The 72,089-nt window shown below is 36.6% G+C and overlaps 4 protein-coding genes and 2 non-coding genes across 6 annotated transcripts; 3 read left to right on the top strand and 3 right to left on the bottom strand.

The window, feature by feature from the left end:
- The first annotated feature begins 22,255 nt into the window (after positions 1-22,255).
- NPC6 (non-specific phospholipase C6) lies at positions 22,256-25,120 on the top strand. Its single transcript, XM_078991042.1, has 3 exons — positions 22,256-23,464; positions 24,262-24,438; positions 24,533-25,120. The coding sequence occupies exons 1-3, from the start codon at positions 22,345-22,347 to the stop codon at positions 24,832-24,834; spliced, it is 1,599 nt and encodes a 532-aa protein (XP_078847168.1). The 5' UTR covers positions 22,256-22,344; the 3' UTR covers positions 24,835-25,120.
- On the bottom strand, positions 24,901-25,974 carry LOC145042592 (mediator of RNA polymerase II transcription subunit). The gene is made up of 3 exons (XM_078991043.1): positions 25,506-25,974; positions 25,205-25,288; positions 24,901-25,131 (listed from the first exon to the last, which is right to left on the bottom strand). The coding sequence occupies exons 1-3, from the start codon at positions 25,851-25,853 to the stop codon at positions 25,033-25,035; spliced, it is 531 nt and encodes a 176-aa protein (XP_078847169.1). The 5' UTR covers positions 25,854-25,974; the 3' UTR covers positions 24,901-25,032.
- A 74-nt stretch (positions 25,975-26,048) lies between these two features.
- TRNAS-UGA (transfer RNA serine (anticodon UGA)) lies at positions 26,049-26,130 on the bottom strand. Its single transcript has one exon. It is a non-coding gene; the product is annotated as a tRNA-Ser (tRNA).
- Positions 26,131-33,889: 7,759 nt separating this feature from the next.
- On the top strand, positions 33,890-45,399 carry LOC145040017 (uncharacterized). Its single transcript, XM_078988012.1, has 20 exons — positions 33,890-34,018; positions 34,134-34,255; positions 34,472-34,597; positions 34,672-34,793; positions 34,895-34,979; positions 35,077-35,212; positions 35,325-35,500; positions 35,596-35,716; positions 35,811-35,999; positions 36,090-36,158; positions 36,289-36,515; positions 40,212-40,315; positions 40,475-40,702; positions 41,040-41,279; positions 41,425-41,505; positions 41,648-41,863; positions 41,965-42,403; positions 42,500-43,440; positions 43,523-44,740; positions 44,843-45,399. The coding sequence occupies exons 1-20, from the start codon at positions 33,890-33,892 to the stop codon at positions 45,397-45,399; spliced, it is 5,526 nt and encodes a 1,841-aa protein (XP_078844138.1).
- A 224-nt stretch (positions 45,400-45,623) lies between these two features.
- On the top strand, positions 45,624-46,502 carry LOC145040016 (uncharacterized). The gene has a single exon (XM_078988011.1). It carries the CDS (start codon positions 45,624-45,626, stop codon positions 46,500-46,502), a length of 879 nt encoding a protein of 292 aa, XP_078844137.1.
- A 378-nt stretch (positions 46,503-46,880) lies between these two features.
- TRNAS-CGA (transfer RNA serine (anticodon CGA)) lies at positions 46,881-46,962 on the bottom strand. The gene has a single exon. It is a non-coding gene; the product is annotated as a tRNA-Ser (tRNA).
- Between the last annotated feature and the right edge of the window lie 25,127 nt (positions 46,963-72,089).

The raw sequence follows: 72,089 nt of genomic DNA, 5'->3' as shown, positions 1-72,089 counted from the left end.
CCAAGCCGGGACTAAGTTGATGTGTTCAATTGTAGTCTGTTATCAGTCGTCATGAATCGGAAGTCGGGAAATAGTATAGAGAGAATGATTGAAATTCATGTCTTTTTTCTATACGATATCTTGAGAATGGAGGAATATATAATCCCTTATCTAGAGGACACGCTATCTGATAAGATCAGAGTTGATAGCGGCTTTTGAAAGCTACGATTGCTGATCAGGTTCTGAAGTCATACGGAAAATAGTTATTAGACTTATCCAAGTGGGAGACTGTTGGATTAGTGTCTAAGTCCATAACTGTTTTGGTATGTACTTGACCCGATTATGAGCATGGTCCTTTTGGGTTGCCTTCACCATAGCAATATGTAGGATGATTTAAGGAGAGAAAGGTTTAAATATGATTTATTAATATATTATGAGAATAATATATTGAAGGAGAAATCATATTGTTTAATTAATATTAGTCAAGAATTAATTAAGAATTAATTTTGTGGCTAAAAGAGATTAATTAAATATAGGGGACTGGACTGCAATTATTGGATAATTGAGTTATTGGGCTAAGGAATGCTAAAGGAATAAGGGGTGAACGAAATTATGATGGAAGCCCATCATATTTTCGTCCATAGCCTTGTCCAGAAGGTTCCATGGACTGCTTAGAGTTTAAGTTGTCCATTAGGGTTTTGACTGAAACCCTAACAGCCCACACTAGTATATAAAGGACCCCTTAGGCCCCAAAAACGTGGACAACACTTCCATTAGGGTTTCCAGCCGTTTTTGGTGCCTCCTTTTCTTCTCCTCTTCATCCAAGTTGCATATCGTGTTTGTGACTCCATTAGAGGTACTACACTTGTGGTACTTGCTTTCAAGAGCTAAGGAAATTCAAGGAACTAGTTGTTATTGCTATATAACAACAAAAGGTATGTATTCTAGCTTTATATATGAATTTCGAAAATTATAGTAGCATGCCAGGTTTCTTTTTGTGTTCATAAAGTTGTATAACTAATAGTGAAAACATAGATCCAATACTAGGGTTGCATGCACAGATAGGATTGTTTGTATAAGACCCATCAAGAGGCTCATCGGTCGAAGTTCTCGATCCATGCCGGGGCCACTAAGATGTATCTGGATTTGAGAAAAGAGTATTGGTGGCCCTGTATGAAGAGAGATGTTGCGTGGTTCGTTGAGAGGTGCTTAACCTGCCATAAGGTTAAGGTCGAACATTAGAGACCGCATGGTAAGTTGCAGCCGTTGGAGATTCCCGAATGGAAGTGGGAACAGATACCATGGATTTCATCACCAAATTGCCAAGGACTGTTCGAGGAGTTGATGCAATTTGGGTGATTGTAGATAGATTGACGAAGAGTGCTCACTTTCTTTCCATCAGTGAGAGTTCGTCTGCGGAGAAGTTAGCAGAGATATATGTGAGGGAAGTGGTGTCTCGGCATGGGGTGCCGATCTCGATTGTCTCCGACCGTGACGTGCGTTTCACTTCCAGGTTCTGGAAGAAGTTCCATGAGGAGTTGGGTACTAGGTTGCATTTTAGTACCGCATATCACCCCCAAACCGACGGACAGAGTGAGCGGACGATTCAGACCCTCGAGGACATGCTCCGAGCATGTGTATTGGATTTCGGGGGAAGTTGGGATACGTATTTGCCTTTGGCTGAGTTTTCTTACAACAACAGCCATCATTCGAGCATTGGTATGCCGCCCTTTGAGCTGTTGTACGGGAGGAAGTGTCGAACCCCCATTTGCTAGGGAGAAGTCGGGCAGCGTGTTATGGGCAACACAGAGATAGTACTTTAGATGACAGAACAAATCCAGCAGGTCAGACAGAGGTTACTGACTGCAAAAAGTCGGCAAAAGAGTTACGTGGACAGACGTCGGTCCGAGCTTGAGTTTCAGGTCGGTGATTTTGTGCTCCTGAAGGTCTCTCCTTGGAAAAGAGTGATCCGATTCAGGAAGAGGGGCAAATTGGGGCCCCAATATATCGGACCATTTCGGGTAATCACGAGGGTAGGCAGGGTAGCCTATCTCTTGGATTTGCCGATAGAATTGGGGCAGATTCACGACACTTTCCATGTGTCGCAATTGCGGAAGTGTATAGTCGATGAGTCGACAGTGGTTCCATTAGACAATATTCAGGTGGATGCGAGCCTGAATTATGCTGAGAGACCAGTGGCCATCAGGGATCGAAAAATCAAGGTTCTGAGGAACAAGGAGGTACCTTTGGTCTTGGTTCAGTGGCAGCATCGGAAGGGGTCCGAGATGACGTGGGAACCGGAGCGTGAGATGCGAGAGAAGCATCCAGAGTTATTTGCAGAGTGAGACTTCGAGGACGAAGTCTAGTTCTAGTGGGGGAGAATTGTAACAGCCCGAAATTTTCAGGTATTTATTTTGGACTTAATTATGGAAATTGTAAGTGGACTCGGCGAGTCGGAGCCCAGACTCGCCGAGTAGGATCACGGATTTGGGTGCGGGTTCGCGTCCGGATTCGACGAGTCCAAGAGTGGACTCGGCGAGTCCACGCTGTGTGGTGAAACCCTAATTTTCGGGGTTTGCGGCCTATTTAAAGGGCCTTATGGCCGTCATTTGTGCTCACCCAACCCTTAGAGAGAAACCCTTGAGAGCTGGAACGTTTTGAGAGAGAAAGGGAGCCTTATTGACCTTGTGTGTGTGATCTAGCAAAGAAGGAGGAGGATCTAAACAAGAGGAAGAAAAGGAGGCTGCTATTAAGTGGATTTGAAGCTTAGAGCATCGATCTAGAGGTATGAATTCGATCCATTTTCTGATTTGTGGAGTATAGGGAGATCTAGGGTTTCTTATGGACATTTATGGAATGATTTGATGCCAAATAGTCCCCTTCTTGTGTTGAGACTCTGGATCTGGATCCATAGAGGTCCAGAGAGTCTCACTCTTCCAGCTTTATGTATAGCAATGGAGTTTATGGCCTCGAGATATTGAAATTGAGACAAAAACATCATTTAGGGTCATATAGAGATTGTATGGGCATCAAGATAGCGACTTTATGTGCTAAATAAGCTTGGAGGGACTGGATCTATGGGTTAATGGACTGGATCTGACCTCATGAACAAGTTTTAGTCATTGCATGGAACGGACTCGCCGAGACCGAAGAACAGACTCGGCGAGTAGTATGAATGTTGCCCGATCATACAGCACGTGGTCTTGCCGAGTTGGGAAGGGTTGACTCAGTGAGTCAGGGGGGAAATCAGAGTGGACAGGTGGACTGAGTCAAGTTGGACTCGCCGAGTTGTTCTTGAGACTCGGCGAGTTGAGTCATGGTGGCCCCACAACTCATGCCAGGAGGGACTCGTCGTGTTAGGGGAATACTTGACGTGTCAAGGGAGGATTTCAGGGAAATTAGTGTATACGCTCAGACTCGTCGAGTCGCTATATGCACTCGCCGAGTCCGGTCAAAGTTGACTGTTGACCGTTAACCAAGGTTGACTTTTGTTGACTTATCAAGGAGTAGCCAACCTTAGTTGGGAAAGTGTTAATTAGAGTTGTATTGTGATTTAGGAGGACTATAGCTCGGGAGATCGAGCGCTAGTGATTTCAGGACTTACGACTTATCGAGATACGCGAGGTGAGTCTTCTCACTATACTTTACCTTGAGTAGGTAACCAGAGTTATGTGATAGATTATTTGTATGCTATGTGTTGTACTGCATTATTTCTATGTGATTTATGCTGTGCATGTTTACAGAGTTAGAACCTGAGGGTTCACAGAGTTTGGGTGCACGGACCCACAGAGTTATAGCCTCAAGTGGCTAATATGTGTTATATGTAGTATTTCGGGGAACTCACTAAGCTTTGTGCTTACAGTGTTTGATGTTATTGTTTCAGGTACTAGTGACGACCGCGGGAAGGTGCCGGCTTGATCCGTACACACACACGGAGTTTATACATTTGTGATCTTGGGATTTTGTATTTACTTGAATTGGATAATTAATATGGTTGTTTTATGAATATTAAATGAATTATGTTTTACGAAAATTTGAAAATTTTGTTTGAAATTCACGGTGTTACAAACCCGCCAACCCTAACCCAACCCAATTGCCATGCCTAATGGATACGAGCAGATGCCATGATCAAGGGCTGGCTAGTGACGACCATGGAAAGAGACATCCTAACTAGTGTGAGGTACGCCAATACCTTAACAAATATCTAGAAGTAATTGGAAGAACATTTCGAGAAAGAGGGAGCCCCCCGTGCCTACAAGCTGAAACAATCTTTGAATACCACTAGTGTAACGCCCGCAGATCCGGGCTAGTCAATTTTGAGGCAATAGGGGTCGAAAATGACTTTTCGATAAAAGATTATTTAGAATAAATAATCTTAACCAAGTTGTATAATATGTCACAAGGTTTCCGTACATATAAAGAATGCAGAAATCCGACTTATAACGAAGAAGTTATGGCCCGTCGAAGTTTCTCGACGGAACCGACACGGCACCGAGAAGCGTAAATAGTGAATTTATGATGGAGGACTTTTTAGCCTTATTGATCTAAAAGAAAGTCGTAGAATATGTTAAACCGAGAAAATCCATAAAAATAACGCCCAAATCTGACTTCGTATGAGGAAGTTATGATTTTTCTAAGATTCGGCTTAGCAGTGTACATCCCGAAACTCGAATTTTAGTTCGAGCGGTTTTTGGCTTACGTGACCTAAATGAGAGTTGAAGATCTCACTAATAGGAACTCAACGGTAAAAAGACAGATGAAAACGGAGTCCGTATGAAGGAGTTATGAATTCTTCGCGGTCATTTAACAGTCTAAACGCCTCCTACTGTTAAATTTGAGATCGGTCAAGAATTAGCCAACGGAGTCTAAACGAAAGTTATAGATCTTGATTTTACCTACGTGTTGAAAAAAAGAACGTCGAAAACGGAGCTCGTATGCGAGAGTTATGATTTTTCTAAGTTTGAAGGCTGATACGCGATAGGGCGTGACGTGGCACCACCAGAATTGGACACGTGGCACCACCAGAAGGTTGCCACATGCACCAACTTGGCGAGTCATGACTCAGACTCAGCGAGTCCATCAGATTTTTCCACTATAAATAGAGGTGCCGGGTCTAGCCTCTTCTTTACACCTCCCAAACCTTCTTTCTCTCTCTAAACTCTCTCTCTCTAAGCCTCCCTAACCCCCTAAAGCCTAGGGTAACTCCCTAGCACGAGGCGGAAGCCCCGGAACGCCCAACGGCTTTGAGAAAAGAGCCTTTCGGCTCGGGAAACGTTGCTCCAGCGAAGCCCGGTTTTGCGAAAAACCCGCTGTAAGTGAGCTACGCCTACGCTAGTTTTAATATAGCTTCTAATTAATTATAGTAACATTATTAGGACCTTAAAATAATTATTTCGGCTATTATTATGAGTTATATTGAGTGTTATTTAACGCTTATATAATAATAATAATAGCTATACTATTAATTAGTCGCGGTTATCGTTAGACTAAACCTTAGTGGTGTTGATACTAGGTTTTATCGAAGGAAATTGTTTTGAGAGTATCGAAGCGCTGTCCGAGTGTTGATTCACCACCTATCAGGTGAGTGCATGGTCCCTTTCATCTTACACATAGATATGAAGTATTTTATTATAAATTACGTGCTATGTGTGCATATTGTCTGAATACTTGTTGTCTATGCTGATGAAAGATTTTTATACATGTTTTAAATGATATAAACTGTATAAAGTATTTTATATTTACAAAATATGTTGGGTAAAACATAGGTAGATGAATAATGAGCGATAAAAGCTAAAATAGAGGAACATTAGTAGTATGGACCTATTGCCGTATAGGCATACATTGGCAGCAGTGGACCTAGTACCCTATAGATGAGCACTGGCAGTTGCGCCACAACCCGTAGATGATTTAGATCTACAGTAAACGTCCCAGCAGCTGCGCACTAAGGATAGTATTGGCAGCTGCGCCTAATATGGAGTCTTATGACCATGACAGTAGCGTTTAAAGGTCAATACCGGCAGAAGCGCCTCATAGAAAATGTCCCAATTCTGGCAGTTGCGCCTAGGTGACAAGATTAGCAGTTGCGCTTGACCAATGTGTCATTGGCAACAATGGACTTCATGTTGTTTCCTTAGGATGATCCTTAGGAATGAATGAATGAGAAATAGCTGATTCTTAGGGTAGATCCTTAAGAATAAAGAAGATAATGGGGATGGGTAATTGGGTTGATTGTTTGATTGTTTAAACATAATAATTATATTATTGTGGGTTGAAAACCCTATGTACTCACCAGGTTTCCCAACCTGACCCACTCAGTTTATTTATATCACAGGTGTTGATATGAAGTCACATTACACTGAGAGATTTAAAGAGATTTAGATCACTAGTGTAAATAAATGTAAGTTCTGTTTATGCTTATGTTTCTGTATTAACGATGACATCCCAAACGTTTTGAAACGAATAAATATGTTTCTTCGAAAATGTTTTAATAACGTATTTATCATGTTTTTCTGGGAACAAATTCCGCAACATTTTTATTAAAAGAAGAAATCTGATTTTTATAAAGCATAAACAAAATCGGTCTTTTCTGGCCGTGAAAATGGGGATGTCACAACTAGACAAGATGGAGCTTTGATTTCATCTTACTACACAAAATTAAAGAGTATATGTTCTTCCTAAGCCTCGATGAGCATGTGATGGGTGTGATTTTTCTATAGGAAAAAAAGGTTGAGTGAAGTAAAGGAGAAGGAAAGAATTTATGAACTTCTTATGGGTTGCGATGACGGCTTCTCCATCATCCGCACCCAAATCCTATCCATGAGACTTGTGCCTTCTCTAGGAGCTACCTATCACCTTGTAACTAAAGATGAACAACGACGAGCAATCGTTAGAGGTTCCAGAAGAGCAAGTGGTGAGGAAGCAGCCATCCAAGTGAATCTGATGGGAAAGAAAATACCACGACAAGCACAGGGAGGCCAAACTATACGCATAACTAGCAAGGGAGCACAAAGAACCATAAAGCAAGGGAAAGACAAGAAAGAAAAATGCACCTTCTATGGGAAGGAAGGTCATAAAAGTGATGGCTATTTCAAGAAGACAGGGTACTCCAATTGGTGGCCAGGGAAGTAAGATAAACCAAAACCAAAGCCAGCTTGTATGGAGATTAGACCCAACCCCATACCAGGGTTGACGGATGAACATTACCGATTCTTTGTTGAACACTTCAAGGAATAAGGAGTTGACGAATGCAATACAAAGGAGAACTTGGTAGGTAGAAACAACGCATACAATTGATGGGTGGTTGACTCAGGTGCAACCGAGCACATCACACATAGATGTGATTTTCTTGATAATAGAATCGCAAACTCAAAGGAAGCACCTGTCATCATTCCTAATGGTGACAGGGTGCCTGTTATGGGTGAGGTGAACACACCCTACCAGGGGGAATTAAGATGAATGGAGTCTTACATGTTCCTAATTTTAGTTATAACTTGTTATCGGTTAATAAGCTTTCAAATAATCTAAGTTTTGCTATAACATTTTTTCCTGATTTATTTGCAATGTAGAAGCTGGTGACGAGGGACTTGATTGGTGCGGGTAACTATATTGGAGGATTATATCGAATGGAGTCTTATTACTCCCGCTTGAGCACGCTTAACTGCAGAGTTCTTATGGGATCTGCTGCCCTCACGGCTTTAAAACGCGTTGTGATAGGGAAGGTATCCACACCCCTTATAAGGAATGCTTAGTTCTCCTTCCCAGCCGATGTGGGATCAGATCTAACCCACTTTCACCTCCCATTATAGGGTTCGACGTCCCCGTCGAATACATCGACCCGTGCCCTGGCTCTGATACCATTTGTAACATCCCTCTCTGGCACGTATCACAATATTGTCCGCTTTGGGCCACTCGGCACGAGGACTTCCCAGGGGGTCACCCTACCTGGTACTACTCCCGCCTGAGCACGCTTAACTGCAGAGTTCTTATGGGATCTGCTGCCCTCATGACTTTAAAACGCATTGTGATAGGGAAGGTATCCACACCCCTTAAAAGGAATGCTTAGTTCTCCTTCCCAGCCGATGTAGGATCAGATCTAACCCACTTTAATTGTAACGCCCGTAGATCCGGGCTAGTCAATTAGAGACGTTAAGCGTCAAAAATTACTTTTTGATGGAAGATTATTTTGAAGGAATAATCTTAACTAAGTTATAGTATATGTTATAAGGTTTCCATGCATATAAAGAATGCCGAAATCCGAGTTATAACGAAGAAGTTATGACCTGTCGAAGTTTCGCGACAGAACCAACACGACACAACGCGATGTAAATAGTCAATTTACGCTAGAGTGATATTTAGCCTTAGCAATCTAAATGAAAGTCGTAGAATACATTAAACCATGAGCGTGCATAAAAAGAACGCCCAAATCTGACTTCGTATGAGGAAGTTATGATTTTTCGAAGTTTCGACTTAGCGGTATGCAGCCCGAATACTTGATTTGAGATCGAGTGGTTTTTATTCAAAACAATCTAAATGAGAATCGAAGGTTTTGTTAATAGGAGTAAAACGATAAAAAGATAGGCGAAAACGGACGTCGGATAAAGAAGTTATGAATTTATAACGGAATTTTCCTGTCCCGGCCTACTAAAAATAAATAATAAAAATAAATTCAAAATTAGCCGACGGAGTCTAAACGAAAGTTGTAGATCGTGGTCTCACCTACGCTTGGATATAAAGAATGTCGAAAATGGAGTTCGTATGAGGAAGATATGAATTTTTGAAGTTTATTAAATATTTTCGATATTTAATTTTATATATATATATATATATATATATATATATATATATATATATATATATATATATATATATATATATATATATATATATTCCGATATTATCCGAGGGGGGGGGGGGGGAGTCAGCGATCTTATCGCCATTACACCCAGCGTAATTTAGAATTACGCCCAGTGTAATTCGTGTTTCAGCCCCCTATAAAACGGTGTCGAGAGCAACCAACTTCTTTGCTCATTTCTTCCCGTTTTCTTGCGTTTTTGCATCGTTTTTCGTGAAAGAAATATCCCGAAGCCCCGGTATCATTCCCGAGCCCCGAAGCAAGTCCCGAGGCCCCAAAGATCCCGAGAAGTGCGATTCCCGAGCCGAAGCTCTGCCCGCGAGGAGCCCGGTTTTTGTGAAGATCTTCCAGATCAACCGAAGAATACTACTTCTACAAGCCGTAGTGTTGTCCGATCATCTTCTGATCAAGTGAGTGTGTAGTTACTTTCTTCAAACACATAAATATTAAGTATTTGCTATAAAATACGTGCTATGTGTATTATATAAAGTTGTTTATATGTGTGGGTGTATAGTTCCATTCATAAACACGGGTATAATACAAGTATTGTTTGAATGTATTAAGTATATGTTTGGGTGAGTGTGTGGTTACTTTCTTCTAACGCATAATTATTAAGTATTTAGTATAAAATACGTGTTATGTGTATATTTTGTTGTTATATGCGTGAATGTATATTCACTTTCTTCTATCTCATATATCTGATTTATTCTCTATGAAATACATGTTATCTGTATGTGTCTCATCTGTTGTTTTGGAATATGTATTGAATGAGAATGCTATACAGGTTTTAAACTATGTATAAAAATATTTTTTTTATCTACTAATATGTTGGGTAGAACATGGGTAGATAGTTGATGTGTGATAAACAGATGAGAGGCCCCGATGTTGTTGTTGCTGATCTAGTTATTCAGCGGAGTATGGATTAGACCAAGAGGTTAGTTTTAGATCCGGGAGTATGGATCAGGTAAAGAGATAAAACTTGTTATTAGTCCGGGAGTATGGATTAAGACTAAGTTAATTGTCCCTAGTCCGGGAGTATGGATTGGGAACAGTTATTGATCCGTGAGTATGGATAAGATCAGGATTAGGGTATAGTTAATTGTCCTTATTCCGGGAGTATGGATTGGGTACAATTATTGATCTGGGAGTATGGATCAGATCAGGAGGTTAGTTTTAGATCCGTGAGTATGGATCAAGTAGTTTTAGATCCATGAGTATGGATCAGGGGAAAAAGGTTAGTTTTAGATCTGTGAGTATGGATCGGTGAAGAGGATAGTTTTAGATCCGTGAGTAGGGATCAGATAAAGAGGAAAATTTTAGATACGAGAGTTTAGATCATGTCGTTGTGAGGATCGATGGGTGGGATAAGAGTTGCCTTTATATGGTGAAATTGTACAAGTTTGAATGTTCTATCTTTATAAATATATGATATAAAATTATGGGATGAAAAGCCTATATGCTCACCAGGCTCCCAAGCCTGACCCACTCAGTTTTCTTTGTATCACAGGTATCAATACGAAGACATATTTCACAGAGAGATTTAAAGGAGATATAAATCAATTGTGTAATTAAATGTAAGTTCTGTTTATGCTTATATGTCTGTATCGGAACATGACATCCCGAGGTTTTATTATTAAATGAAAATACATTCTCTTCGAGAAATGTTTTGATAAGTTATTATCATATCTTGTTTTGGGAACAAATTCCGCAACTGTTTTCTTTAAAAGAGTAATCTGATTTTAAAAACAAGCATAAACAAATCGGTCTTTTCTGGCTGAGAAATTGGGGATGTCACAGTTGGTATCAGAGCATTAGTTTAAGCGAACTTGGAATTTGTAGGAAATTTCTATACTTAAACTTAGAATGCTAAGTAATGATAGTGAGGAGTGTGTCTAAAATATGTTAGGTAGTACACCTAAATTGACACAAGCACTAGTTTATTTTAGGAATGATGCAAGTTTTTATGTGCTAAATGTTTTGTTTGATAGCTATATTGATGCTATTATTTGTTCGGATCTATGGTCTGTTGCCGACCGGATCTGGAAACCTTATGTGTTTAGGATTCTAAGCGTATGGCTACGATATTAGAACTAGCATGTAAACGTTTCGGAGTGATAAGGAGATTTATACGTTTATCGTTATTAAAGCTTTCTTATCTTAAATTCTCGCGTGGTACACCGAATGTCTGCTTGGATGTACAAGGGGTCATGGTGAAGACTCGTAGAGAAATTGAGTAAATGGAGGAAATGAAGAAGGCTTATGATAGTGGATGACACCTATCAGAAGATATCGTACGAGTGGTATCTTTCCTTTAGAGTATGTCTTATGAAATAAAAGTACGTTTAGAGGAGTACGGTACGTCTAAAGTACACCTTCGATTGGCAGGATGATGGAACGATTTGTGAAATTCTTGAAGTTGTCTCATCGTCTGATATTTTCATCACTAATCGAGTTGAAGTAGAGTTGATGATTGAAGATTGAGCAATGAAGCAGTCCTAGTAGAGTCTAGGGAAATTGTTTATGATTACTTGGACACATTCGTATGTGTTAAACTGTTTTGTGATTTTCTTGTATGGTGACTTGGTCGACTGCGGGACAATACTTGGGACGAGTATGAGTAGGTGTGAAAGATAGTAGATGCATATACTACCGGAAGCACAGGACTCGCACTTGGATCAGGGAAAGTCACAAGGTTACCAAGAAGCTAGTAATTGATTCCACTTTATTCTGGTATGTCATTACCATTGTTTCGGTAATGACTAGTAATATGGTTCTTGTTCTGACCCTAGTGGTCATATTTAAATTTGATTTCGACTACGAGGAGTATGTTACGTGGTCTAGAGGACCAAGTTAGATGTAACATCTGACTTAAGTCAGAAGGTTGAAGTTAATGCGATTGATAATGTCGCGCTTGTTGTTAAAAGAAGTTTGCAGGTAGAAATGCTACATGATGAAATGTGATTATATCACATTAGAATATGAAGAAAGGTATATTCCATCATGGAATTTAACTTCATTAAAGACCGAGTCTAAGCGTCGCATCGTGCGATGAAAGGTCAATAGAGCACGACCCATTGGTTTGTTACAATAGATAAAGGAAAGTATTTATCCTGAGAAGAAGGACTCCATAATAACGACTTATTTGGTAACTCGAGGGTTACGATTGAAAGTACAACATAGTACGATAAGCAGATGCAAGATTGGGCATCGTCTGCGGTCAAGAAAGCCATAAAGTTAAATACTCTTTCGAAGAAACATAGAAGTTACGATTATTACCTAGGATGAAGAAATAATGTGTGGAATCATTATGCAAGTCCTATTTCGTTGATGATTCCGGGACGTAATCATCCTAAGGGGGAGATAATTGTAACGCCCGTAGATCCGGGTTAGTCAATTAGAGACGTTAAGCGTTAAAAATGACTTTTTGATGGAAGATTATTTTGAAGGAATAATCTTAACTAAGTTATAGTATATGTTACAAGGTTTCTGTGCATATAAAGAATGCCGAAATCCGAGTTATAACGAAGAAGTTATGACCTGTCGAAGTTTCGCGACAGAACCGGCACGACATAACGCGACGTAAATAGTGAATTTACGTTAGAGTGATATTTAGCCTTAGCAATCTAAATGAAAGTCATAGAATACATTAAACCATGAGCGTGCATAAAAAGAACGCCCAAATCTCACTTCGTATGAGGAAGTTATGATTTTTCGAAGTTTCGACTTAGTGGTATGCAGCCCGAATACTCGATTTGAGATCGAGTGGTTTTTAGCCGAAACAATCTAAATGAGAATCGAAGGTCTCGTTAATAGGAGTAAAACAATAAAAAGATAGGCAAAAACGGACGTCGGATAAAGAAGTTATGAATTTATAACGTATTTTCCTATCCCGGCCTACTAAAAATAAATAATAAAAATAAATTCAAAATTAGCTGACGGAGTCTAAACGAAAGTTGTAGATCGTGGTCTCACCTATGCTGGGATATAAAGAACTTCGAAAATGGAGTTCGTATAAGTAAGATATGAATTTTTGAATTTTATTAAATATTTTCGATATTTAATTTATATATATATATATATATATATATATATATTCCGATATTATCCGAAGGGGGGGGGGGGGGAGTCAGCGATCTTATCGCCATTACGCCCAGCGTAATTCGTGTTTCACCCCCCTATAAAACGGTGTCGAGGGCAACCGACTTCTTTGCTCATTTCTTCCCGTTTTCTCGCGTTTTTGCATCGTTTTTCGTGCAAGAAATATACCGAAGCCCCGGTATCATTCCCGAGCCCCGAAGCAAGTCCCGAGGCCCCGAAGATCCCGAGAAGTGCGATTCCCGAGCCGAAGCTCTGCCCGTGAGGAGCCCGGTTTTTGTGAAGATCTTCCAGATCTACCTAAGAATACTACTTCTACAAGCCGTAGTGCTGTCCGATCATCTTCTGATCAAGTGAGTGTGTAGTTACTTTCTTCTAACACATAAATATTAAGTATTTGCTATAAAATATGTGCTATGTATATAATATAAAGTTGTTTATATGTGTGGGTGTATAGTCCCATTCATAAACACGGGTATAATACAAGTATTGTTTGAATGTATTAGTATATGTTTGGGTGAGTGTGTGGTTACTTTCTTCTAACGCATAATTATTAAGTATTTAGTATAAAATACGTGTTATGTGTATATTTTGTTGTTATATGCGTGAATGTATATTCACTTTCTTCTATCTCATAGATCTGATTTATTCTCTATGAAATACATGTTATCTGTATGTGTCTCATCTGTTGTTTTGGAATATGTATTGAATGAGAATGCTATACAGGTTTTAAACTATGTATAAATTTTTTTTTTTTTATCTACTAATATGTTGGGTAGAACATGGGTAGATAGTTGATGTGTGATAAACAGATGAGAGGCCCCGATGTTGTTGTTGCTGATCTAGTTATTCAGTGGAGTATGGATTAGACCAAGAGGTTAGTTTTAGATCCGGGAGTATGGATCAGGTAAAGAGATAAAACTTGTTATTAGTTCGGGAGTATGGATTAAGACTAAGTTAATTGTCCCTAGTTCGGGAGTATGGATTGGGCTCAATTATTGATCCGGGAGTATGGATCAGATCAGGATTAGGGTATAGTTAATTGTCCTTATTCCGGGAGTATGGATTGGGTACAATTATTGATCCGGGAGTATGGATCAGATCAGGAGGTTAGTTTTAGATCCGTGAGTATGGATCAGGTAGTTTTAGATCCGTGAGTATGGATCAGGGGAAAAAGGTTAGTTTTAGATCCGTGAGTATGGATCGGTGAAGAGGATAGTTTTAGATCCGTGAGTAGGGATCAGGTAAAGAGGAAAATTTTAGATACGAGAGTTTAGATCGTGTCGTTGTGAGGATCGATGGGGTGGGATAAGAGTTGCCTTTATATGGTGAAATTGTACAAGTTTGAATGTTCTATATTTATAAATCCTATGATATAACATTATGGGATGAAAACACTATATGCTCACCAGGCTCCCAAGCCTGACCCACTCAGTTTTCTTTGTATCACAGGTATTAATACGAAGACATATTTCACAGAGAGATTTAAAGGAGATATAAATCAATTGTGTAATTAAATGTAAGTTCTGTTTATGCTTATATGTCTGTATCGGAACATGAAATCCCGAGGTTTTATTATTAACTGAAAATACATTCTCTTCGAGAAATGTTTTGATAAGTTATTATCATATCTTGTTTTGGGAACAAATTCCGCAACTGTTTTATTTAAAAGAGTAATCTGATTTTAAAAACAAGCATAAACAAATCGGTCTTTTCTGGCCGAGAAATTGGGGATGTCACATATACATTGTGATGTATGGGGGAAGTATAAAATCCCTTCACTTTCATAGGCTTTTCATTTCTTAACAATAGTGGATGATTTTAGCCGATCTGTATGGACTTTTCTTCTTAAGAATAAACATGAAGATGGTACACATATCATAAACTTTCACAAAATGATCAAAGCACAATTTGGGAAGGAAATAAAATGGATAAGGTGTGACAACCGCGAGGGGGGGGGGGGGGGATTTTTCTAAAACAAGATGCATGACTTTTATACAAAGGAGGGAATAGTTTTGGAAACTTCTTGTGCATACACCCCACATTAAAATGGGTTGGTGGAATGCAAGCACAAACACTTGCTTGAAACAACTCGTGCCCTTTGATTTCAAGCCAATCTTCCTAAAACTTTTTGGGTTGAATGCTTCTAGACTGCCACTTATGTTATAAACCGACTCCCTTCCAAAGTGATTCATGTTGTCACTCCCTTCCAAAGTGCTTAATGGTGTCACTCCTTATGATATTCTTTTCAACCAATCACCAAGCTATGATCACATGCATGTGTTTGGATGTTTGGCTTACTATCGAAACACTAAAATTAGGGGAGACAAGTTTGAACTACGTGGGAGACCCAGGGTATCTCTTGGGTATCCGTAAGGTACAAAGGTCTACAAGATCTATGACATAGAAAACAAGAAAGTGGTAATCTCGACGGATGTAAAATTCCTTGAAAATGAATTTCCAATGAGGCACATGCATGGGAATACAAAAATATAGGAAGGAAATGAAGCTTTTTTTGGTTCACTGACAAGCTAGTCACACCCCCTGTCCAAAATGAGCCACAATCCTTATCAAAATTCATCCATGACCAAGAGTGCTATGCATGGCGGACCAACAGATGACGACGAGTATGAGGATGAGTTAAGCTAAGGTGATCACGAGTCACCCACCCTGGATGAATTTTTTTTCAAAGTTGAAGATGATCCCGTGCAAACAGGTCATGATATTCACAATGAGACCAACAATGATGATTAATGGTGAGAGACACAAACCAAGACACAACCCACTCGGTATAAGGATTACAAAGTATAGTTTCCCCTTCGATAAATCATCCACAACCTCGGGTCGCCTCTATGGTACATCCTATTACTAACCATGTCTCATATAATTTTTTTTTTCTAAAGTTCATAAGTCCTTGTTAGCTGTTATCGCCACCCACGATGAGCCCAAGTTTTTTAATCAAGCAGTTCAAGATGAACGGCGTAAGGAAGCAATGCAAAGGGAGATTGACGCCTTTAAACATACTAAAACTTGGGAACTTATGAGATTGCCTGAAGGGAAGAGATACATAGACTCCAAGTGGGCGTAGAAAGTGAAGTATACGTCGAATGGAGATGTGGAGTGATACAAGGCTCATCTTGTCGCAAAGGGTTACACTCAAATGGAAGGCGTTGACTTCCATGACACTTTCACCTAGGTTGTGAAACTCGTCACGGTCTGTGTATTGCTAACAATAGCTATCAAACGTGACTAGATCATACATCAATTGGATGTAAACAACATGTTTCTACATGGCAATCTATAGGAGGATATATACATGAAAATACCACAAGGTTTTAGAGGGAAATATAAGACTCGAGAGTGCAAGCTAAAGAAATCCTTATACGCCCTAAAACAAGCATCAAGGAATTAGTATCACAAGTTCACAAAAACTCTCCAAAATCTTGATTTTGACAGTCCCATGAAGATCATTCCCTCTTTATTCACAAAAAATAGCGATACTTTTGTGACAACACTCATCTATGTAGACGACGTCATCATCCTTAGGAATAACTGGGAGAAAATTGAGGATACTAAATCGAACCTTGACAACAACTTTAGTATCAAAGGCCTTGGGAATTTGAAGTACTTTTTGGGAATAAAGGTAGCTCGCACAGAAGAAAGGATAGTTCTTAGTCAGCGTAAGTATACCATTGATGTGTCAGAAGACTCTGGTCTGCTTGGTTGTCGCCCCAGCCAGTTCCAAATGGAACAAGATTTAAAGTTTGACAAAGTAGAAGATGAAGAATAGGTGGATGCAAGTGTGTATAGATGAGTTGTTGGTAGGATTTTATACCTCCATACAACCAAACCTGATATAACTTATGCAGTAAATGTGCTTAGACAATTCGTTTCTGACCCCAAACAAAATCATTGGGATGCAGCCATGAGAGTACTTCGATACCTCAAGACGACGTTGGGGCATACTTCTACCAAAGAAAGGAGGGACTAAGCTAACTACTTATAGTGATTCAAACTGGTTGGGATGCCCCATCACATGGAGATCTCGAACGGGATATTTGTTGATCGTAGGTGGTGCTCCAATCTCCTGGAAATCCAAAGAGCAATCTGTTGTTTCCATATCACCAACTGAAGTTGGGTACCAATCAATGAAAACCACTGTAATTGAAATTCTATGGACATCCTGGCTATTAATAGAATTTGATGTTGTTTGGACGCGCCAACACCTCTCTTGTGTGATAATGAGTCGGCTCATCATATTGCATACAACCCCGTCTTTCACAAACGTACAAAGCACGTAGAAATGGGTTGCTACATTGTAAAAGAACGTGTAGAGTCCAAAGAGATAGCACCTGTAAGGATCAAAGGTGAAGACCAGTTGGCAGATTTTTCAACTAAACCACTTGGTTCAGAGTATCTCAAGCTTTTGTCAGACAAGTTGGGCATTTGAAATCATCATGCTACAACTTAAGGGGGAGTAACGTAATTATTAAAATATGGATCCTTCTTAAGATAATCACGAGTTGTTTAATCTTCATTATTATGTTTGTCTTTATCCTTGTTTTCTAGTAGCTTGTCCAATCCAGTATATAAGGATTGTTTTTGTTTACTTTGTAACAATCAAGAAGTCAGTCAATCAATAAAACAAAACATTATGTGTTCACATATTCTTTATGATGAATGTGTTGGGAGGCGCCTACCACATGTTATTGACAAATCTATACTAGGCAGGGCCCGATGTATGTATGGTATGCGACATTTTGGGGAACTTACTAAGTTTTGTGCTTACGATTTATGTTTAAATGTTTTCATGTACTTCTGGTTTCAAAAGGAAGGGCCCGGATTTGTTGCACTGCATCCCCTGAAGATTTATGTTTAAAATTTACCGAGTATGAGATGAGACTAAGAAGAGGCTAAGAAAGATATAATAGATAGAAGATTGGTAAGAATAATACTGTGTGCTATTGGGGAATATAGTAGAAGATAGAGTGCGCGAATGAGAGAATAGAATGTTGAGGCATGAGAAGAGATGGAAGAATAAAAATAGGTTTGATGAGACGAGAAAGATTGGCAGTCAATGCCATGAGAAGAAGAGTTTAAGATGTAGAGTATGAGATAGAAGTGAAAAGGAAAGATTAGAGTATGAAAGATACAAAGAGCAGATGGACATGAAAATAGAAAGAATATAAATCACCAGACATTGTTGTCTAATGTTGTAGAGATGTTTCATATTTTGCAGGTTCTAGTAGCATCAATCGTAGTACCGAAGTGAAGACATGAGCTCAAGGACTTGGAATAGGTTTTATTTCCTCGTTGTTCTAATCCGTATGAAGATTTTTATTGTAAACTCATGACTATGAATGAGATATAAAATGTTTTTATTTTTACGAGTTAATAGTATTCCACAAATTTTTAGTAATAAATATGATAATCTCATTAAATTAGATGATAGAAAGTATAGGTCGGTACAACATTGTTTGTGTAATGCATTACACGCTCTATGTTTCCCTTTAAAATGCACAACTTAAGTCTAGTTCAACCCCTCCCTAACTTTAAATGTTCATATCTTTCATACATACTCCATTTTAGTCGGGTCTTTTGCTCATACATTCTATATTATCATGGCTACATTTCAAGATTAAAATTTTAGTCATTTTGACTCAATTAAGTCATGCTTTCATACTCTCAAACATCGGTTATCGGCAAAAAGTTTATCTAGGGATGAGCATAGGCGGGTACCCGCCTCATTTAGCGAGTACCAGAATCGGCGGTTTCTAGAAAGTTAAAACCGGAACCGGAACCGGTCTAAACAGTTTTAAAATTTTTGGAACCACTCCCGGAACCGACAGTTCCTGTTCTATGAGCCTGTAACCCGGTTACATCAACTTTAGAAATTTTTTTCAATAAAATCGTAATTTAGTTCAGTCGAGATCGAATCAATTCAAATCAAATATGGACAAAATCGAACCAGTATATTTTAAATCGGTCGAAATAAAATCTATATTAATATTAATACTATATATATATATATATATATATATATATATATATATATATATATATATATATATATATATATATATATATATATATATGGTATGGTTCCGGTGAAGACTCTCTTTTCGGTGAGGACACCATTGAAAAAAATCTAAAAAAATACAAATCATAAAATCAAACATAATACTGTATCCGGGAGAAAAAATTAGAAAAAAAATTGCATCATTAAAACTGAATCGTGGATCATAAAAATGATTCATGCTTCAATTTTAATAATCCAACAATTTTTTTCTAATTTTTTTTCTCTTCGGTATAGTAGTATGTTTGATTTAATTATTTGTTTTTTTAGATTTTTTTTCCAGGTTTTTCAAAAATGTCATAACTTTAATAAGATTCCTCACCCGATCTTCTCTCTCTTTCTCTCTTTCTCTCTCTCTCTCTCTCTCTCTCTCTATATATATATATATATATATATATATATATATATATATATATATATATATATATATATACCGGTTCCGACGGGTACTTAGCGGATAGTAGTTCCGAAAAAATGAGAACCAGAACCAACGGTTCCATAACTTTAGAAACCAGAACTGGAACCGCTCAAGGCAGTTCCGGTTCTGAAACTAGCAGTTCCGAGGCGGTTCCAGGTCCGAAAATGGATACCCAGTTCCGATACTCATCCCTAAGTTTATCTATACCAAATCAACAAGTTCTCATAAAATGATAGAACTTTTCATACCATTATATTACGGTATTACCAACATATACAATAGTTATTATTATACAGCCAATTATTTTTTAAAGAATAAATACACAATGGCTTACGACTAATTTTATCATAAGTCGTGTCAGTGGCGGATACAGAAGGAAAATTCAGGGGTTGCATAAATTTTTTAGGGGTTGCATTACTAGTAAAAACTTATTTCTAAAGGTAGATTCCATCACAAAATCACTAATAAAACGACAAATTTACACTAAATTCACAAATATTAGACTTTGTGATGGAATGCCAACAGATTCTTGACGGATTTATGATGATTTTGATGAATTTTTACTAAGTATACATTTGACGGGAAAATTTAAGAGGTAGCATGTTCTACACCATGCAACATAATAAATTAGTCATGCGTGATGTTACAAGATGACTACATCTACGACTTTAGAGTGCAGATCTTTGGTACAATTTTTTGATATCGTTCGAAGACAGTTGATGGTGCAGATTGACGATGTCCGAACGTTTCCGACGGTAGTATGATGTCCACTGATTTAGGGTTTTCTTCCATTGGTATAGATAATAGAGAGGGATAGTACATAGATATATCAAATTATTGGGTTTAGGAGTGGGTGGGGTGAAGTTGAGGTGAATGAGGGGTTGACTCGTATAGTCGTTTTACTTTATTTTATTGTTTAAATACATAATAAACGAATAAATAAATAATAAATTATTAAAAAAATAGCGATTGCAAAATACCAAACCAAGAGGACCATCGGTGTAATTTACTCTCTTAAATAAAAGAGTGGCAATAATTTTTGTAATTCACAGCCTAAGTCGCTGGGAATTAAAATGATGCAAACATATGGGTCCAAAAGGATGTCGGTGTTAGTGTCGGTGAGTATCCTCTACATACCACCATGTGATCCTGCTTCTTCTATATTACTTTTATCGGTAAAAATTACATTAATATTAAACACAATTTTATATTTAAAATATATTCTTTTTAAAAAAATGAAACTATATAGTTATTTATGCATATAAGTTACTGTACACGTGTGACATATAAAACAAAGTTATCATGGCGGTTCTATTAGGTAAATTTATATATATATATATATATATATATATATATATATATATAAATTCTAGTTGTCGAGAGATTTGAATCCAAAAATTCATCAACATTTTTTTCAGTTCCATAAACCATACATATATAATATATTCCTAGCATTTATCAAAATATGCAATCAAATTTCTCAGATTTGATCATATGTTGTGTAAATTATCAGTGATTATGATAGAAGAATTGTAAATAATAGTTATATTGAGGTTTTTTTTAGCGAAAATGTATAGGCCAATTATTGGAATGGAAAAACCCTATTTAATGTGTTGCTTATTAAACACCATAATTATAATACACACAAAAAACCCTCACATCTATTGAAAAAACTCTTATATTATTTTGTTATTATATAAAGTCTTATATGAATAAATCAGCTTTTAACCCGCACTTAAAAGCCCTTGTATCAAAATGTTATTAATAACAAAAGAACAGTCTATAATACCTTATATGAATAAATCAGTTTATTAAAAAAAACATTTTTTTAATATAAGATCATGTAAATACGTACCTTAAAACATGATCTAATGTCTTTTTTTTTTATTCAAATTCAGATTGGGGTGTGTATGTGAGACACGTAATGATTAGCATACGCGGGATTTGTCTTTAAAAAATCTTGGATCATGACAGCATTTCCCCCTTTTTCCAGGCAACCTAATTTATTACTTACTGCTTATTTGCTTTCTATCTATATAATGATTAAAGTTTATAAACGTCAAAAAAATAATACGACTTCAAACCTACATTTATCTACTCAATCGCTATTTATTATCACCATTAAAAGTAACCAATTCCGTTTCGTAATAAATACTTTATGGTTTAACATCTTTCTTATGTTATAACGTAATTATTTTAAACTTACATTTAAGAGTAAATTGCTTTAAGTTACTTGTTTAAAAAAACGGTTCAAATAAGTTTTTTGTTTTTTAATTTTTCATTATTATTTGAGGCTTTTTATAACGTTGTTTTTTTCCATATCCGAACAAAAACATCAAACAAAAACTATAAATATAAAAGGATAAAAAAAACATTTTAGATCGAAATTAAGAGTATAAATTATACTCTAAGGACCAAAATTTATAGATTACTTTTTTTTTTTTTTAACATACATACAGTTCCGGTTTTGAGGCCAATGCTTCTATTGTGAGTGCAAAAAGTCCAAACTCGTACGTAGGTTCTTGTGCATTGTTTGTGTGCATACGACAACCTTGTTGTCTGCAATTTCATTATTAAAGTGAGGAAAGAATATATATAAATTTACAAATTTACAAATTTACAAAATTACAAATCATTTGTATATTTGTCGATATCTTCATATATCACATGCATACATTATATTATGATTTCTACATACATCCATTCTTCTCAATTTGCACTTGTGATTCATCTTTGGCCCCATTTCCTGTCTTTTCTTGCTTTTAAAAAAGTAAAATAAATAAATAAATAAAAGAATTTGTTATTTAACTATATAATATAAAATTTCTAGTATAGTTCTAGTTTCCTGCCACTTTTGCTTGCTTCCATTTCTTTAGCTTTCACCTTCAAAGAGTGAAAAAGCTTCCTTCTTTACCAAAACCCTCCATGGAAAGAACCAGAAGACCTTCATTTTCTTCCATTTTCTTGCTTCTTTTCACTGTTTCTAGTGTTCTTGATCCGACCCGGTTTGCAGATGCATCGGGTCAAAATCAACAACCCATCAAGAGGATTGTGGTGTTGGTTCTTGAGAACAGATCTTTCGATCACATGATTGGGTGGATGAAGAAATCTATAAACCCATCAATCAATGGCGTCACGGGTAGAGAATGCAACCCGGTTTCAACCAACTTGACCCGAAAACAACCCCAAGAAGACGAAACTCAAGAATCGTCCATCTGTTTCACTGATGATGCAAAGTACGTGGATCCGGATCCGGGTCACTCATTCGAAGATGTGGAAAAACAGGTATTCGGGTCAAATCCAATTCCCTCAATGACTGGTTTTGTCGAACAAGCATTATCGGTATCAACAAATCTTTCTGAAACAGTTATGAAAGGATTCAAACCTGAAAATGTCCCAATTTTTGCGAAATTAGTTCAAGAATTTGCGGTTTTTGATAGATGGTTTTCTTCAATTCCGGGTCCGACCCAACCCAATAGATTATTCGTATATTCAGCCACTTCTCATGGGTCAACAAGTCATGTCACAAAACAATTAGCAAAAGGGTACCCACAAAAAACCATCTTTGATTCACTTCATGAGAATGGGAAAGATTGGGGTGTATATTTTCAAAACATACCCACAACTTTGTTTTATAGAAATTTGAGGAAGTTAAAGTATGTGTTCAAGTTCCACCAATATTCTACCTTTAAACAACATGCTAAAGATGGTAAGTTGCCAAATTTGAGTGTGATTGAGCCAAGATACTTTGACATAAAGGGTTTCCCCGCAAATGATGATCATCCATCACATGATGTGGCAAATGGACAAAATTTGGTGAAGGAAGTTTATGAGACATTGAGGGCAAGTCCACAATGGAATGAGAGTCTTTTGGTGATTACTTATGATGAACATGGTGGATTCTATGATCATGTTAAGACTCCTTATGTTAATGTTCCTAACCCCGATGGAAATACGGGTCCCGCACCTTCGTTTTTTAAGTTTGATAGGTTGGGTGTTAGGGTTCCTACGATTATGGTCTCTCCTTGGATCAAGAAAGGCACCGGTAAGATTCAAATCTCTTATTCTATAAAGATTCAAATGATTGCCACTAGGGTGTAACTCGGTTGGTTTTGGGATAATATACTTGTACAGAAGATACGATTTGAGTTTTAGCAGTTGCATAATGGTAAGTTTTTAATGGGCTCCTTGTGGACCTACGCCAATACAACAGAGCAGTACGTTGTGTACCTGATTTACCTGTCACTCACATAATGTGCGAGTTTTAATGAACTCCATGTGTTAGGATGATCGTGGATCGGTTCAATTTTTTACTAAAACCGAACCAAAAAGTAAAGTTTTTTCACTTTGGAAAACCTAACCATCATTTTTTCGGTTTTGGTTTTCTAATTTTTATTTTTTTCAGTTCTTTTTTTCTAATTATAACAAAAAAAAATAATAATAAGTAATTCACTAACAAAATAATATAAGACAACATAAACATATACTTAATATTTTAATTCTCAATAGAAAATGCAAATACAAGTTATTTATTATTTTAATTTTTAACACACTCGATAAATTAAACGCATACATATAATGACTTTGTTTTGGGTATTTCACCTTACAAAATGTTGTGTTCTCACATAATGTACGAGTTTTGTTGGCACTAGGCTTTTCCAACCCTCTAACAGTCACAAAATGTATCTGATTTACCTCTACCTAAAATAATGCCATTGGGATGGGCTATTTGTGCCAACTTAACATGAGCACTAACTAATATATGTTATCAACCAGCAGACTGTTGTATACCTAATTTACCTGATGTTTTACGCATGTTTATAACTTTATATTCTTTTGCAGTGATTAGTAACCCTAATGGACCAACACCCAATTCCGAATACGAGCATTCTTCCATACCCGCAACCATAAAAAAGATGTTCAATTTATCATCAAACTTTTTAACTCATAGAGATGCATGGGCTGGAACCTTTGAACATGTCATTCAACAATTAACCTCTCCAAGAACAGATTGCCCAGGTAATTTTCAACACACCCGATTAAAATTTTAAATTATATCATGAGTTTATCAACTAAATTAATGATTTTTCTTTTTTTGTTAAATTGGTTTCAGAGTTTCTCCCTGAAGCTAATCCTTTGAGAGATACAGAACCAGATGAATCAAAAGGACTCTCTCAATTTCAAAGTGAAGTGGTTCAATTAGCTGCTGTTCTTAATGGTGATCATTTCTTGAGTAGTTTTCCAGATGAAATGAGCAAGAAAATGAATGTGAAAGAAGCTTATACGTATGTAAGAGGTGCAGTTTCAAGATTCATAACTGCTAGCAAAGAAGCTATCAATTTGGGTGCTGATGAATCTGCCATTGTTGACATGAGATCATCTCTTACTACCAGATCAGTTATTCACAACAAATGAAAGATTTAGATCAGATCAGATCAGATCATATGTATGCATCTTTTTTCCTGGTTGTAAACTAAAAAGTTGAAATCAGAAAAAATGTAGATTTTCCATGTAAACTTTTGCAATCTTTCATTACAACTTTTTGTATTATTACATGGTGATAAGAAGGAGAAGTTTTACTAGAAAGATTGAGTAGGAATAGCTACTTAGAGTTCATACAACAATTGGGCTTTGCCATGATGAAATGTCTGTAATGAGGTCTCGAAGCTGATCTATGAGAATCTTTAAATGCTTGTTTTTATCTTCAAGCTCCTACAATGAACACGAGATATGTATTAGAAAAAGTTGCAGGATTAGATATGAAGTTATGGAGAAAACTTGATACCTTTCTTAAAGCAGAGGCTCTATCTTCTAGCTTCTCAGCATCCATTTCATCAGTTAACATTGGATCAATGTCATAAGCTTTGGCCTTCATTTGCAGATGAGAAATTCAAAATGAAACATCATAATTCATTATTCATGTCACGTTTTGCAACCATTAAACATAGCAAAAGCAAAAGCATAAGCTTCCTCGATTTTAGTTTTTACGAGGCTTGTAGATAGTTTGATAATCAGATCATCAATGGATCAGATACTTAAAAACGAAGAGAAAATTGCGATCTTATTGAAAAATCGGAAAACTTTACCTTTTTAGAATTGGGAATAGCAATGAGAACAGAACGGAGAGCTGCGACAGATGCTTTATACCGGAGACGAGCTTCATCGAGAGCTCCACCGCCCATCTCAAAGTGATGGGCGGCGTCCGATGACGTAGCGTCACCGTTACTTACGCCATTGGATGGTCCGTGGTGGCCATTGGTAGTGTTGACATTAGGAGGTGGAGAAGACGTTGACCATAAATTAGGGTTACAGAGTTCATCGTTCATCGAAGATAATATCTGAAATGCTGATTCTATCGTATCTTCCAAATGTTTTTGCCCTTCCATAGCCAACTCTTGTGTCGATTTCTGACTCGTGCTGCTAGTCTCTTCCATTGATTTAGAATCCAAACACGAAATTGAAATCGTGGAGCAAAACCTTGCAAAACACAATTGCAAACCCTAAGGTTTTGCGATTGACTGAAACTGGAAGAGAGTGATCGGATTGGACAAAACCCTAATAAAAAAAACGTCCAGCAAAAACAAATAAAAAGAAAAGAAAAAGAAAATAGATTTAATGAAAAAGTCAAACGTCGACAGCAGGGTTCGAACCTGCGCGGGCGAAGCCCAACAGATTTCAAGTCTGTCTCCTTAACCACTCGGACATATCGACTTATTTGTTTTTGGGGCATATTTCATCGTTTTCAACTTTGATGTTTTTTAGTAAGTTTTTAAATTTTGTAATTTCATTTTGTTGAAATATAACACCACTTATTGTGACAAAATAGCTTCAATGTTCTTTCTGACACCATAAATAATAGTCATCATGCCACAAAATTTTATAATTTGATGCATTAAACCTTGCCTATATTCACTTTCTAATCATCTACCAATAATCAGTGTTGTAAAACTCTGTTCTCTTACTGTCTATGATTAATATTAGTCGGTCGAGTTAGGCGGAGTCATTCATAGGCAGTTTAGATGGTTTAAGCCGGTAAAAAAGTCAGAAATAGAAAATTTAAAAAAAAAATCTTAATTAATCAAATTTATAATATTGGGTGACTAAGTTATGATGATTGATGACTAAAACTGCTAGCATAATAAGTTATTTGGGTTCTTTTTGTATTAAGCCTTATGTTTAGCCCATTCGTTAGGTTATTCCTATTCAATCTTTCCTATTTATAGTCTTATTTATCTTTCTTTGTATTTTAATTGTTTTCCATCAATAATGTAACCTCTCCATTTTCTCTATATATTATTATTAGTTCTTTATATATTCTTATTAATTTATATACAGATGTTATGGTTGTATACAAAAAGAATTAAAGTTCACTATTAGTATTTTTAATATTTAAGTCATGTAAAAACTTATCACCCTTATGTTTGTTTCAAGCTTAATTTAATAAAGGATACGATTTGTGTTGAATGATTATTTTATATTCATTGATCATACACGCAAAAATATGTTCAACTAGTAGGTAGTCATTACCATCTATATTTCTGTACAAATCTTTGATCCGTATGTATGAGACTCTCGATGGACAACTAGTATCTATTTGGCATGTTTAGTCTCTTTTTGCCTTGTGCTTAGTCTAACTAGGGATCCGATCAAATCGGTCAAGTTAGAACATTTGAATTTTTATCTTAAGTCTAACTAGGGCACATAAAATCAATTTGGATGACATATGATTATGTATTACCATACCCAAAATATATATATTTTTTAACTCTTGGATGATAAGAAAATTTAGTGTGTTTGACGTTCTTTTTATTATGATGGTTTAGTTATTTAAAAAAAATCTATTGGAAAAGGTTTACTATTGGATAAGTCATTTCCAGAAGCTCTAAGTAGGATTTTTTTTTTTTTTTTAATAATTTAATTTTACATTCTTTTGCTAGATCTCATAGTTCTTAAGGGGTGTTTGGGATTACCTTTTAAGGCAAATTTTTTTTTTTGTAAAAATTCTTTTGAAAAAGCAAAAGCCAAAAATTGTTTTTAAAAAGTGTTTGGATAGTATTTTTTGATTTTTGAGTATGATTTAGCTTTAAAAGTTCAAAAGTTACAAAAAAATCATATTTTTGACTTTTAAAAATTCACTCTTTTCTTCATTATAAAAAGTTATTTTGAAAAAAACTTTTTCATCTTCCAAACATTTTTTTAAACTTTTTTTACAAAAATCATTTAAAAAGTATTCCCAAACACCCTCTTAATCGATTCTTTTTTATTACCAACTATAAATTGCTTTGTCCTCGCTTCGTTGGAACAAAATTACATAACTACGAATGTATAGGAGCAAACATGCAAATATAGAAAACTCATTTCCCTAAAGTGTAGAAACGAAACATCACAATATATTGCGGGGGAGTGCGGAAGGGGTAATATATATATATATATATATATATATATATATATATATATATATATATATATATATATATATATATATATATATATATTAGGTATAGACTACTTTTGTAATTATTTTTAACAAATGGATCATTTCAGTAAAAAAAATGCACAATGAGCTTTTCAGTATAGGGATAATTTTTATAATTTATTTTCTATATAGGACATCTTGCTAACATCAGGAAATCTTAAACACAAAGACTTTTATGTAAAAAAAACCTCACAGTATATAAGTTATAAAATTATAGGGACTAAATATGTTAATATCAAAAATATTTATGGCAAAAATATGAAATGAATTTGTATTTAATATATATAGTGGTGGATTAATCCTAATAGCCTTCTTTTTGGTATTTTCTCATAACATAAAAAATTTATCAAGTTCAAGCTGCCTTCTTTTTTCGTTCACAATTTCATTTTAAGTGTATGTTAGTCTTTTTCTTTATATATATACTAGCCGTTTACCCGTGCAAAGCGGCGAGCGATAAATAGTTTGTTTTGACAATTAATTTCTTTTCGATAGAGAATGATTATTTTCAATTCAATCATTAGTTTGTTTTAAGAAATATATCATATTAAAAATAAAGAAAATTCATGAAATGACCAAATTATAGGGTATTGAGTATTTATTTGGATGAAAAAAGATCTGGTCAAAACTTTAGAAGAGAAGATTTATAGGAGTTTGTTTAAATTTTAATATTATTTTATTAGTGATTAGTTATACAATTAGCTTAATGATTTAAACGTCTTAAAAAAATATTATTATTTTATTCAATCTATTTTTAGAAATAGTGGGATTTGTTTTATAAGATAGTAAAGATATATATATATATATATATATATATATATATATATATATATATATATATATATATATATATATATATATATATATATATATATATATAACAAAACAAAAAAAGAGAAAAAAAAAAGATAGATGTTTAGGTAGATAACCATCTTCATCAAAAGTTTCTCTTAGAGGATGTTTCGATAGAGAAAAAAGAGGATGTTTATTGTTTATTGTTTATTTCAATTATAATAAGCTAAGTTTAAGTATTTGGATAGAAAACACTAAAAATCATATTATATGGTGAGAATAAACTAAATAAGTTGATTTTAATAAGCATCCCTCCATTGTTTATAGCTTATTGTTTATTTTTAATTCAAACACTTTGCAAAAATGGTTTTTTCTCATCATAGATAGGCTAATAAGCAATCAGCTAATAAATTATATGCTAATTTATCCAAACACCCTCTTAGACCATCCGTTATGTCCACCACATACCACATATGTGGTAATTGCCATATTAGTACTACATTCACATACCACTAACATGGGATACCTACCACTAACACACCATTCTACATCATTATTTTCTTTTTAATTAAATAATATAAATTACATTTTTAATTATTAAAAAAACGTTCATTTTTTAACTAGTTTTTCATTAATTATAAAATAAAATTACAGCTTCAAACTACATTACTTCATTAATCTAGAAATAATAAAAAAAACATTACATTAATTAAAAAAAAAACAAATAAACATACATATAAAAAAACTAATATTTGTTCATGTTACGTTTGTACAAATGTTCCGTGACACCACCTCAAAGATTGAAACGCGTTTCACTGTTATGAATTTTAACAACTCGCTCTAAAAACTATTCGTTCTGGGCATGAACTCCTCAATCGAAATGACAATGTCGTTCGGATCATACGTGCAAATCGCTCGACATTCATCTTCAATAATCATATTATGTAGTATAATACATGTTAGGACCATTCGTTTAATTCTTTCTTTATCCCAGAGCCGTATAGTATATTTCACTACATGCCATGTCTGCTTGAGGACTCCAAATGCTCTCTCGATATCCATTCTCGCAAATTCCTATTTTTTTTGTAAACAACTTTGCCTTTTCATTTCGAGGAACCGAGTATGCCTTCATCAATATAGAATAATCTGGGTATATCCCATCACCAAGGTAATAACCGTATTTGTATGCGTGGCCGTTCACCGTGAACGTCATATTAGGTGCTTTGCTATCGTTGAAAAGAGGAGACTGACCAAGAACATTAATATCGTTGTTAGACCCCGCTACTCCGAAGAAGGCATGTTATATCCACAAATCTTGAGATGCAACAGCTTCTAGGATAATACTTGGTTCGCCTATATCTCCTCGAGTGAACTGACCATGCCATGCAGTTGGACATTTTTCTCAAGCCACATGCATACAATCTAGACTTCCAAGCATATCTGGAAATCCATGTCTCTCTTCATGAGCCGAATATAATCTCTCAGTATCATGTTGAGTAGGTTTGTGCAAGTATTGTTTGTGAAAACCCTCATCAACACATGCAAAAAACCAATCAACACATTCAACTGCGGTCCTCTCGGATACTTTCAAGTATTCGTTAGATACTTCAAATGTTATACCGTATCTCAAATACCTAAGAGCAGCCGTACATTTTTGTATATTTCTAAAACTCATTCTTCATCTAATGTCGGTTTTTTGTTTGAAAAAATCATAACGAGATTCTAAAGCATTACTAATACGTAAAAATATAACATTATTTAGATGGAAACGACGTTCGAACGAGTCGTCAGTATAAAGACAATTATCGATAAAGTAATCACATACCAATAAGCCGTGTGTCGCTTGACGATCACGATTGACGACCGCCCTTGTATGAGCAACATTCAAACTTTCTTTGGCGTGAATGTGTTGCACAACGTTGAAGAATGTCTCGACGAATTCTACATCGTCATCCGAGTCAAAAGTTTTTAAGAATTCCATGTGTTTTCTGGTTGTAGAGAACGAATGTGTAAGATTTGATGAAAATAGAGGGTTTTATTTATAGGTATTGAATTGAGATTGAAAAAAATGATCAAATAGCAGTTCAAGTTTCAACGGTCGAGAAGCTGATGCACCGATCAAATTTTGCGTTTACAATCGTCATCGGCAACACAATGCACAATGACCACGCCCGACCACGATTTGTCGGGGTGGTGTGCACGAACATTTCCCGTGGCCACATGGACCACAGATGTTCTCGTTCACATGCCTTATACATAATATGCACATATAGGTTTGAAAATTTTGTTAACATAAAGGTCATTAATTTTGGGTAAAGTTCATCGTTTGACATATATTGCTCCGTTTATTTGACCCCACCATTTTAGTGAATAGCTCCCTTGCTAAATCATTCCATCATAAAAAGAGCATATTTGTTCATTTAAGATTAAAATTCTAAGTTAAAACAGTTCGATTATTAGTCCAACTAGGTTTTACAATTCATATCTATACATCAAGTACGTTTGGCAACCATTAAACATAGGAAAACATGAGCCCAGTTATCTTTTACGAAGACTTGTAAACAGTACATCAATGGCGCATCTCCCTTAATAAATAAAGGTTTTCTGTCATGTGTCACCTTCTCATTCAATATGACACATGGCATTTTGATAATTTTTTCAATTAAGTTTATTTCCACTTGGCAAATTGTGGATTTTTTGCTATTCTATTAAATTAAAAATATCATAAATTAATAGTACTAAAAATACGTATACCATCACTGCATCTTCTTATATACAAATAAAAAGGAAACATGAATATCCCTCACGGTTTTGTCAAAAAACACATTAAATCCAAATATCTCTTCCTAAATTACATACATAATTCTCGGAAATCACCATCCAAATTGATTTTTAATTGCAGAAACTTAACAAATTTCAATTCATTCTATTATTCATATTCATATCCTTTCCAAATTCGATTTTGAAAAATATATACAGCTACAATCTCCTTCATATGTCGACTTTTATTGAGAGATTGAAGATTTATAGCATCACCACGTTCATCATCACAGTTCATTATCGACAATATCTTCATCAGGTTAGCAAATTTAATTATCGGTACAATTAGTGTTCTGTGGATTATGATTTGATTCTTTTTTATTTGAATATTTGAAGATTTCATGTTTTAAACTTCTCCTTTCCATGATAATATCGAATTGTAGAGATTTATGTACTAAATATTTACTCATGTTTCACTGCATATAAGCTGGTTGATTAAATGTCTCAAAGATTTTTTTTTTTAATTTTAGTTTTACTTGCTGAATTCGAATTCATATGGTTTTTCTTCAAACATTTAGTTTTTCATTATCAAAACCGACTACAGAAACATGTTTACAACATTGGCAAATCATTATGGTTTAATGATTAACTTAGTTTGCAAAGCAGTTTATTGTTGAATCAATGCAAATTTTGTGTATATATATATTTTTTTTATCTTTTTCGTGCATTTTTTTTTATCTTTTTGTTTGAATCTTTGAAAGTGGATGGGATTTAGATCCTTTGTCGAAGTTAAAAACTTATCTGTTTAAGATCCTATCTCAAGTATTGTTATTATTTTTTTGTTTCTCTACTTTTTTTATCAACATAAATAATGGGTACTGTTAAGTTCGGATAACAAATTATATTATCTGTTCGAAATTGATCAATCTTTTCATAGAGTAATTTGTTGAAGATTTTAACATATTCTTTGTTCCTTTTTCCATTTTTCAAAAAATTTCAAATGCTTTAGTTCAAGTTTATATAGATGCTAAATTAATACAGATGATCAAAGTTTAATTTCTTGAGAGATATTATAAGCTTTAATTTTAGAGTTTCAGTTGGATATATGTTTTTCTGGCAATAATCGAATCCAAACAGATAAGAGGTTTTTTAAAAAGCATATATGATATGCAGAATTGCAGTATCCCTTAAACTAGGAATGGTTCACTTTACTACATCTGTAGAGGTTACTACATCTTTTGAAGAAAAACAGTCTCGTGAAAAAAATAAACTGATATTTACATTATTTTCATGCTTTAAGAATCAAAACAGATATTTACATATCTACCATTTTATTAGATTTATATGTACAACGGTATTGACTTCATGATTCTTTCCATTTATGACCTTTTTGTAAATAAATTTGTATAAAATCTGTGAAAGACAATATCAAGGGCATAAATGTCCATTTTAGACCTGCATATGATATTGTATGTGAAAGGGAAATGTAACTACATTAATGGAAACTAAAATTTACCTAATTACCCTTTTATTATGTCATATTATATGTAAGCTATAAATTTAATATTTTTAATAAGTCACAGTATCATCCTTTACAATTTTACGTAATTTCCCTTTTATTAGCTTTATTAACAGAACTGTCCTTATTGTCTTTGGCAAATCTTCACAACGGTATTTTATTAAATTTACGGTATGCAAATGAGGGAGAAAGAATGTTGAATTTCCGTGTATAAATACCTTTTTGTTTTGGTTTTTTCTCTGCCATCAAATTATAAAAATTATATCACATATGGCATTACACAAAAGATGTAGGTCAATGTTATATGGGCCTACAAAACAATAATCTCTATTATGACCATTCTATTGAGAAAAACAGGCCCCTAAGTCCTGCCACCTTGGACCTTCGTTTATATGATATTGTATGTGAAAGGGCATAAATGTCCATTTTAGACCCGCATATGATATTGTATGTGAAAGGGAAATGTAACTACATTAATGGAAACTAATAAAAGTCAAAATAACTCATATAATATTGCATATATAAACTGCAAAATTCTTAATATTACGAATTTAGACGTACAGTGTGTGTTAGTTCAAGGCTTTATGTGGCCCTTTTTTTTCCAACATAACAAAAGAAAACAGATATTTACATATCTACCATTTTATTAGATTTATATGTATACTATAGCATCTTATTTCCTAATTATGTCATTTTATATGTAAGCTATAAATTTACTAATTTTAAAAAGTCACACTGTCATCCTATACAATTTTACGTAATTACCCTTTTATTAGCTTTGTTAACAGAACTGTCCTTCTTGTCCTTGGTAAACTATGAATAATCATTAGTCATCATGCTTTTTAAAATTATTTTTATCAATTATTTATAGTAGTTCTCTATTATATAACAACTTATCTTCGTTACTACATTTGGTTTACAGCGTAATGGAAAACACCAACGTTACCATGATAAGTGACTTGACACTTGCACAAGATGACTACACGATCAAGGTTCGAATCATTCGTCTGTGGAAACAGATTCGTATGATTGGAATGATATTGATGGACGAAAGGGTATTATGGATTTTTTTAGTTTTTTGTTTTAATATTATTACTTTATACATGTTAAGTTATAATTATTTTTATGTATACTATAACTTATTATTATATTTTTTTCATCTATTTATAGGGCGCCAAAATTGAATGTAATGTGGATAAACCATTTTCATACCTACAAGGAAATAATTTGGAAGAATACGGTGATTACTACATTCAAAAACCCACAATAGGGTTAAATAATGGTGTTATAAAGTTTGTTGATGGTCCACATAAACTCTATTTCCAGTATAGCACTAAGGTTATTAAATGCAAAGACTTTTGTGGCCCCCGGAATTCCTTTGCTTTCATTGATTTCAAACAACTTCATTCTAATTCGATCCAAGCCAATTTGTCATTTGGTTAATGTATTCCTAAAATGCCTTTGCTAATGGATTAACTTATCTAACTTTAATTTTTACACAATAACAGATACATCCTTACACTTTTCATTTTATATAATATAGATATTATAGGAAACGTTTTCCAATGTTTTCCATTGGAACCTCCAAAAGACAAACAGGAGCAGAAAATCACACTAAAAATGGAGGATTTAGAGTGAGTTTCATTCTTTATAAATATATTTAATATTGTAATGATGCTTTGTTTTTTAATTTTATTTCTTTTTACAGAGGACATGAAGTTTTTGTTACTCTATGGGGACGTTATGCAGATGAAATTGTTGCATATGTTTCAAAGCATCATGGTCATTTTGTAATGATTATTCAACTTGCTAAATTCAAGAAAATCCGAGGTACGTATTACCATGATACTAATTTGTAATATTTCTATTATCAAAATCTTGGTTTTATGAAATTGTTAACATTCATACAAAAATTAAAATATCCATTTCAGAGCGTCCATATGTCAACAACACCTACTTAGCTACAAAGCTTTTTATTGAGGACAACATTGTCGAGATAACTGCTTTCAAAAAAAGGTTTCATGAATTTTCCAAATGATTTGTCATTTCAACTCAATATTTTATTAACTCTTATTTATGATATATAATATTTATTAAAATTCTAAAAAAATAGTTTACAAGCAAGAAAAACCTCTTCGTGTTCTTCGGTCTCACGTGCATCGGGATCATCAATCATGTATTCACTACATGATGATTTTCTTCAAAAGAACTCCTTTTACAAAATATCGACTATTCACGAATTGAATGAGGTACATAATTCATCCCCTGTTAATTTAATTAATCCAATACTATAATATTAATCAACCCCATATACACCTACTATCATAGGGAAATTGTGCGGTAATTCTTGGAACAATAAAGATGTTTGAAGATATGCGGACTTGGTACTATAATGCGTGTACAAAATGCAAGTCAAAGGTTATTTTAATGGATGTTCCAAATGAGACGGTCAATGACTTGGACCGCTTTGAAGAGAAAAAGATGATGTTTTGTCCAAAAAAAGATTGCAAAGGCAAAGATGTTATTGCTCAACCAAGGTATGTAACAAATAAAAACTTAATATATTCTAATTCAATGATTTTAAATTTATTTTTAATGTTACAAATTTATGTTTATATATGTTCTTTTTAAGTTACATGATCAAAGTTCGAGTTCAAGGTTTAGTTGGAGTGGTCAGTCTTACAATGTTTGATCGTGAAGTAAGAAACCTTCTGAAAATATCTGCTGCTGAATTAATATCAAAATATGAAAGGGTATATGTATTTTATAATCAATACCATATTGCTAAATTAATGTTGTTTTTAAAACATTTATTTAATTCATATTGTTTACTACTAATTTTTTTAGTTCGACAACCCAAGTGACTTTCCAAATGAGTTGAACGCCATGCTCAATAAAAAATTGGCTTTTAAGATCGTTGTCAAGACTTTGAATTCCTCAAAATTTGGTCGTTATTACAACATTTCCAAGATAACAGATAATTTCGACATTATTGTTGCTTTGGAAAACATTGAGAAAAAGAATATCATTGAACAGGTAAAAATACACCATAATTTGATTACTTTACTACATAATATTTCATAGAATCCTTAATGTAGCAATTTTTTTTTACCCGTAATATTATAGGATATGGATAATGATTCTGTTAATGCAGTTGGCTCAGAATTTGCATCTCAAGACACAGTGGGTTGTAAGGTAATCAACACTTTTATGTTTTATATATATATATATATATATATATATATATATATATATATATATATATATATATATATATATATCATTTTCATTAATAATTTATCTTATTTTCTCTTTTTAATTTTAGGATGTTAATTCCCACACTGATGATAATACTCCTGTGTCAAATATTCCATCTGGTAATAGTACAAGTCCATCATCGGTAACTGCCACCAACAACCTCAATTCTCCACCTACAAGTGTCAAACGTAAACTCGTAGATATTTATGATCTTGATGATGATGTTTATGAATCTGCAACAAAACCTAATGCATCCCGTGTTGACAATGACAAAGCTGGAATAACAACCAAATTGTTGATTCCTAAGGTGGAAAAATGATCCTAAACAACAATCGTTCTTTGCTAATCATTGCTTTCTTCTAAGATATTTTTTTTATATTTCCTTCTTTTACTTGCATATTATTTTGGATTTCTAAATTTTTTGCTTGGTAAACTATGAATACTCATTTGTGTTATCTTTTACTTTTAATTGAATAACGGAATTGGGTTTTGGATGTTTCCTTGTGGTAGCTTCTACTAAACAGCAGTATTGTTTTCTTTGTGTTTGTTCATAACAATATATGGTTTGATCCATTTTGGTTTAATGATTACCTTATTTTGCAAAGCAGTTTATTATTGAATCAATGCAAAGTTTATATATATTTTTTATCTTTTTGCTGCATTTGTCCCTGATTATATAACTCTACTATTTGAATCCTTTTGTATGTTGAGGTGTTCTCATTTTGGCAATGAAAATATCTACAACGGTATTGACTTCATGATTCTTTCCATTTATGACCTTTTTCTAAATAAATTTGTATAAAATATGTGAAAAATGGAATCAAGGGCATAAATGTCCATTTTAGACCTGCATATGATATTGTATGTGAAAGGGAAATGTAACTACATTAATGGAAACTGAAATTTACCTAATTACCCTTTTATTATAAAAAATTGCGTTTATAGCAACCTACTTTCATTTAATACCAGCCTACACATTACTTTGATGCTTTCAGAATCAAAACTCATATTTAAATATCTATCATTTTATTAAATTTATATGTATCATTGCTTTCTTCTAAGATATTTTTTTTTATATTTCCTTCTTTTACTTGCATATTATTTTGGATTTCTAAATTTTGTGTTTGGTAAACTATGAATACTCATTTGTGTTATCTTTTACTTTTTTAATTGAATAACGAAATTGGGTTTTGGATGTTTCCTTGTGGTAGCTTCTACTAAACAGCAGTATTGTTTTCTTTGTGTTTGTTCATAACAATATATGGTTTGATCCATTTTGGTTTAATGATTACCTTATTTTGCAAAGCAGTTTATTATTGAATCAATGCAAAGTTTATATATATTTTTTATCTTTTTGCTGCATTTGTCCCTGATTATATAACTCTACTATTTGAATCATTTTGTATGTTGAGGTGTTCTCATTTTGGCAATGAAAATATCTACAACGGTATTGACTTCATGATTCTTTCCATTTATGACCTTTTTTTAAATAAATTTGTATAAAATCTGTGAAAAATGGAATCAAGGGCATAAATGTCCATTTTAAACCTGCATATGATATTGTATGTGAAAGGGAAATGTAACTACATTAATGGAATTTTAAATTTACCTAATTACCTTTTTATTATAAAAAATTGCGATTATAGCAACCTACTTTCATTTAACAGCCGCCTACACATTAGAATCAAAACTCATATTTAAATATCTATCATTTTATTAAATTTATATGTATACTATAGCATCTAATTTCCTAATTATGTCATATTATATGTAAGCTATAAATTTAATATTTTTAATAAATCACAGTGTCATCCTATACAATTTTACGTAATTTCCTTTTTATTAGCTTTATTAACAGAACTGTCCTTATTGTCTTTGGCAAATCTTCACAACGGTATTTTATTAAATTTACGGTATGCAAATGAGGGAGAAAGAATGTTGAATTTCCGTGTATAAATACCTTTTTGTTTTGGTTTTTTCTCTGCCATCAAATTATAAAAATTATGTCACATAATTTTGACCTAATAATCTACAAAATAACTCATATAATATTGCATATATAAACGGCAAAATTCTTAATATTACGAATTCAAACGTACAGTGTGTGTTAGTTCAAGGCTTTATGCGGCCCTTTTTTTTCCAACATAACAAAAGAAAACTACAAAACAATACCCAACTAAATTACAACTTTATTTTACAAAATAATAATTCCATTACACCATATTAATTAAATTTACAGACTATTTTCATATTGTACATAATAGAATTTCTTCTTTACAAATTTTTTTCATATTGTACATTATAAAATTGATGAATTTTCTTAGTTTGTGCACTGTGGTGATATGCATGCTACTTAGCCACCAAATCAGTCGCATCCTTTACAGCATTCACAGCAAGATCCTGAGCATTATCAAAAAATAAAATTATCACCATTCATACAAAATTTAATTATATATTTTTCAAATTTTAATAATACTAATAAAAACCTTTGGAATTATCAACAATCACTCATCAAATTCTGCAATCTGCAGCTGTTTGCGGGACTCCAAAGTTGTAGCTAGGTACTCCAAAGTTGTAGCAAGGAAGGGGTGCAGTTGATGCTGCTTTATCTGTGTGGACATTTATGCCCTTGTAGCAAGGTACTCCAAATACACATGGCAGTAATCGTATGTGGAAATTTATTCAACATGGCATAAATACATACCTAAATCGACAAAGTTGGTTACCATTGTCTATAACTTATCAGTATAATTATTATACACATAACTAAATCGACATTATTACTCACAAACCCTAGAACAAAGCCCTTTAACCCAAATAAATTTAGCCATACCGACGAATTAGCACCATCCCACATATCTTGCTAACTTTATGGACCCTCCATTTATCATTTTATCATTAATAAAAAGCGAATCATACAACTATGCATCACAATCTCATGAAAATTAACTGAAAAAATCAAAACCAATTCGTGATTTTTAGAAACTAAATCTCTACAAATAAACCCAAAATAATGTTGTATTTTACTTTCTATTTACGCAATACTTCATAAAATATTAAGCCCTAAACTTAACAATAATCGATGATCAGAAAATTTGAGAAGCTAATCTCGAAGAAAAAAGATGAAACCCTAATTAAACAAAAAATACATTTTGTTTTCGTCAACGACGTTGTTGCTGAACCCATCTCCGCTCCGATTAGTTTGTCGGCACCACCTCGGTGCTCAACATCATCCTGCACTTTAGTACACTTCTGCTACACCTGACCAGTTCTTCCATTTCATTGAATCGGAGACGGCTTCCTCCTACAGTGTCTTTTATTTACAGGTGTTATTCTCACACTCTCATTTTCTCTCTGTTTTAGTATTTAATCATTTAATGTATTCCTTATAAAATAAAGCAATTGTAATCTATCGGTCAAAAAGCCTATTATCAATTGGAGTAAAATACTTTCAATAAATAATTTATACACGGAAATAAAATATAAATATTTTATTTATTTAGTTTGTATATGATGTTGGGTTGGTTTATTTCGCAATTAAAGTTGGGTGATAATTACGAGTACTTGCTTGCAACCAATTTATTATAATATATTAATTTTTTTTCATCATTGTTATGTTATAGTTGCATTAAGTTCATTATTGACAGCCCGATTACATCACTAAAATTTTATAAGTCGTTTATTTTTATACGTCATTCAATTAAGACACATGTGACTTTGAATCCTAATATCGCCGTTGTCACCAACAGGGTCGTGAAATTACTGAAATTGTCACCGGTTAACAGCGTTGCTACCACCGGAGTGCTCATCAATCCCTCTATCGTCTTTGCCCTTGCCTAATTTGTGCTTTGTCGATTATTATTAGTAAAGTTTTTCTATCTTTCTCGATCTCATTATCACTCTGTATAACTATCTTTCTATTTCTATCTTTTTGTTGAATATTATGGTCAATATAATTTTTTATTACATAAATTGCTTTTTGTTCTTAAGCTACACAGACGATATGAATTCAAATGAGCATAAAGATAAACGAAGACATAGAAAATTATATTTGGAAAATAGAAGATCCAATCTTATGTCCACCACGTCAATTGGTAATTTTTTTATATATAACCCAATTTACTTTTATTTTCAATCATGTTTTATATTTGACTTATGTTGTGCAAATATTATTTTATATCTTATGATGTATTATATCACATAACTATCACATCATGTAATAACACATTCTTAATATTATATATACATTGTAGTTATTCCTCAACAACATTCACCCCGTTCAACCAATTCTACATATGTTCGCATCGATAATGAAAATGTCAATCCAAATATATCATATGCATATCAACATACAAATTTCCAATCTACTTCAACTTTTAATATTAAGAATCCATTGTCTGTTGCTGCCAAAGAGAACATAAAACTTAGAAAATTATATTTGGATAAGAAAAGATCCAATCATTTATCAACAACGCCGTCTGGTATGTCTTTTTATTCCTATGACACCGGTTTTTATTGCATTTTAAACATATTTTATTTTATACACATTCCCCAAATTCTGAAATCCTATTGTCTTTTACCTATACTCTTCTATACATTACAATTTATATTTCATTAAGATATTGTTATAATTTCACACCTAATACCTAGCACGGTCAAAATTTATTTCAATTTTTTTAACATTGGTATTTCATAAATCCCTTATATAGTACGTGTAATTATATGATTACATTTATTTTTTTATATTTTTCTTATTTATCTTATCTTAAAATAAATGTTATGTGTACTGTAACTTACATATTCTTTATTTTTTTACAGTCATTTCTAATATAACTACCAACATTCAAACACCATCATCAAACAAGTTGGCATATCATGGTGGTAACAATCAAAATGTCACCACAACTTCTTCATATGGATATCAACAAACACGTGTTCAATCTACTTCCAATATCTATATCGATACTCCATTATTACACAACGCCAAAGACAAACGAAAAGAAAGGAAAAATTATTTGGATAAAAGAAAATCCAATCACATATCCACCATGCCAATTGGTATATCATATATATCATCTTACTTCTTTTATTTTATCCATCTATAGTTATTATAAATATTTTAATAAATATTATGTTCTTATATGTGTTTCTTTATTATTCCATAATTAATACATATTTATATTAACATATATTACAATTATAGGTAATAATGGTCGTCATCAAGAACGTTTTGAAGACGCTTCTAATTTTACTACAAGAACTCCGTTGTCCAACATTACCAATGGTATAACTACGCTTTTATCCAGCATATTGTTTCTTACTATATATGGTATACATATTATTATAATATGTATGCATTTTTATTTTTTCATTTTTATCAATTTACTTTATAAATTTAATACTAAATATCATACTTTTATTTTTAGTCAACGGAGAATGTTCAATCTTGTGTCGTGACATGAGACCTATGACTTCATCTTCAATCACTCGAGACTATTCCAACAATTTATTGCGCAAAAATATAAATAAAAAAAGGAAGTTTCTAAATACTACTCACATACCCATTTTCGACCTAACGTCAGAAGAAGAGTTTCGTGATCAACAAATCCATAAACTAACTTTAACTTCAGGTGCCACAAAAGGTAACATTTAATTTAAATTTATCATCCACCTTTCTTTATAAACTATTACTCATCTAAACATTAATTTAGTTCAAACTTTATCATACATTTTTATTAAACAGATTACTTGGACCATGGTGATCAGACTTTTGTGTGTACGATGTGTCATGCACAGTTATGGAGGGATGAAGCACGTAAAGGCAATGCTTCTGGAAAGAAAACTTCTTTTTCCCTTTGTTGTGGCAATGGAAAGGTCGAGCTTCCTCAACTAAAAGAACCGCCTAAAAATTATGAAAATCTCTTTCGTGTTGTTGATCCAAAAGGAAAAAATTTCATGAAGAACATCCGTCGATTCAATTCGATGTTTTCCTTTACTTCAATGGGTGGAAAAGTTGATTCTTCAATTAACAAAGGCAATGCTCCATATGTTTTTAGATTTAGTGGTCAAAATTATCATTGCATGGGAAGTCTTCTACCTATAGATGGATCGAAACCAAAGTTTTCGCAATTATACATAAATGATACTGAAAATGAAGTTTCAAATCGACAACAAGCGTTCAGGTATTTCTTTATACGTTTTTTATAAACCATTAATTTTATATATTTCATATAATTATTAACTTGCTAAATTTTACATATAACCGTTATTCTTAACAGTACACAAAAAGAAGGGTGCACATCAACTTTTCATTCTTTTGATATCGAAATTATACAGTTTTTGAAGGACATGTTGGATTCAACGAATGAGTTGGTTAAGTGTTATAGAATGGTCAGAGATTGTTTTGATGAAAATCCTCATATAGATGTAAAGTTACGTCTTATAGGAAGAAGGCAACAAGATGGAAGGACATATAACTTACCTTCTGCTTCTGAAGTTGCTGCTTTAATTGTTGGTGATATTGGTGATGCAATTGATAACAGAGATATCATCGTAAAAACTAAATCAGGAAGTCTACAACGTATAAACGAATTACATCCTTCGTACCTTGCTCTTCAGTATCCACTACTATTTCCATATGGGGATGATGGATATAGAGTTGACATCCCTCACAGAGATTTTGATGATTCAACGAATAGCAAACGTCGTAACTGTACAATGAGAGAATTCTTTTCTTATAGAATTCAAGACAGAGTTAATGTTTTTTCATTAATTCTTAATTCACGAAGGCTTTTTCAACAATTTTTGGTTGATGCTTATACGATGATTGAAACTGAGAGACTATATTACATACGTAATCAGCAAAAAGTTCTTAGATGTGAATCGTATGAAACATTACGAAACGTACAAAGTGATGGTCGTACTGATATTTCCAACATCGGAAAACGTGTTATCTTGCCTTCTTCATTTACGGGTGGTGCACGCTACATGATGCAAAACTATTTAGATGCCATGTCGCTTTGTAAGTGGTTTGGATACCCAGATTTTTTCATAACCGTAACATGCAATCCAAAGTGGCCTGAAATTAAAAGGTTTCTTGCTGACACCACACTTAATCCCGAAGATAGGCCCGATATCCTTTCCAGATTATTCAAAATCAAGTTGAATTCTTTGATTAAAGACTTAAAGAAAAAAGCGTTATTGGGTCGGGTCCAAGCAGGTACCTTATAATACAACAATACTTTTTTATCATTATGTTTTTTATTATATTATAATATTATATTTATTTTAATAATTTACAGTTGTTTATACTGTGGAGTTTCAAAAGCGCGGTCTGCCTCATGCACATATATGTTTATTCATGCATTCTGATTACAAACTCCCAACTGTTGAACATATTGATCGAGTTATTTCGGCTGAAATTCCAAACAAAGAAAATGATCCAGAATTGTATGCACTTGTCAGTGAGTTTATGATGCATGGTCCATGTGGTTCTGATAATCCTAAATGCCCATGCATGATTGACAAAAAGTGTTCAAAAAATTTCCCAAAGTCATTCTTAGAAAATACCTCAGTCGATTCTGATGGTTATCCTATATATAGGAGACGTAATGATGGATCTTTTGTTGAAAAGTCTGGTGTTAGGTTAGACAACAGAAGTGTCGTTCCATATCATAAAGCCCTTTTGAAAAGATATCAGGCTCACATTAATGTTGAGTGGTGCAATCAAGCGGCTTCCATCAAATATTTGTTTAAATATATTAACAAGGGTCCTGATCGGGCTACTGTTGCAGTTGTTCAAAACAACGGAGATGATAATGATGATGTTTCTGTTGATGAAATACAAAACTACTATGATTGTAGGTATTTGTCTGCATGTGAAGCTTCATGGCGTATATTTGCATTTGATGTTCATTACAGATATCCTTCTGTTGTAAGGCTTCCATTCCATCTTCCTGGAAAACAAAATATTGTATATGGAGCAGACGATGATATTGAAGATGTCGTCAATAAACAATCGGTTTCTTCTTCGATGTTCTTATCTTGGATGAGCTGTAATGAACATAATGTTGATGCACGAAAACTTTCTTATGTTGAGTTTCCTACAAAATTTGTATGGAAACAGGAAGATCGTTGTTGGGAGCCAAGAAAACAAGGGTTTTCTATTGGAAGAATTCACACAGTCTCGCCTAATTTGGGTGAAGCATATTTCTTGAGAATTCTTTTAAATAAAGTCAAAGGGCCGAAATCATTTGAAGATATTCGCAAGGTTAATGGACAAGTCTGTCCTACTTTTAGAGATGCATGTTATGCGCTTGGACTTTTAGAAGATGATAGAGAATATATTGATGCCATCGAGGAAGCAAGTCACTCAGGATCTGGTTATTATTTACGGTTTCTATTTGCAACTATGCTAAAGTCTAATAGTTTGTCTAGACCATATTATGTTTGGGAAAATACTTGGCAATACTTATCTGATGGAATTCTCTACAATCAACGAATAAGATTAAAGACTCCAGGTATTATTATTTTTTCCATTATTTACATTACACACGTTATTTATATATTTTTCATATGAATAATTATACAATTATTTTTAAATTAACTTTACTATTGTGCAGGTTTATCACTTAATGATGATCAGATTAAAAACTTGACGCTATATGAGATTGAAAAAATTCTACTCCAAAATAGTTCAAGCCTAAGAGATTTTGTTGGGATGCCTTACCCTGATCATGATTTGGTATCTTCTACAAACAATCGTTTAATTACTGAGGAGTTAGATTTTGATATAACGATTCTACAAAAAGAATCTCATCAGCTACTTGAGTCATTAACAATTGAACAACGCTCAATTTTTGATGAAATCATGACAGCTGTTAAACAGAAAAAAGGAGGAGTGTTTTTTGTTTATGGCTATGGAGGTACTGGTAAAACTTTCCTTTGGAAGACTTTATCTGCATCTTTAAGATCTAAAGGTGATATCGTCCTAAATGTTGCTTCAAGTGGTATTGCTTCGTTGTTACTAACAGGAGGTAGAACAGCACACTCACGCTTTATAATTCCTCTAAATCTTACAGAGGATTCTTTTTGTTCTTTTGGGAAAGACAGTGATGTAGCCGAATTGTTAAAAAAAAACATCATTAATTATATGGGACGAGGCACCTATGATTCATAAGCATGCATTTGAAGCCTTGGATCGTTCTATGAAAGATGTATTCACTTGTGATCTTCGTACCAACTCAAAGTTGCCGTTTGGAGGAAAAACAATTGTTTTTGGAGGAGATTTTAGACAAATTCTACCTGTTATTCCTAATGGAAGCAGGCAAGAGATTGTTAATGCTTCATTATGTTCCTCTTACATTTGGTCAAATTGCAAAGTGTTAACATTGACAAAAAAACATGAGGTTAAGTGTTCTCGCATCCAATATTCAAGAAACGACAACTTTTGCAAAATGGATTTTGGATATAGGAGAAGGAAAGGTTGGTGGTTTAAATGATGGAGAGACAACTATTGATATTCCTGATGATCTTCTCATTGTTGATTCTACTGATCCTATTGGTTCATTAATTGAATTTGTCTATCCTTCTATCGTTGAAAATGCCAAGAATCCGATTTATTTTCAAGAAAAAACAATCCTTGCACCGAAAAATGAAGTCGTTCAAGAGATTAACGAGCGTTTGTTAAAATTATTTCCAGGAGCACAACAGGAGTATTTAAGTTCAGATAGTCTTTCACATGCAGATTTTGTTCATGATAACATCGATGAAACTTTATACTCCCCTGATGTTCTAAATGGTCTTAGACCTTCAGGTATGCCAATTCATAAGTTGGTATTAAAAGTCGGTGTTCCAGTTATGTTACTAAGAAATATTGATCAAAAATCTAGATTGTGCAATGGAACAAGGCTACGGGTTATTGCATTGGGCAAACGTGTTATAGAAGCTGAGATAATATCTGGAAGTAATATCGGAAACCGTACGTTTATTCCAAGAATGTCTTTGACGCCTTCGGATAAAAGGATTCCTTTCATATTTCAAAGACGACAATTCCCATTGGCTGTATGTTTTGCGATGACAATAAATAAAAGTCAAGGACAATCACTATCGAAGGTGGGGTTGTTTTTGAGACAACCAGTATTTACTCATGGCCAGTTGTATGTTGCATTGTCGAGAGTGAAGAGTAAAGATGGATTAAAAATATTAATTTTAGATAAAGATGGTAAACTTACCAATAAGACATCTAATGTTGTATTCAAAGAAGTCTTTGGAAATTTATAATTCATAAAAATAAGTCTCATTATTTTGATGTTTGTTTTTATTATCTTACCTACTTATTCATCATTTTGTTTTTTATATTTAGCAATTTTTATTTAATCAATATTAAATGTTTATAACATTATTGTCATCATCATTTTATAAATACGTACGTTTTTTTATTTATTTATAATTCTAAATAGTTAATTTATTGTTTATATATTTTTTGTCTTTATGTTAAATTAATACTACAAAACATGTAATGTTTAACAAAATATATTATTTTTTTTAAAAAAAAACCCGTGTATTACACGGGTCTCACACCTAGTACAGCAATAAAAAAAGATAAAATAAAAAAAGATAAAATAAAAAAAGATAAAATAAAGAAAAACTAAAAATTATCGTCGACAGCAGGATTCGAACCTGCGCAGGCAAAGCCCAACAGATTTCGAGTCTGTCTCCTTAACCACTCGGACATATCGACTCATTTGTTTATTTGTGGACAGATATGAATATAAATACAATTTATAATCTCCATAGCACCATACATAATGGGCTAATTTATTAGAAGGTTGACGTTTTTCATTTAGTCTTTATTATTTATATAAAAGTCCAATTACATCTCATATCTTTTTAAATATATAACTAGTTTCATGATATTCATTACTGAACAAAAAAGCGAATCAATGATTTTATTTTATTTTTGGGATATTATATAAGTGACTAAATAAATATAAAATAAAAGTTAAATAACAAATGTAATCTATAAATACTTTCACATTTAATGAAAATTAGTATTTAGTCTTTGCAAAGTGGAGTACCAAAATGTTAAAAAACAAAAACGATTCAAACAAATATGTCTATTGTTTGGTATAATACTACATACAACAATTCATTAAAAAATTATAATAATAAAAAATCATATTAATAAAATAAAAACTATAAAAAAATACAAGGGACCAAAAACGCAACTTTAAAATACTTAAAACATCAAAATCATAACTTATAAAATATTAATAACTAGTATTTAAGCTCGCACTTTGCCACCGGTTCTTAGGTGTTTTTAACTGCGTATTAGACATAGAATTGATTAAACCAATATATCATATCACATATAACACGTAAAAAGTATTAAAAAGGTAAGCACAAAAACACTTTTGATTAAATCTAAGACCAAACCATAAAATATAAATTAAAATTAAGAAAAACAGGTTTTGTATTTGAACAAAAAGAGCAAAAAAGAAAATCATATTGTTGAAAATTATAAATAAAATAAAATATTTGATCATATTTTGATTTGTGACGGACATGGTCCACAACACAATAAGTAGTAGTTTTTTTTTGTTCTCAAAATGTCAAAGATTTAAAATGACACTAATGTTCTATAATGTTTCTAGGACTGGTCGATTCAGTCATTAAAGTTATTTTAAATCATTTAGCATTAAATACTAATATAGTTCAATACATATCGATTGAAGGCAAACGAACAGTAAGCTGTGTCGTTAGACCTTTCTGGATGGTGTGTACCTTCCATCTCGCGGGTCCGAAAAAAAGTTCACTGACGCTTCTTTCTTCACAAAAATACCAACATGCCGACAAACATCAAAGAGAACATCTCGAACCAATCATGTCTGTACTTGAAACCAGGTAGCTCTCTACAATGAACCGCGTGTTTCCCAAATGTATCCAAACATGACTTGTGGCAAACTAAGCATATCTCGTCAATTAGGAATAGGGAATCATGAGGTGGTAATGAAGGATAGTTCGGTACTCCACAGGAGACATATGCTGGCCAAGACCATCAATAGAGATAGTAGAAAATCATGAGCATGAGGTGCTTGCAAACACTTAAAGACCACTTTCTGTCTGACAGTCATGTCAAAGTCGACTTCCATATCTTGGACGATTTTGCTAAAAAAGGCACACGCCAAAGCTTTTTTGGGGTTTAGGGGGGGGGGGGGGTTATCCTTAGTAATGAAACCGCTACAGTCAAATCCCAGAATCGTATCGCGAAGGTCAGAAACAACCTGTCTTTTTAGTCACTATGACCTATTATAGTAGGTTCTAGTGGGCACATTAGTCCACATAGATACATTGATTATTTTAATTATTGATAATTGTAAAAAATAAGGAAATGTGGATTTATAAGAAACATAGATAGACAACACCATCTTCATGTCTCTTCTCTTTTCTTGTACAACATTCGTTGCACTGCCTAAATCATGTTCTTTGTTACCGTTCCTTTTTTTTTTTTTCCTGTCGTCCATCATCCGTCTTCCTCCATGAGTTCTAAGGATTCTCGTACAACTTGGTAAGTAAATCTCTTCCCACACTTGATTTCTTTACACTTCTTCACTCAAATCATGAGTTCCTTACACAAATATCGTCATATTTGTTGTTAGATCTTCGAATCTTCAAGCATCAACTAAGTGTTCTTCAGTTGAACACTTCTTTTCTTGACCATCCATCTTCTAAAATCACTCAAGGTGAGTTCATACCCCCACATTTTCCTATTTTATTCAAGTTTTAGGGGGGAGAATACAAGTTAAATCACTAACAACATAACTAAACTCAAACAATAGCTTTCAATAGAAAACTTAATGTTCATTCACGAACTGTTTTGAGAATCTCAAAATTTTTAGTTTTCAAAACTGTATTATGTGCAAATATTTCAGGTTTATACCTTTAAAATGACTACTTGCATATATCCATACGATTTTTCTACAATTTATGGTGATTTTTACAAAATTGTCTATCACTGTAGCTACGAATTCGGACCAGTCTGTGAATATGGACACTTTCACACAAGTTAGAGACATCTAAAAATCATAATAAAACTTATGAACAAACTAGACACATTTTCTAAACTCTCATAGTTTCCGGATTAAATTTTCTACTTTGTATGATTTTTTTGTGATTTTTCCAAAACAGTACAGAAATGTTAAAAACAAGTTAACAGCTTACAACTTTCATCACACTTTGTAACGTATTGAGCAAAGTTTTAATTTTTGATAATTTCATATTTTACCTACTTTTTCCCATTGTGGTAAAATTATATAATAGAAAATACTCACTGATTGGTAGAGTCCTTGTCATTTCAAATAATACAAGATAAGGCATGATAAACATTGGATAAGTCTGATAACTGTATTTTCTTATATTACTTCAGGAACCAACCCGCAATCGTAGCTCTCAAAAACTCTGTTGAAATATGAAGCGCCATTTTAGATAAGTGATCATATAATTCTCCGCTCTCATGATATCAGCCGGATATATACATGGAACAATGTCTTACTTATTATCCAACGGTTTGTTTCTCGATTTACGATTTGTTTGACAAGGAACTTAATCGAACACATCAATCTAGTTCTAACCGGGCCCGATATATGGGTCAAAACAAAATCATCAAGGGGCCCATATATCGCTTCTATTTCTGGAAGGAACATATAAACTTCGACTCATATGCTTGTTCTACTACTTGTTGAATTATACACAAATGCACGTTTTATAACATCAATTTACTGATGCGTTTTCGTGCAATCAATGCACAACCAAATCATAGGCAACAACTCATATCTCTAGGTTTGAAGACTTACATGATATTATCATCTCACGATCACTCGAGATAAATTCCATGAAGTGATGCAAGTGAGAGTGGGTTTATTCCAATACTCATAAGTTATGAGCACTCATGAATGTTGTAGCAACCATTGCCATGTCTAAACACCTTTATCCATCTACAATCCAAATTCATGACAATCTTGACTCATACCTACTTTCGACGTATGAACGACTGTGGAAAGTTTGAATAAATTTATTATTCTGGAAGTCAAAACATGCATAACTGAAACAATAGTAAATAATTGACAATGATAGCAACACCTTACTCATAAATAAATCACAACTTTTATTTATCATCAAACGTCGATTACATTTTACAAGTTTCAGAAATAACTATCTAATATGTAAAACTAATATCGTCCCTCATCCCGATGCGCCTCGCATGCTGCAAATGTTTAACCCTCGTCAGACCCTTTGTAAGGGGATCCACAGGGTTCTCATCTGATGATACCCTCTTTGCCACGAGGAGTCCTTCTTCTATCTTGTGTCTTATGAAGTGATATTTTCTATCAATGTGTCGGGATCTTCCATGATCTCTTGGTTCCTTGGCTAAGGCAACCGCACTATTGCTGTCACAAAAAATCTCCATAGGCTCCCTAATAGCAGGTACAAATCCAAGATCTCCGATGAAGTTATTCAACCATATCGCCTCCTTTGTCGCTTCACTTGTTGCTATGTTCTCTGATTCACAAGTCGAATCAACTACTGTCTCCTATTTGGAACTCTTCCAGGTGATTTCCCCTCTATTTAGGGTAAAGACCCAGCCTGAAAGAGAGCGGAAGTTATCCCTGTCAGTCTAGAAGCTGGCATCACTATATCCCATTACCCTCAAGTCATCACTCCCACCAATGGTAAGGATCCAATCCTTAGTCCTTCGTAGGTACTTGAGAATATTCTATAGCGCAGTCCAATGAGCCTTGCCATGATTCCCCTGATATCTACTGACCATGCTCAAAGCAAAAGCCACATCAGGACGAGTACAAGTCATAACATACATGATTGAGCCAACAGCAGAAGCATACGGTACTTGACTCATCTTAGCTATCTCTTCCTCTGTACTCGGACTTTGAGTCTTACTTAGTTTGGAATTACTTTGGATCGGTAAATCTCCTTTCTTGGAATTCTGCATGTTGAACCTTTTCAACACTTTGTCCAAGTATGTACTCTGACTAAGTCCAATTAGTCTTTTACTCCTTTCTCTTAATATCCTTATCCCTAGGATATAGGCAGCGTCTCCAAGGTCCTTCATAGAAAAGCACTTCCCAAGCCAGGACTTCACTTCCTGCAAAGTTGGGACGTCATTTCCTATGAGTAGTATGTCATCCACATACAGTACCAAAAAGCTGACTATACTCCCACTAGCTCTGACATACATGCAGGAATCATCTTCGCTTCTCGAGAAATCAAACTCTTTGACCTTTTCATCAAAACAAAGAGTCCAATTGCGAGATGCTTATTTCAATCCATAAATAGATCTCTCAAGCTTGCACACCCTATTAGGATATTCTTGGCTGACAAAACCCTCTGGCTGAACCACATAAACATCCTCAGCCAACTTCCCATTAAGGAAAGAGGTTTTGACATCCATTTGCTATATTTCATAATCATGAAATGAAACAATGGTCAACATAATCCTAATAGACTTAATCTTTGCTACTGGTGAGAAGGTTTCATCATAATCAATACCCTGAGTTTGAGTAAAACCTTTTGCAACCAGTTGCGCTTTGTAAGTGTGCAACTTTCCATCCATGTTGGTCTTCTTCTTAAAGATCCATTTGTACCCGACTGTCTTACGGCCTGGTACATTGTTAACCAAGTTCCAAACTTGATTGTCATACATGGACTGTATCTCGCTATCCATGGCTCCTTCCATTTAGCAGATTTTGGGCCTGCCATGGCTTCTTTAAAACTGTTAGGTTCATCCAAATTTACCAGTGTACTATCACTGATAAACGTATCACCTTCTGTAGTAATGTGGAATCCATAATAGAAATCAGGCGTGTTCATAACCCTTGTAGAACGCCTTGGAGGCACAGACTCGTCAGCTGGCTCAACAGGAGTTTCCTCCTCAGGTTGATTGCTAGTGTCTGAGGTTCCTTCACCACTTGACTCTTGAATTTCTTCAAGATCAATTTGCCTCCCACTGTTTCCTTGGCTTTTAAATTCTCTCTCTCAAAATCCTCCTCTTCTTGCCACAAAGACCACATTCTCACTAGGTTTGTAAAAGAGGTAACCAAAAGAATTTCGTGGGTAACCGATGAAAATACACCTCTTACTTCGAGGTTTGAGCGTATCCTGATTCTTGCATCTCACGAAAGCCTCGCAACCCCAAATCTTGACATGATCTAGATTGGGAACTTTCCCAGTCCACATCTCGTGAGGTGTTTTGGTAACTGTAACACCGAAAATTTCAAACAAATTTCTCAATTTTTATAAAACATAATTCCATCGATATTCATAAAAACAACCATTTTAATTATCCAACAAAACAGTACAAAATACCAAGATCATAATATCAAGCTCCGAACGTGTGTGTATACGGATCAAGCCGGCGCCTTCCCGCGGTCATCACTAGTACCTGAAACAAATAACATCAACATTGTAAGCACAAGGCTTAGTGAGTTCCCCAAAATACCACATATAACACATATTAGCCACTCTAGGCTATAACTCTGTGGGTCCGTGCACCCAAACTCTGTGAACCCTCAGGTTCTAGCTCTGATAAACATGCACCACATAAATCACATAGAAATCATGCAGTACAACACACAACATACATAGCATACAAATACTCTATCACATAACTCTGGTTACCTACTCAAGGTAAAGTATAGTGAGAAGACTCACCTCGCGTATCTCGGTATCTCACGAATCCTGGAAATCCCTCGTGCTCGATCCTTTGAGCTCTAATCCTCCTATAACATTATATGCTTCTAATTAACACTTTATATCTCTAAGGTTGATTATCAAAAAGGAGTCAACACTGGTCAACTCTGGTCAATGGTCAACGGTCAACTCTGACCGGACTCGGCGAGTACCAAGGCGACTCGGCGAGTCTGGGCGTATACACCAATTTCCCTGGAATCCTCCCTTGACACGTCGAGCATTCACTCAACTCGACGAGTTCCACCTGGCATGAGTTGTGGGGCCACCACGACTCAACTCGCCGAGTCTCAAAACAACTCGGCGAGTCCAGTTTGACTCAATCCACCGATCCATTCTGACTCCCCCTTGACTCACTGAGTCCACCCTCCCCAACTCGGTGAGGCCACTCACTGTGTGGTCGGGCAACATTCATGCTACTCGCCGAGTCTGTTCTTCGGACTCGGCGAGTCCGTGCCATGCACTGACTCAATCTTGCTCTAAAGGTCAGATCCAGTCCATTAATCCATAGATCCAGTCCCTCCAAGCTCATTTAGCACGTAAAGTTACTATCTTGATGCACATACAACCTCTATATGACCATATATGATGTTTTTGACTCATTTACTACAACACAAGGTCATGGACTCCATTGTCATACATAAAGCTTGATGAGTGAGACTCTCTGGACCTCTATGGGTCCAGATCCATAACCTCAACTCAAGGAGGGAACCAATGGGCACCAAATCATCCCATAAATGACCATCATAAGCCCTAAATTGCATAATGCTTCACCAAACAGAAAATAGTCCGAGATCATACCTCTAGAGTGATGATCTAAGCCCCAAATCCACGAAATAGCAACCTCCTTTGCTTCCTCTTGCCTAGAGTCTCCTTCTTCTTGCTAAATAACACACACAAGGTCAAGAAATGCTCCTTTCTCTTCACAAATTGCTCAAGAGCACAAGGGTCTCTCACTGAGGGTTGGGTGAGCACAAATGACGGCCATAAGGCCCCTTAAATAGGCCTCAAACCCGGAAATTTAGGGTTTCATTACACAGCGCAGACTCGCCGAGTCCATATCCTGGACTCGCCGAGTCCAGGCGTGCTTCATTGCCCAAATCCGCGTCCCTACTCGGCGAGTCTGAGCTCCAACTCGCCGAGTCCCCCTCACAATTCAACAAAATTAAATTTACAAGATACCTGGTAAAATCCGGATGTTACAACTCTCCCCCACTAGAACTAGACTTCGCCCTCGAAGTCTCGCTCTAAAACAGCTCCGGATGCTGCTCCCGCATCATACCCTCCGGCTCCCAGGTCATTTCTGATCCCCTCCGATGTTGCCACTGAACCAATACCAGAGGTACCTCCTTGTTCCTCAAAATCTTGATCTTCCGATCCCTAATAGCCACTGGTCTCCCAGCATAATTCAGGCTTGCATCCACCTGAATATCCTCTAATGGAACCACTGCCGACTCATCGGCTATACATTTCCTCAACTGCGATACATGAAAAGTGTTGTGAATCTGCCCCAACTCTGCTGGTAACTCCAGCCGATAGGCTACCCGGCCTACCCTTGCAATCACACGAAACGGACCTATAAACCGGGGTCCCAATTTGCCCCTCTTCCTGAACCGGATCACTCCTTTCCAAGGAGAAACCTTCAGGAGAACGAAGTCGCCGACCTGAAATTCCAGCTCGGACCGGCACCTATCCGCATAACTCTTTTGTCGGCTCTGAGCAGTCAATAACCTCTGTCTGACCAGCTGTATCTGCTCTGTCGTCTGATTCACGATCTCTGTACTACCCATTACCCTTTGCCCAACCTCTCCCCAACATATGGGAGTCCGACACCTCCTACCATACAACAGCTCAAAGGGCGGCATACCGATGCTCGAATGATGGCTGTTATTGTAGGAAAACTCTGCCAAGGGCAAATACGTGTCCCAACTACCCCCAAATTCCAATACACATGCTTGAAGCATGTCCTCAAGTGTCTGAATCGTCCGCTCACTCTGGCCGTCGGTCTGGGGGTGGTATGCGGTACTAAAATGAAGCTTAGTATCCAACTCCTCATGAGATTTCTTCCAGAAACGGGAAGTGAAACGCACATCGCGATCTGAAACAATCGAGATCGGCACTCCATGCCGAGATACAACCTCTCTCACATAAATCTCCGCTAACTTCTCCGCCGAAGAACTCTCACTGATGGCAAGAAAGTGAGCGCTCTTTGTCAACCTATCCACAATCACCCAAATTGCATCGACTCCTCTGGCAGTCCTCAGCAATTTGGTGATGAAATCCATAGTGATCTGTTCCTATTTCCACTCGGGAACCTCCAATGGCTGCAACTTGCCATGCGGTCTCTGGTGTTCGGCCTTTACCCTTCGACAGGTCAAACACCTCTCGACAAACCATGCGACATCCCTCTTCATACAAGGCCACCAATACTCCTTTCTTAAGTCCAAATACATCTTCGTAGCCCCGGGATGGAACGAGAATTTCGATCTATGAGCCTCCTCCATCAATGTAGTACGCGTACCGCCCACAAACGGTACCCAGATCCGGCCCTGATACGTCATAAGCCCTCGACTATCCGATACAAACTCAGAAACCAACCCAACGACCCGCTCTCTCTTCTGCATCTCCGGACGCACAGCCTCGGCCTGTGCCCCACGAATGGCGTCCAGAATTGGAGCTATCACGGTCAATCTCAAACATACATTTCGCAGTGGAGTACTCTCCGCCCTGCGACTCAACGCATCGGCTACCACATTAGCCTTGCCCGGGTGGTACAAGATCTCGCAATCATAATCCTTGACCACATCTAACCACCTCCTTTGCCGCATATTAAGGTTAGGCTGATCCATCAAGTACTTCAAGCTCTTATGGTCTGTGTAAATCGCACAACGAACCCCATACAAGTAGTGCCGCCAAATCTTGAGGGCGAACACCACTGCCCCCAACTCCAAATCATGTGTGGGGTACCTCGTCTCGTGAGGCTTCAACTGCCTCGATGCATATGCTATCACATGTCCCTTCTGCATCAGCACCGCTCCCAGTCCTAAAATCGATGCATCACAGAATACCACAAAATCTTCCATCCCTTCCGGAAGAGTTAATACCAGAGCTTCACACAACCTCTGGCGAAGCGTCTCAAAGGAGGCCTGCTGCTCGGGACCCCATAAAAAGGTAACACCCTTCCGGGTCAATCTGGTGAGTGGAACCGCAATCTTGGAGAAATCCTTAATAAACCTCCGATAATACCCTGCCAACCCAAGGAAACTCCGGATCTCAGAAGGTGACCTTGGCACCTCCCACCTCATCACTGCGTCAACCTTGGCCGGATCGACCAATATCCCCTTCTGGTTAACGACATGTCCCAGAAACTGGACCTCCCGCAACCAGAAATCGCACTTGGAAAACTTTGCATAAAGTTTCTCCGATCTCAAAACTCCAAGAACCTCCCTCAAATGCTCCTCGTGCTGCTCTCTAGATCTCGAATATACCAGAATATCATCAATGAACACAATCACCGACCGATCCAACATCGGCCGACATACCCTGTTCATGAGGTCCATGAACACAGCCGGGGCATTGGTGAGCCCAAAAGGCATCACCACAAACTCATAATGCCCATAACGCGTCCTGAATGCTGTCTTCTGGACGTCCTCGTCCCGCACTCTCACCTGATGATAGCCCGACCTCAAATCAATCTTGGAGAACCAAGATACTCCCTGTAACTGATCGAATAAATCGTCGATCCTCGGCAACGGGTAATGGTTCTTGACCGTCAGCTTATTCAATTCCCGGTAATCAATACACATGCGATGCGAGCCATCTTTCTTTTTCACAAACAGGATGGGTGCTCCCCACGGCGAGCTACTCGGCCGAATAAACCCTTCCCCAGCAGCTCCTGAAGCTGCGAGGATAACTCTTGCATCTCTGGAGGCGCAAGGCGATACGGCACCTTAGCGATAGGCGCAGCTCCCGGAACCAAATCGATACCAAAATCCACTTGCCTCACGGGAGGCACACCTGGTAACTCTTCGGGAAAGACATCTGGAAACTCACGCACCACCGGAACTTCATCCATCGAACTCGGTCTCTCGGAGATCACTCGCGTATCCATCACATACACCACAAAACCCTTATAGTCCTGCTGTAAGCACTGCCTCGCCCTAGCAGCCGAACAAAAGGCTGATCCAGAACGTGTACCCTCGCCGTAAACCGAAAGAACTCCCCCACTAGGATCTCGTATAGTCACCAGCTGACGCTCGCAATCGATAACCGTGCCGAATCGGCTCAACCAGTCCATGCCCACTATAACACAGACATCACCCATCGCAATAGGAATCAGGTCGATCGGGAACTCAACCCCAAAAATCTCCAATACACATCCCCGGAGGACCTCCGTGGCACAAATCACTCTGTCGGCGGCTATGGAAACCCGCAGGGGCCGACTCAGTGCCCCACGACTAACACTGATATGCTGACTAAATGTCAAAGATACAAAAGATCGACTCGCACCCGAGTCAAATAACACTAAAGCAGGTACAGAATTCACAAGGAAGGTACCTATGCATAGCATAATATAAGCATAATATCTCAACACCATAAATAAATAATGAAAAGGAAGCATACCAGCCACAACGTCGGGTGCAGCGCGGACCTCTTCCGCAGTCAGCTGAAAGGCTCTCCCCCGAGCCCTCTGTGCCTCGGCCTTCACGGGCCGACTCTCTGTAGCAGTAGCTCTGATGGCGGCGGGAGCAGACCCCTGAGATGCTCCGCGCAGTAGCGGACACTCTGACTTCCGGTGTTCGGTCTGGTTGCAGTGGAAGCACACTGCAAATCCCTTGGGGAAGTCCTTGGCCATATGCCCCTCCTTGCCACATTTGTAGCAAGATCCTGCTCGACAGACTCCATCGTGACCCTTGCCGCACTTTCCACAAGTGCGGCCCTTCTGGCTCCCGGGTTTGGGATCAGCGGGCTTGGCCCGCTTGGCTGCCGGCAGGGACTGTGCCGGCCGCCGATCCCTCCCTAGAGACTCCGCCTCCTCCCTGGCCTAAGTCTCAAGCTCAATCTCCCTCTTCCGAGCATTTGCCAGAAGCTCGGCAAATGTCCGATATGAGGAGTTCGCAGCGAACTCCCGAATATCCCGTCTCAGAATGCTCAGGTAACGGCTCATACGTGCCTGCTCGGAGGACACGTGCTCAGGGCAGAACATCGCCCTCTCATGAAACATCCTCGTAATCGTTGTAACTGACTCGGTACCCTGCTTGAGGGTCAGAAACTCCTGTGTCAGACGCTCCCTCTCCACCTGAGGAACGTACTCATCTCGGAACATGGTAGTGAACCTCTCCCACGTCACTGCCGAAAGCTCAGTCGGTGTGAAGTGTGCCGTCACAAACTTCCACCAGTCCTTCGCTCCCAAGCGAAGCTGGTTCAGCGCGAACCGAACCTTCAAATGCTCAGGGGACGAGCAAGTGAAGAAGCATCCCTCCATATCAGATATCCACCTCATAGCTGCCACCGGATCCTGCGTACCATCAAACTCTGGTGGCTTGGTGTTGCTGAACTCCCTAAACAATGTCGCATCACCTCCCTGGGTCTTGCCGCAGCAATCGCTGCGGTAGCCGCTGCAACCGCAGCCTCAGAAAGAGCGGCATAGCGCTCGTCAAATGTCTCAATCAACGCGGTCTTAATAGAACCGAACATCTCTGGTATCTCAGCTCTGATGATTGCAGCCACCTCCTCATGAATGATCTGTCGAATCTCCTCATCACTAGCTCCGACATCCTCTGGCATATGACGTGTCCTCACCATGATCAACCTCTGAAATACAACATGCGATAATTAGACTTCACTCGAACACTCTTACATTCGACAATCCACCCCTCCTTGATCCTTGGCATCGCAAGATTCTTATTTGGACTGCGTACCGCACCGGTGCTTTCAGTAGTACGGGCCCAATACTACTGTCCGCACCGTCTCAGTACACACCCCAAATCTTCCTCTTCGGATCCCAATCCCCAAGTACTCTATTATACTTAAATCACTTTGAAATAGATCTCACACAAAGCCCTAGCTGCTACCTAATTACTCTCCGCATCTCATAGCAGCTCACCCCTCCCTAGGCTAAGGCATCACAAAATAGGCCATTCTAGTCCTATTAGCAATACCTAACCTACTCTAGCATGCAAACACATCACATTAATAATAATTATCACATAATATAAAGGTATTTTGGGAATTCACCGTTAGGGCGTTGGCTGATCGTACACACGTTTCTTCCTGGAAAATCTTTTACTCTTAGAAAATTTTGGTTTTATTTTGAAATATCTCTTCAATTCCTCAGTTTGAGTTCAAATACCCCCGAAGGTGTACCCGAATCCCTCAAACCAAGGCTCTGATACCAATTTGTAACACCGAAAATTTCAAACAAATTTCTCAATTTTTATAAAACATAATTCCATCGATATTCATAAAAACAACCATTTTAATTATCCAACAAAACAGTACAAAATCCCAAGATCATAATATCAAGCTCCGAACGTGTGTGTATATGGATCAAGCCGGTGCCTTCCCGCGGTCATCACTAGTACCTGAAACAAATAACCTCAACACTGTAAGCACAAGGCTTAGTGAGTTCCCCAAAATACCACATATAACACATATTAGCCACTCTAGGCTATAACTCTGTGGGTCCGTGCACCCAAACTCTGTGAACCCTCAGGTTCTAGCTCTGATAAACATGCACCACATAAATCACATAGAAATCATGCAGTACAACACACAACATACATAGCATACAAATACTCTATCACATAACTCTGGTTACCTACTCAAGGTAAAGTATAGTGAGAAGACTCACCTCGCGTATCTCGGTATCTCACGAATCCTGGAAATCCCTCGTGCTCGATCCTCCGAGCTCTAATCCTCCTATAACATTATATGCTTCTAATTAACACTTTATATCTCTAAGGTTGATTATCAAAAAGGAGTCAACACTGGTCAACTCTGGTCAACGGTCAACGGTCAACTTTGACCGGACTCGGCGAGTACCAAGGCGACTCGGCGAGTCTGGGCGTATACACCAATTTCCCTGGAATCCTCCCTTGACACGTCGAGCATTCACTCAACTCGACGAGTTCCACCTGGCATGAGTTGTGGGGCCACCACGACTCAACTCGCCGAGTCTCAAAACAACTCGGCGAGTCCAGTTTGACTCAATCCACCGATCCATTCTGACTCCCCCTTGACTCACTGAGTCCACCCTCCCCAACTCGGTGAGGCCACTCACTGTGTGGTCGGGCAACATTCATGCTACTCGCCGAGTCTTTTCTTCGGACTCGGCGAGTCCGTGCCATGCACTGACTCAATCTTGCTCTAAAGGTCAGATCCAGTCCATTAATCCATAGATCCAGTCCCTCCAAGCTCATTTAGCACGTAAAGTTACTATCTTGATGCACATACAACCTCTATATGACCATATATGATGTTTTTGACTCATTTACTACAACACAAGGTCATGGACTCCATTGTCATACATAAAGCTTGATGAGTGAGACTCTCTGGACCTCTATGGGTCCAGATCCATAACCTCAACTCAAGGAGGGAACCAATGGGCACCAAATCATCCCATAAATGACCATCATAAGCCCTAAATTGCATAATGCTTCACCAAACAGAAAATAGTTCGAGATCATACCTCTAGAGTGATGATCTAAGCCCCAAATCCACGAAATAGCAACCTCCTTTGCTTCCTCTTGCCTAGAGTCTCCTTCTTCTTGCTAAATAACACACACAAGGTCAAGAAATGCTCCTTTCTCTTCACAAATTGCTCAAGAGCACAAGGGTCTCTCACTGAGGGTTGGGTGAGCACAAATGACGGCCATAAGACCCCTTAAATAGGCCTCAAACCCGGAAATTTAGGGTTTCATTACACAGCGCAGACTCGCCGAGTCCATATCCTGGACTCGCCGAGTCCAGGCGTGCTTCATTGCCCAAATCCGCGTCCCTACTCGGCGAGTCTGAGCTCCAACTCGCCGAGTCCCCCTCACAATTCAACAAAATTAAATTTACAAGATACCTGGTAAAATCCGGATGTTACAACTCTCCCCCACTAGAACTAGACTTCGCCCTCGAAGTCTCGCTCTAAAACAGCTCCGGATGCTGCTCCCGCATCATACCCTCCGGCTCCCAGGTCATTTCTGATCCCCTCCGATGTTGCCACTGAACCAATACCAGAGGTACCTCCTTGTTCCTCAAAATCTTGATCTTCCGATCCCTAATAGCCACTGGTCTCCCAGCATAATTCAGGCTTGCATCCACCTGAATATCCTCTAATGGAACCACTGCCGACTCATCGGCTATACATTTCCTCAACTGCGATACATGAAAAGTGTTGTGAATCTGCCCCAACTCTGCTGGTAACTCCAGCCGATAGGCTACCCGGCCTACCCTTGCAATCACACGAAACGGACCTATAAACCGGGGTCCCAATTTTCCCCTCTTTCTGAACCAGATCACTCCTTTCCAAGGAGAAACCTTCAGGAGAACGAAGTCGCCGACCTGAAATTCCAGCTCGGACCGGCGCCTATCCGCATAACTCTTTTGTCGGCTCTGAGCAGTCAATAACCTCTGTCTGACCAGCTGTATCTGCTCTGTCGTCTGATTCACAATCTCTGTACTACCCATTACCCTTTGCCCAACCTCTCCCCAACATATGGGAGTCCGACACCTCCTACCATACAACAGCTCAAAGGGCGGCATACCGATGCTCGAATGATGGCTGTTATTGTAGGAAAACTCTGCCAAGGGAAAATACGTGTCCCAATTACCCCCAAAGTCCAATACACATGCTCGAAGCATGTCCTCAAGTGTCTGAATCGTCCGCTCACTCTGGCCGTCAGTCTGGGGGTGGTATGCGGTACTAAAATGCAGCTTAGTACCCAACTCCTCATGAGATTTCTTCCAGAAACGGGAAGTGAAACGCACATCGCGATCTGAAACACTCGAGATCGGCACTCCATGCCGAGATACAACCTCTCTCACATAAATCTCCGCCAACTTCTCTGCCGAAGAACTCTCACTGATGGCAAGAAAGTGAGCGCTCTTTGTCAACTTATCCACAATCACCCAAATTGCATCGACTCCTCTGGCAGTCCTCGGCAATTTGGTGATGAAATCCATAGTGATCTGTTCCCATTTCCACTCGGGAACCTCCAATGGCTGCAACTTGCCATGCGGTCTCTGGTGTTCGGCCTTTACCCTTCGACAGGTCAAACACCTCTCGACAAACCATGCGACATCCCTCTTCATACAAGGCCACCAATACTCCTTTCTTAAGTCCAAATACATCTTCGTAGCCCCGGGATGGAACGAGAATTTCGATCTATGAGCCTCCTCCATCAATGTAGTACGCGTACCGCCCACAAACGGTACCCAGATCCGGCCCTGATACGTCATAAGCCCTCGACTATCCGATACAAACTCAGAAACCAACCCAACGACCCGCTCTCTCTTCTGCATCTCCGGACGCACAGCCTCGGCCTGTGCCCCACGAATGGCGTCCAGAATTGGAGCTATCACGGTCAATCTCAAACATACATTTCGCAGTGGAGTACTCTCCGCCCTGCGACTCAACGCATCGGCTACCACATTAGCCTTGCCCGGGTGGTACAAGATCTCGCATTCATAATCCTTGACCACATCTAACCACCTCCTTTGCCGCATATTAAGGTTAGGCTGATCCATCAAGTACTTCAAGCTCTTATGGTCTGTGTAAATCGCACAACGAACCCCATACAAGTAGTGCCGCCAAATCTTGAGGGCGAACACCACTGCCCCCAACTCCAAATCATGTGTGGGGTACCTCGTCTCGTGAGGCTTTAACTGCCTTGATGCATATGCTATCACATGTCCCTTCTGCATCAGCACCGCTCCCAGTCCTAAAATCGATGCATCACAGAATACCACAAAATCTTCCATCCCTTCCGGAAGAGCTAATACCGGAGCTTCACACAACCTCTGGCGAAGCGTCTCAAAGGAGGCCTGCTGCTCGGGACCCCATAAAAAGGTAACACCCTTCCGGGTCAATCTGGTGAGTGGAACCGCAATCTTGGAGAAATCCTTAATAAACCTCCGATAATACCCTGCCAACCCAAGGAAACTCCGGATCTCAGAAGGTGACCTTGGCACCTCCCACCTCATCACTGCGTCAACCTTGGCCGGATCGACCAATATCCCCTTCTGGTTAACGAGATGTCCCAGAAACTGGACCTCCCGCAACCAGAAATCGCACTTGGAAAACTTTGCATAAAGTTTCTCCGATCTCAAAACTCCAAGAACCTCCCTCAAATGCTCCTCGTGCTGCTCTCTAGATCTCGAATATACCAGAATATCATCAATGAACACAATCACCGACCGATCCAACATCGGCCGACATACCCTGTTCATGAGGTCCATGAACACAGCCGGGGCATTGGTGAGCCCAAAAGGCATGACCACAAACTCATAATGCCCATAACGCGTCCTGAATGCTGTCTTCTGGATGTCCTCGTCCCGCACTCTCACCTGATGATAGCCCGACCTCAAATCAATCTTGGAGAACCAAGATACTCCCTGTAACTGATCGAATAAATCGTCGATCCTCGGCAACGGGTAATGGTTCTTGACCGTCAGCTTATTCAATTCCCGGTAATCAATACACATGCGATGCGAGCCATCTTTCTTTTTCACAAACAGGATGGGTGCTCCCCACGGCGAGCTACTCGGCCGAATAAACCCTTCCCTAGCAGCTCCTGTGCTTGGAAACAGGTGATGCCTTCCTATTTCCCATAATCAGGTTTATCTTCCTGTGCTCCACATCCTCACTTCTACTTAGGCCCTACAAATCAAAACATATGTGAATACCACATCCTGTATCAAGCACCCAATAGCTAGAATATGGTGAGTTATTAGACAATATTGTGTAAATACCTACATGGGTGGGTTTCACTTTCCCATTCTTGAGGTCCTGCAAGCATTTAGGGCAGTTTCGCTTCCAGTGCCCTTTTTCTGATAGTAGTAGCATTCAGCATCCTTAGGGATGGCAGAAGGAGTGACAGAACCACTTTTGGTTCCACATGAGGAGCCTTCAAGAGACTTTCCCTTGGTACCCTTTGAAGGGGTCTTCTTCTTTTTTCCTTTGCCCTACCCTATAGCCAAAACAGGGGTTGTTGTAGGAGTAGGTTTAGAAACAACTGACTTACCTTTAAGACTACTTTCGACGGTCTTCAAGAGTCCCTGAAGCTTGCTGAGTGTGACCTCCTCCTTATTCATGTGGTAGGTCATTATGAATTGGTCGTAACAAGGAGGTAAGGAGTGAAAAATGATGTTAATTGCCAACTCCTCGGGAAACTTCACATTCAGTTTCAGTAGACGGTCCACAAACTTTTCATCTTCTGCATGTGGGCCGTGATGGGTTCACCATCCTTCATTCTAGTTGTTATCATATAGGAGATAATCTCATACCGCTCTTGACGAGCACTTTGATGATAGCGGTCCATCAAATCCTGGTGCATCTCAAAAGGGTAGAAGTCCTCATAGGACTTCTGGAGTTCGACTGTCATAGTGGCCATCATGATACATGCCACCTTGGTGGAATCTCTCTCATGAGCCCTAAAGTCAGCGATCTCCTGAGGAGTAGCATTGGACTCATCGAGTTCCTTGAGCTCCTTGTCGAGGACATATTCCTTGTCCTCATAGCTTGTGACCATCCTGGTGTTTCTTATCCAATCATTGAAGTTTGAATCATCAAATATGACTCTCCCATAAAGTTTCATAAGAGAGAAGGATTCAGTAGGGTTAGAGCCCGAAGCATTGTTGTTGGAATACATTTGAAAGAGAAGAAGGACAAGTTTAGATTAGATATATATAGTCCTTAATAAGACACCCAAATGTAATATTAAGGCTAGGACCCAACAATATGTTATAACTTAGAAGAGGGATGCCGTAATCCAAGCTATAACATATTTGAAGGTAGGTGAATGGCGATTCACCAATTTCCACCATGAAAATGAAATAAGATATTAGGTTTAATTGGTTCAAGAAATTCCTAGATTCTTTTGAGATTCATTGAACTTTTCAATGGCATGTTTCAATCTCAATTGTGCCCTTCAAGTTTTGTAACTGGGATGTCGAGGATCACAAAACAAAGTGTGAATAACCATGCAAACTCACTTGGTACCCCTAATATTATCACCTAATCGATGTGCCGGTTACCCACACATGCTCCACCAATCTATAATAAACATTAAGTCACCCTTTTTTATCCTTACTAGTCCAAATTAGTGTGCCGGTAACCCACACACGCTCCACCAACGACTTGGTAAGGTACAAAATGCGAATTTCATGGGTTAGCACCATGTTCACATTTTCCTAAAGTAACTAAGATTGGGAATTTTAAGAATATTTAGTTACTTTATAATAATCATTATACTTTTAATGAGAATTAAAGTCATTGTCCTACCCGTTCGGCTAACGACCCTCCACTGATCAAGGAAGCGGTGGGTGAGAATGGACACCCATTAAGCTGCCATTTTATAGGCAGCAACCTTATACCCCCCCCCCCCCCTTATAGACCAGCTTCGTGAATGAGGCCTACTAACGGTAAAACGACTTAATCTTACATATATAATAATAATAATAATAATAATAATAATAATAATAATAATAATAATTAACTATTAATGTTATAATAGTATAAGGGTTGAATTTTAACCTTTAAAACTCTAAGGGTTGGAATTAAAGTTTATTAAAGTGTGTGCACCTTTACAAATTCCAAAACTTGAGGACAAGTTTTGAAACTATTCAAAACTCTTCATTTCATAACTTATGAGTTAATGATTCATAAAAATGAAGACTCTTCATTTTAATGTAACTTATGTGTTTTAAATGTGTGTTTAAAGAAAGTGACCTTTGGAAATCCATAACTTGAGGACAAATTATGGACTTCATTAAAACACATAAATGATCAAGAATTAATCATAAACAATTTAGCAAGTAATTCCTATCATTTTCTAAACTCATAAGAACATGAACATGAATATCAAATTTTCAAGAATCATATGAACACATACAAAGCATGGAATTTTGATTTCATCCATTGTAAATGGATTAGCATAAACATTACAACATCTAAAATAAGTTTTAAATAACCAAAATAGTTTAGGGTAATGTTTCTAGTCCATTTTCAGCTACAAAATCGAAAAAACAGCACTCTGCATGATCAACTCGTCGAGTGCACGAACTGACTCGCCGAGTTGGTTGAAGATTCGTATGGACTCGTCGAGTCCCCCCAATGGACTCGGCGAGTCCCCTGTGCATATTGCATAAAAATCGATTTTCACCTATTTTGCAACAAATATGAAGCAAGCAAGCCTAGGCTCTGATACCACTGTTGGGTTTTGAGCAAACTAACACTCCTAAGGTGTTTATGCAACCCTAGAAACCTTGGATCTATATTTGACTATAATACATGCAAAATAATCTTTTCCAAGGTTCATAACCTATCTAGCATGGCATGGGGGTACTTTTAAACATAAAGAACAAGAAGAATTACATACCTTTGATTGTGAGTTAATTCCTTTGGAGTTTGAGAGACAAGCACCAATAATGTGAATGCCTCAAATGGAAATCACAAAACACCACAAACTTGGAAAACTTTATGAGAGAGTATGTATTTGCTTCTAGGAATCAGCCACTCTTACGTACACACACCTAGTCCGATTCCAAGCATCATGAGCCTCTATATATAGTGTAGATGATTAGGGTAAACCCTAATAACCCATGCCTTTTCCTCTTCCAAGGACCCATGGGTTAAAAGCTCCATGGACCATCCATGGACTCCCATTTAAGCTTAGCCCACTTCCATAATGAGTGTTATCCCACACTATATAAATATGATAGCCCATGTTTAATTAGTCACCTTTTTTTATCACTAAATTAATTCATAATTAATTTAAGATCATTACTAATTAAATAATATGATATCATATTAATATATTATAACTTATGATATATTAATAAATCATAAACATACTATTTTCATAAATATTATTCATATAAATAGTTTGGGTGAAGTACAACCCAAATGGACCATGTCGGGTCGGGTCAAGTATATTCCAAATAAGTTATGGACTTAGACATCTTATCTAACAATGTTGTTGTGTATAATTTAACAAGTAATTAGTACAAGCATATAAGTCGAAGTTTATATGTTTCTTTCATCCTAAGATGATTAAAAGCGATATATTGGGCCCCTTGATGATTTTGTTTTGACTTATGTGTGGGGCCTGGTCAGGACTCGATTGATGTGTTCAATTAAGTTCTATGTCAAACAAATCAGAAATTGGGAAACAAACTGTTGGATAACACATATGACTATGTTCTATGTATTTGTCCACACGATATCTTGAAGAATAGAGGATTATATGATCCCTTATCTAAAGGACACATCATTTATTTGATCAGAGTTCGACAATGACTTTTGAGAGCTACGATTGCTAATCGGATTTCAAAGTTACATTGGAAGTTATAATTATTAAACTTATCCTAGTGGGAGACTATTGTGTCACACCCGCGAACCAGACGGCGGAAACGTCTGAGGGCTCTTGTGACTTAAATTGAATACCATCACAATGAATATACATGAATCATAACATAATTCATCACCATGCATTGAAATATTACAACTGATATTGTTTACATCTTGTACATTGTTTTAGGCATTACAATTTCATAACATAAATTGTCTGATAGATAATCTAAACAAAACGCGATGACATTACTTGGTACTTATTCTTCGGCTTACCTGTTACCTGAGAATACAAGTTATTTTGAAAAACGTCAATATATGAAATGTTGGTGAGTTCATAAGTAATGTTGTGGTAAAATGATTTGGTGTAGTTTGTAAAACCCAGAAAATCCGATATTTTCTGAAAAGATAATTGTTTATAAAAAGTGTGAAGATCCGTGAATATATGCTTGTTGATTTTCAAAACATGTATAATTGTTGAACCTTTGTATACATGACGCAAGTGAAAATGTTGAACTTCCCAGGAAAACCCGATGTTTTCCCAATACATAAAATACAATGACTTGTCTATTGTTATATCGATATGTCGAATGATTTTGATTACTCGGGTGGCGTTGGATTAATTAGGGTTTGTGAGTTGTTATAATAACGCATTAAAGAAAATGACTAGTTTATAACTATAGATTATGAACGATCCTTAAAGGCATCGGCCGTTACTACTCACTTAATCCACCCACCATGATTACTCTTGTTTATCATCTTGAATCTGTTTACTTTGATTTCTCATAAGCCCAACAACCGAGGAGATAGGAGAGTACGAAGTCCCTTTATTTCCATGAGTTATTCAAGGCTATCGGGAATGCGAAAGACATTTGGCCCCACTCGCATTTGACTTCTCGACCTCACTAGCAGTACTAATAGGCCACTAGGGCCCAATAGCACATTAGAGCTATTGAAAGTCCTTTTACATGGAATTGGGTCATAGAAGGCCCAATAACACGTAAGCATATTCCCGTTAGGCCTAAAGATCATGTTAATGGGCTAGCATGACCCAAAAAGCATGATTTGAAACTTCCAAGCCCAAAGTTTGTAAGTTAGCTCATCATAGTTATCGCGTGTTTATTGAAATGCTTTGGTTTTATGATTTTGTTTTGTTATTGATTCGAGACCGAATCAATTCGTTTTGTAACGATATTTGTTGTTGAGAGTGTATTTGTTTTCCGTTTCGTCGGTAGTAGTGGATTTGTATTAATGAATTAATTTGTTTGAAAGTGAATTTGACCCTTTTCACTACCCTTCTTTTATAAAAATAACACTTTTAGCCCTTTTTATATAAAAGAATTTCATTTTTAGTCCTTAAAACCCTTTTCTTGATACTTTTGTATTATTTATTTGATGAAAACACGATTTTAACCCAAAATTTACTTTGTTTATAGCTTCAACCCCTCTAGAATAGTGATTCTCGGTTAGGGACCCATTTTTCACAACTTTTACAGTTTTGGCCCAAAATCTAAAAAGTTTACATTTTTGGTCCTTTTTGTTAGTGAAAAGCATTTTTGACACTTATAAACATTTTTTTATGGTAAATACCCCCTGTTTTACAGGAAGTTACATTTCCAACCCCTCAACTTATCATTTTCGTATTTTCGAGGCTTATTGGGCTGAGAAGCCCATAAATAGCCCATTAGGCAAAAAATTTACATTTTAAGTCCCTTGAAATTCCTAATGTTCAGAAAAATTATTATAGGAGCTGTTTTGACCCTTTTAACCTTCAAGAAACCGTGACTTGTTGATTTGTACCCCTAGTTTTGTATTTTTTGACAATTTAAGCCCAAAAATGGGTTTTATGTTAGAGCATGTTCATCATGACCTTGTAAACTATTTTTCTTGACTTTTTTAGTGTAAGATAGCTTAGATTATGCTTGTTTCCTTTCTCATGTCATAGATCTCGGGTTTACACCCCTTTTGGTAACGTATTCATCACAAAACACATGATATCACACACATACATGCATCAAATCACACATAGCATACATATACACATAGATCTACACATTTTCTTGTATTCTCCCCCATAAAACTCATAAAAACCGAAAAGAAAGGGGTATAAAACTCACCTTGTGGTTTGGATTTGGTTTTGATGAAGATTTGAGAGAAGATTTCAGCCCTAACAACTTCTTGAGGAAGTTTTCGAACTTAGATGGTTCTAGGGAGTTAGATCATGAAATGAGCTAATATGAGATGTTTGATGAAATGTAGAAGTTAAGCCATGGATTCAAGTAATTACTTACCAAGAATGATGATATTAATTGGTAAACTCCTTGAAGTCACACACCAATGCTCGAAAATTTGGAGAAAAGGGAAGAGTTCTTGAGAGCTTTTCTTGTAAGAGTTTGATCAAAATGAAAATGGTGGTGGTGTGGGGTGCTCTCGGCCGTGGATAAGGAGAGAGGGGGGGGGGGGGGAAGAGATGAGCTTGCCTTGATACATGAAACTATGCATGGATACATGGAAGATATTACTTAGAGATATGTTGGATAATCATGAGGTGTCAACCTAAAAGTCAACTCTCTTAATCTCCTTCTCTCTTTTTTTTGGTTGTTTTCCCACTTGGGTCGAGAATTAGAGAAAGAGAAGAGAGTTTTGGGCCTTTTTGCGTGAATCCATATTGTGGGCCCAATTTGATGATTTTTCGACCCATTAGGCTCCCATGATGGTTTACGGCCCAATTTGTCAAAAATAATGGGTTTCATAGTCCATAAAGGTTAATTAGGTTAGTTATGGCCCAATAAGGCCCATTAAAGTATTTTACTTCATTATAGGCCCAATATGGCCCAAAATGTTAAAATAAATGAAAGTGGGTCCAATTAGAGCCCATTTAAGAGTTTTAAGCCCAAAATAGTCAAATTGGAAGCTTATTGGCCCATTAGGCCCAATAAGAAAATCCTAGTCCATAATGGACTTAAATTGGGATTTCTAGGGTTTCCAATTATTTGTTGACTATTTGCAGTCTTTGCATAGAGCGTTTGATGGACAATTTGTTGTTATTGAATAAGCATCATATGTGCTTTCACGTTGTTGGTTCACATTTGTTATCATTGTTAAATGTTTACAAGGAATCAAATTTTCTGGTTGTGACATGTTGGATTAGGTGTCTAAGCCCATAACTATAATTGGTATGTACTTGACCCGATAGTAACATGGTCCTTTTGGGTCGCCTTCACCAGAGCAATTTGATAGGATGGATATTTGAGAAAGAGGTTATTTGTGATTTATTAATATATTATAAGAATAATATATTAATTGAGAAATCATATTATTTAATTAGCATTGATCAATAATTAATTTGGAATTAATTTAGTGATAAAAAGAGACTGATTAAATTTACAGGGACTGATTATGTAAATCATTAATATTTATAGTTTGGGCTAATGATCCATGTTGATTAGGGATGGGTTAAATGTATGAGAGAGTCCATGAAGAAGTTAGTCCAAAGGGCCTATCATACGGATCATTGGAATACCAAAGGTTTTAGGGTTTTATGTATGAAATCCTAAGTATTCCACACTATAGATTTAACCACTAGCTCCCTAAAATTGGCCACTCTAATATATAGTGAAAACCTAGCTGATTTTGGTGCTTCCTAACCTCTCTTTCATAAGCCTCCTCTTGCTTTTGGTGTTTGTAACACATTAAAGGTATCATAGTTGAGGTACTAAGATCTTGGAAGACCAAGAACTACAAGCTACAACTAAGAGGTATTCATCTAACTAGTTTTTATGTTATATATCTTCAATTGCATGCTAGCTAGGGTATATGCTTTGGAAAAATGAAATTGCATGTATAACTTGAGAAAACTTAGATCCAAAGCATTTGGGTTGTATGTGCACCCTAGGGATGTAATAGTGCTCAAAACCCAACACAATCAGCATCACACCATTCACTGTCATGATTGTGAACGGTCAAAACCTAGAATGCAATGGGTTCTTCCCAAGTGTGGCACTCAAACTCAACAAAACCAGTTTCTCGATAACCCTCTTCGTGCTCCCTGTTGAAGGAGCAAACATTATGCTTAGCATCTGTAACACCGGAAATTTAAAACCAATTTTAAATTTTTATAAAACATAATTCCATCTATATTCATAAAACAACCATCATAATTGTTCAATCAAAACAGTACAAAATCCCAAGATCATAATGTCAAACTCCAAACGTGTGTGTACGGATCAAGCCGGCGCCTTCCCGCGGTCGTCACTGGTACCTGAAACAATTAACATCAACACTGTAAGCACAAGGCTTAGTGAGTTTCCCAAAATACCACATATAACACACATTAGCCACTCTAGGCTATAACTCTGTGGGTCCGTGCACCCCAACTCTGTGAACCCTCAGGTTCTAACTCTGATAAACATGCACCACATAAATCACATAGAAATCATGCAGTACAACACATACATAGCATACAAATACTCTATCACATAGCTCTGGGTACCTACTCAAGATAAAGTATAGTGAGAAGACTCACCTCGCGTGTCTCGGTAAATCGT

This window comes from Lactuca saligna, chromosome 4, assembly GCF_052625555.1.
Source record: "Lactuca saligna cultivar CGN05327 chromosome 4, ASM5262555v1, whole genome shotgun sequence".
Lineage (NCBI taxonomy): Eukaryota > Viridiplantae > Streptophyta > Magnoliopsida > Asterales > Asteraceae > Lactuca > Lactuca saligna.
Note: the sequence above shows the minus strand (reverse complement) of the source record. Positions and strands in the feature narration are given on the sequence as shown.

Bases quoted from the DNA above. Each gene is read 5' to 3' on its own strand.
- LOC145042592 (XM_078991043.1), bottom strand. From the start codon at position 25,853: ATGGAAGAGACTAGCAGCACGAGTCAGAAATCGACACAAGAGTTGGCT. The intron at 25,289-25,505 runs GTAAAGTTTTCC...CTGCAAATGAAG, and splicing joins CTATTCCCAATTCTAAAAAG to GCCAAAGCTTATGACATTGA. The intron at 25,132-25,204 runs GTATCAAGTTTT...TGTTCATTGTAG, and splicing joins GAGCCTCTGCTTTAAGAAAG to GAGCTTGAAGATAAAAACAA.
- LOC145040017 (XM_078988012.1), top strand. From the start codon at position 33,890: ATGGAAAACACCAACGTTACCATGATAAGTGACTTGACACTTGCACAA. The intron at 35,213-35,324 runs GTACATAATTCA...GGAACAATAAAG, and splicing joins CTATTCACGAATTGAATGAG to ATGTTTGAAGATATGCGGAC. The intron at 40,316-40,474 runs GTAATTTTTTTA...TATACATTGTAG, and splicing joins TATGTCCACCACGTCAATTG to TTATTCCTCAACAACATTCA.
- NPC6 (XM_078991042.1), top strand. From the start codon at position 22,345: ATGGAAAGAACCAGAAGACCTTCATTTTCTTCCATTTTCTTGCTTCTT. The intron at 23,465-24,261 runs GTAAGATTCAAA...ATTCTTTTGCAG, and splicing joins TTGGATCAAGAAAGGCACCG to TGATTAGTAACCCTAATGGA. The intron at 24,439-24,532 runs GTAATTTTCAAC...AATTGGTTTCAG, and splicing joins TCCAAGAACAGATTGCCCAG to AGTTTCTCCCTGAAGCTAAT.
- LOC145040016 (XM_078988011.1), top strand. From the start codon at position 45,624: ATGAGGTTAAGTGTTCTCGCATCCAATATTCAAGAAACGACAACTTTT.